We start from the raw sequence: 68,945 nt of genomic DNA on the forward strand, positions 1-68,945 counted from the left end.
GATTGTATACCCTGGATGATTCCATGGTATGTGAATATATATTATCAATAAAATTGCATTAAAACAAAAAAGAATTTAAGAGAAAAACTCAGGGTTGAAGATGCAATGAGAAAGAGACTAGTAATTCTTTCATGAATTATAACAAATGTATGGACACACAGATACAAGGTGCTAATAAAAGGGTGGTATACAGGAAAAAATATACCTAATGTAAAATATGGACAACAGTCCATAATAAACTTTCACCAGTTGTGACAAAGGTAACTACTGTTAAAAGCATGGCCTGATTATAAAAAAGTGCTATAATCAATCATAAAAAATGTTCCACACCAATACAAGGTGTTGGTGGTGGGATGGTAAATGGAAATCCAGTATTTTATGATTGTTCTGTAAACCTACAACTCCGCTAATAAAGTTAATAAGAAAAAACTCTAGGATAATTTCTATTACGGGGGGCGTTACACTTGTACAAATCAACAAGATTTCACGCCCTATTCAATGTTCCATACTATTATGGTGTTTGAATACACTGACCATACAAGTTAAATGAGTGTGCTACAGAAAAGATAAATTTTGCACCAAACAAACATCACTTCCTTTGGTCTCATGCAAAAATTGAAGTTTTAAAACACAGTCAGTAGCATCCTTTACCCTTTAGTCTGATTTACCTTAGTCCTAACCAGATCTGCTTCATTCGTAATTCTAAACTGGAGTCTGATTGCTCTTTCAGCTTTTTTTTTAGCAGTAGCTGTATAGGGTAATGCTGACTTTTGTAGCTACAGAACTCTAATTGTGAATCTTAGGTTCATACAGATACCCAGAATTCCAACAGCTCAGCATCTCTGAAATTAGGAATAACTGTTACATTTCAGGGATAGACGTGACTGCTGTAAGAGCGTACAATCATAAAGATACAACTTTTACAATGTTAATCATAAAGATATAACATTTCTCATTGTGACCATATGATTGTGAAAACCTTGTGTCTGATACTCCTTTTATCCAAGGTATGGACAGATGAGTAAAAACATATGAATAAAAAATAAATAACAGGGGGAATAAGGGGTAAAATAAATGTATAGATTGAAATACTAGTGGTCAATGAGAGGGAGGGTTAGGGGTATGGGTTCTATGAGTTTTTTCTTTTTTATTTCTTTCTCTGGAGCGATGCAAATGTTCCAAATTCATCATAGTGATGAATACACAACTATGTGATAATATTGTGAGCCACTGATTGTAATCATGTCAAGAATGTTTGTATGTTTGTTATTTACCATAAAAAATATATATATATGTGCTACATTGAGCTCTCTCATTTAAACAAACAAAATATATACATATATAAAAGAAGTTAGGGATATACAAGGTGGAAATATTTTAAAAGAAACAAATTGATACATCAATTATTTGTCTTGTCAGTATACTAATTTGACCCTACCCTAATTCCTAGCTATACTATTTTATATTGCTCTTTGTCCTACCATTTTTGCCTAATTATCTTAGATGGTGTTTATATTAATATTTCTTTAAAGCTGAAAGAAAAGGCAATGGAAATGTTTTCTCCAATGTCAAAAATAATATAAGCTCCTGGGAACTTACTATGGTACTGCCAGAGCTGTAGCTGAACCTGAAGAAATGGGGGGTGATTTCCTCTAGGAGATGGGCAGAAATTTTGCTCCATCTTGAAGGTAACTAAGCAAAGTTGGATCCACCCCAGTATTGTTAAACAGAATCAGACCAGAACTCGTCCCATAGAGCTGTGCCTTTCTGGCTTTGATATGTTTCACAAAGTCTGTTGCCATGAATGATTCAGAAGGTGGATTTTCCTCTGTGGATTCTAATTCACTTTTGGCAGGAGACAGCTAAAGCGGTCGTGTGCTGGTTTGAAAGGATGTACGTACCCTAGAAAAACCATGTTTTAATCCTAATCCCATTTGGTAAATACGGCCATTTCTTTTAATCCCTATTCAATACTGTATGTTTGGATCTGTAATTAGACCATCTCCCTGGAGATGTGATTTAATAAAGAGTGGTTGCTAAGCTCAATTAGGTGGAGGTGTGTCTCCACCCATTTGGGTGGGTCTTGATTAGTTTACTGAAATCCTATAAAAGAGGAAACATTTTGGAGAGAGATTTCTGAGAGAGAAGAATGACATAGTCACAAGAAGCAGAGTCCACTGGCAAGCGACCTTTGGAGATGAAGAAGGAAAACGCCTCCCAGGGAGCTTCATGAAACAGGAAGCCAGGAGAAGAAGCTAGCAGATGACACTGTGTTCACCATGTGCCTTTTCCAGATGAGAGTAACTCTGTGTTCGCCAGGTGCTTTCCACTTGAGAGAGAAACCCTGAACTTCATCGGCCTTCTTGAACCAAAGTATCTTTCCCTGGATGCCTTAGATTGGACATTTCTATAGACTTGTTTTAATTGGGACATTTTCTCAGCCTCAGAACTGTAAACTAGCAACTTATTAAATTCCCCTTTTAAAAGCCATTCCATTTCTGGAATATTGCATTCTGGCAGCTAGCAAACTAAACCAGGTGGTCTGCTCGATCAGAGCACAGAAAACTCTCCATTGCCTTCATTTTTTTTTTTTTTTTTTTTTTTTTTTTTTTTTTTTGGAAAGACAGAGAGAAGGAAGGAAGGATAGAAGGAAGGAAGGAAGGAAGAAAGGGAAACATTTTTAAACATTTTCTTGTTTTTTATTGTATTCTGTTTCTCCGTTTTTGTTACATGGGCTGGGGCCGGGAATCGAACCGAGGTCCTCCGGCATAGCAGGCAAGCACTTTGCCCGCTGAGCCACCGCGGCCCGCCCCATTGCCTTCATTTTTGAAGAATAATTTTGCCAGGCACAGAACCTGGGTTGACAGTTTCTTTCTATAAGGACTTAACTATGCTCTCATTGTCTCTGACCTCCATGGCTTCTGATGAGAGATCGGCTGAAAATGTCATTAGGGATCCCTCATATGTGACAAATTGCTTCTCTTCTGCCACTTTCAAAACCCTCTTGTTGTCTTTGGTTTTGACAATTTCTTCAGAGACTTAGATCTCTTAAGTCTACCCTGCATGGAGTTTGTTGAGCTTCCTGGATTTGTATAGTCATATCTTTCATCAGATTTTGGAAGTTTTGGGCCATTATTTCTTCAAGTGCTTTTCCTGCACCTTTCCCTCTCCCTTGTCCTTTTAGGACTCCAGTAATGTGAATGTTGGTGCACTTCATAGTTCCCACAGATCCCTCAGGCTCTGTTCATTTTTTCCTGTTATTTTTTCTTTCTACTCGCACTGGATAATTTCAATTGTCTTGTCTACAAGTTCGCTGATCTTTTCTTCTGCCTGTTCAAATCTGTGGTTGAATCCATCTGAGCTTTTTAATTGCATAACTTTAAAGCTCCAAAATTTGGGTCTTTCTCAATGTTTTCAAATTTCCTTTAGTTCTTTGTATATAGCACATTGAATGTATTTAAGGCAGTTGATCTGGTCTTTGACTAATAGTTTCAATGTATGAGCTCCTGAGGGGTGGTTTCTGGCAATTACTTTCTTCATATGAATGGGCCATACCTTCCTGTTTCTTTGTATGGTATTTTTTGTTGAGAACTGGACATTCTGAGTATGGTGCAGTTATTACTCTGAAAATCTATTTCTCTTTTTCCTGTGGAATTGCCAGGTTTTCTGGTGGTTGAGAGCTGGAGTCACCGATTTATAATTTTTCCAAACTGTTTTGCCACCAAATGGGGAATGGGAAGAGAAAAAAGAGAGAAGAAAGGCCCAGCCTCATTAAGCATCCTCTGTTGCTTTTCCCTGAGGGGGCGGGAATAGCAGCTGCCCTCAGAGCCACCCTCCCATCCCCAGCAATCTGAAGGAGCTGATCAAAAGCAGTGATGGGTGATGAGAACACACACTCTGACTGTGGGGAATTAAGTCCTTCTAGCCCACTCTGACACCAGCAAGCTGCACCAGGAACCCACACTGCAGTTTTCCCACAGCTGCCTCCCACAGCTGGAGGAGAGGGGATGGCAGTGTTGCATGGAGAGAGAAACACACTGGATTTACCACCATTTACCAGCCTCTTCTCCAGCTCTTCCCTGGATGTGGCACAGTGTTCCACGAGACTGCGGAGTCTCAAAATGGTTTAGTCAGGCCAGTTTTGCTAGAGGGACTGATTCCTGGGGCTTCCCACACCAACTGTCTTCCCACAATCCTCTCCCAAAGATTTAGATTTTTAACTACTGATTCAATTTATTTAGTTGTCCTAGGATTGCTTATGTATTTTCTTAGGAGTCAGTTTTAGTAAATTAAATTTTTTTTAGGAAATTGGCCATTTCATCTAATTTTTTCTTATGTACTGGCATGTATTTACTGGTATACCAGTTATGGCTCCCCTTTATTTCTCTATATTTTTAGTTGTGCTGTCACTCTTTTTACCTTGATCACTTATACCACAGATGCATATATTTAATGGATTTTTCAAAGACTCAATAAAGATCTTCTTGATTTTCTCTGATAGATATATTTTTTATTTCATCAAAATTTGCCCTTACTCTTGGCAACAGTGAAATTATCTAAAATTGAGAATGTTGATGGACTGTGGACTTTGGGCCCTCTACCTGATGCCCAATGAATGCAGGTGGCCGAAGGATGCACTAATGGAGAAGTAGATTGGCGAACGATGGCGTACACTTATGAACGAAGGTTGTGCTGCTACAAAAAGGAACAGTCGTGAGGCATGCAACGATGTGAATGAACATGCGGGACATCTGCTGAGACAAAATAAGCCAGAAACAAAAGAACAATGGGTGTGGTCTCCTTTAAGAAATGCTTATAAGAAAACAGGGGCCTAGACTGTAAGCTTTTAGAGCAGACACATTAAGTCCAGAGTGGTGATCATTATTTCTGGATTCTGAGAGGCTGTTTTATACATATAACCTGATATTTAGAGATAAGAGGAAAGCCGAACAGGTTGGGGTTAAAGTAATTCAGAACATAGGGGTAAGGAAGACAATGTCTATATTTTAGAACCACACACACTGTTTGAGACCAATGGAAGAAAGGTTCATTTGATCTGGAACTGAAATTTTCTGTAGCGCATAATCTAATTCAATCTATCTGTTAGCTCATTTGAACAAATGAAACAATGGGAGCACAGAATAAGAAAGAGGTCCTTTAATCCTGTATAGATTATTGTAATGCCTGGAAATATCCTAGAGTATACTAAGCAGATAATCAAAAAGTATTGGCAAAGTGCCCTGAGGGAGGGGAGGAAAATATGGAACTATTAGACCTTAGCATCAGGGAATCCCCTGATAGTGTGTCAAACTTTAGGGACACCCAAATCAATAGACCATGCCCTCGATCATGAGGCTTACTCTTGTAACGCTCATGTAGGTAGCGGAAAAGCTTAGACTACCTATATTCATGCCTTAGAGTTACTTCTGGAGGACTTCTGCTGCTGCTCGGATGTGGCCTCACTCTCTCTAAGACCAACTCTTCAAGTGAAATCAGTGCCCTCCCCCCTACGTGGGACATGACATCCGGGGGTGGAAGTCTCCCTGGCGACATGGGAGATGACTCCCAGGTATGAATCCAGACCTGGCACCGTGGGATCAACAATTCCATCCTGACCAAAAGGGAGAAAAGAAGTGTAATTAATAAAATATAAGCGGCAGAGAGTTCAAATAGAGTCGAGAGGCTTCTCTGGAGGTTGCTCTCATGCAACCTCTCTACCTATCATAACCTGCCAACCCCCAACCAGGACCATTCCAGCCAATCCTAAAGAACACCTAGGGCAATATATAAGATTCCACAAGGGTTCCATGCATTAGAGTAACTTTCCAGAAACCTACAACCTCCAGGTGGGTCCCTGGTCCAGATAAGTCCTGAAACCTAGCCCAGTCTCTCCAAAATATCAGATAACTCCATCTCCCTACCCCATATTAGTGACAGACCCTTTCAATATGAAAAATTTAGAGTTGCCATAGCCCAAACACTCCAAAGAGAGGGATGGAAAGATCAAAGATGATGATGGAGTTACACAGAGAAGATAGGATTTAACAAATGAATATGAATGCTGAATCATTAAACTGATATCTTTTTTAGTTTCCAGTATTTTAGAGCAGCTGGAAGTAATAACCTAAAATTGTGAAATTGTAACCCGTGTCAGGCTCTGAAATATGTTCTGTGACTGATTATGGTGCTGTACTTTGAAGTTTATAGCTTCTTAGTGTATATGTTATTTTTCACAAAAAAAAAGAAGGAAAAAAAGTTGATTGTGAAGAGGAAATACAAATGACCAAAAGGCACATGAAGAGATGCTCAATGTCCCTGGCCATTAGAGAAATGCAAATCAAAACCACGAGATATCATCTCACACCCACCAGAATGGCCATTATCAACAAAACAGAAAATGACAGGTGCTGGAGAGGATGTGGAGAAAGAGGCACACTTATTCACTGTTGGTGGGAATGTCAAATGGTGCAACCACTGTGGAAGGCAGTTTGGCGGTTCCTCAAAAAGATGCATATAGAATTGCCATATGACCCAGCAATACCATTGCTAGATATCTACTCAGAGGACTTAAGGGCAAAGACACAAACGGACATTTGCACACCAATGTTTATAGCAGCATTATTTACAATTGCAAGGAGATGGAAACAGCCAAAATGTCCATCAACAGATGAGTGGCTAAACAAACTGTGGTATATACATACGATGGAATATTATGCAGCTCTAAGACAGAATAAACTTATGAAGTATGTAACAACATGGATGGACCTTGAGGACATTATGCTGAGTGAGACTAGCCAAAAACTAAAGGACAAATACTGTATGGTCTCACTGATATGAATTGACATTAGTGAATAAACTTGGAATATTTTGTTGGTAACAGAGACCATCAGGAGATAGAAATGGGGTAAGATAGTGGGTAATTGCAGCTGAAGGGATACAGACTGTGCAACAGGACTGGATACAAAAACTCAGAAATGGACAGCACAATACTACCTAACTGTAATGTAATTATGTGAAAACACTGAATGAAGCTGCATGTGAGAATGATAGAGGGAGGAGGGCTGGGGACATAAATGAAATCAGAAAGAAAGATGTTAAAGATTGAGATGGTATAATCTAGGAATGCCTAGAGTGTATAATAATAGTGAAATGTCCAATGTACAAATTTTAAAAATGTTTTTGCATGAGGAAGAACAAAGGAATGTCATTATTGCAGGGTGCTGAAAATAGATGATAATTAATACTTTAAAATGTCACCTTATGTGTGAGACTAAAGCAAAAAATGTGTTACAAAATTTAGATTTTGACTAGAGCATTTCCTAATATAACTCATGTAGATAGTTTGATTGAATGTCATAAGTACTTGGAATCTCAGGTAGCACATGAGATTTTGTTGGTTTGTCCAGAGTGATGCCCCAATGAATCCCAGAGTGATTTGATCAGTGAGTGGAAAAGTATTTGCAAGCCCCCTTCAGGGAATGGTGAGAGTGGGGAGAAATTCAACTTCCCCAAGTTGAATTCTTGATATTCTCACAAGCAGTGTGGACAACCAAAGCTATAGGCTGAGCCCCCAGTCTTGGGGTTTGTTCCTATGAAACTTAACCCCACAAAGGATAGGTCAAGTCTACTTAAAATTTAGGCCTAAGAGTCAACCCCAAGAGAGCCTCTTTTGTTGCTCAGATGTGGCCCCTCTCTCCAGCCAACATGATGAGCAGTCTCATCACCCTCCCCCTCTCTGCGTGGGACATGACTCCCAGGAGTGTGGACCTTCCTGGCAACGTGGGACAGAGATCCTGGAATGAGCTGAGACTCAGCATCAAGGGATTGAGAAAAACCCTAGAATGAGTTGAGAATTAACATCAAGGGATTGAGAGAAACTTCTCAACCAAAAGGGGGAAGAGTAAAATGAGACAAAGTATCAATGGCTGAGAGATTCCAAACAGAGTCGAGAGGTTATCCTGGAGGTTATTCTTACACATTAAGTAGATATCACCTTGTTGTTCAAGATATAGTGGAGAGGCTGGAGGGAACTGCCTGAAAATGTAGTGCTGTGTTCCAGTAGCCATGTTTCTTGATGATGATTGAACAATGATATACCTTTCACAATGAGACTCTGTCAATGTGAAAACCTTATGTCTGATGCTCCCTTTAGCTACTATATCAACTGAAGAGTAGAACATATGGAATAAAAATAAATAATAGGGGGAACAAATGTTAAAATAAATTCAGTTTGAAATAGTGATAAATGAAAGCGAGGGGTAAGGGGTATGGTATGTACAGCCTTTTTTTTCTCTATTATCATTTTATTTCTTTTTCTGTTGTCTTTCTATTTCTTTTTCTAAATCGATGCAAATGTACTAAGAAATGATGAATATGTAACTATGTGATGATATTAAGAATTACTGATTGTATATGTAGAATGGAATGATATGTAAATGTTTTGTTTAATTTTTTTAATTAATAAAAAAAGTTTAAAAAAAAGTTGATTGTGATGATAAAAAAATATTTAAGCCCTCTAGCCTCCTATGTTCTGGAGTAGCTAGAGGTAAAAATCTGAGAGGATCATATGGTAGCCCATGACAAACCCTGGGATCTGTCCTGTGACTGCATGTTGAGGAGTGCTTTGAAAACTATTGCTTTTTTATTTCTTTGCTTTGTATATATGTTATACTATACTATAAAAAAAAGTAAAAAAAAAGAAAAAACGCAGAGAGGGGATAAGGAGAAAGAGACAATGGGAAATGAGAAGACAATACTAGATGAAAGAGCAGGAAATTTTGGAAGAGTTTGGGTGGAGGTGCTGTCATTTACGTTAAATATACTTAGGGCAATAGCTTCCTAAGTGGCTGCTGGATGGATCTGTGGGAAATGATTCTCCTTCAGAGGGAAAATCATCTACTGATAAACTCAGTATGCTATTCCCCCAAAATGGATCTAGTCCTTCAGTCTTTCATGTTATTCTGGAACTAAAAGCTCCACTATGAAATATATGGAAATCCACTCATTTTTTCATACATTTATACACAGTGAATATACACTTAAAGTGGCTTGTAGAAGTGAAGAATAAGAAGACATTTGTAAAAGAGAATTTAATATCTTCAGAAACATATCAGAAGTTATAAAAACCATAATAGAATACACATATGATATATAAAATGAAGGTTCAGAAAAAAATAAAGTCCCCCTGGAAATTACAAAACATAGTGTTTGGTATAAAAAAGGAAATAAAATTTTCAAAAGATATTTAGGGAACATAAGAATTTTGATAAGTAATATAAGAGGAGCAAATATACTTACTGGCATTCTTAAATATATATGTATATACACATACATACATATATATATACGTCATGGAAAGGACATCAAAAATAAATGAAAAATATTTTATTGAAAATTGTTGTCTTCTTGAAAATATTTATTTGAAAATTCTCAATACCAGGTATAATTACAAAATACTGGATGTATCTTGAGAAAAGTAGTGTAAACTTGAGAAAATATATAAATAGGAACAACTAAAATATAAGGTTTTGCAGTAATCTTGTATTTTTATATATTAGCAGTAAAGTTTAAAAGATGAGGCAATGATGCCGACCATGCCCCTGAAGATGAATAGTGGATGTCACTGCATCTTGAGGATGCTGGAAGAGGAAAGGGTGAGCGTGGAATTTGGTGAGACCGTTCCCTAGCCACAGTGAGTGACTCGAATCCTAAGATGGTAATGGTGATTCAGAAAGAAAGCATTAGGAAAAAAGTCTATTGTATGAAAACAGAGAAACAAGTAAAATATTTTGCCATCGACTTGGGAGAGTAAATGCTGAGGTAAGGATGAATGGGTTATGGGTCCAGCAATTTATTTTGTGGGCTATTCATACATTAATTGAATAAACATAAAGTGATTTAAAAATCATGTCACAGAGGCTTGTAGGAAGGGGGCCAAGGATAAGGATCCAGGCTTCAGTCCTTCTACCAAAACAACTATTAAAGAGGCAGGAACCGCCTGAAAGAACAATTTTGAAACTCCAGAGTTCACAAAAACTTTAGGCATCACCCAGGGAATAGTGGGAGGAAGTGGCTGATAAACTATGGTGTTAAAATGCAAACGCATAAAAAGAAATGATAAAAAATGATGTCAGAGTTAAGAATTTAAAAGTACTTAAATTATTCCAGATGTGAATTTCCAATTAAATTATAAAAAGCCTAATGTCAGTCAGGTACTGAACCAGACACTGAAATATTTTTAATTATGAATGAAATTACCATATAACTGTTTCTATCATTGGTGTTTTTCATAGTACTGCCTATGACAAATTTTCCATGAGGCAGTTAATATTATATCTGTATTCAGCCAAGGTGTTAAATAGATAACGGTAAATATAATATTGGACTATACAATTCGAAAAATACTTCATTGAATTTAATTTCCATAAATATAAAAAAAAATTTGCCCTTATTTTCAGTATTTCCTTATTTGGATCTATTCTGTTTTGCTTTCTTAACTTTTGAAGTTGGATACTTGGCTCACTGTTCGGCTATAGATTGTCCTCTAAATACTGCTTTAGCATTACCAGACAAGTTTTTTTTTAATGCTTTTTATCATAAAATATCACATACGTACAAGAAAGAAAAAGCAATAATTTTCAAAGCACACTTCAGCAAGTGGTTACAGAACAGATCCCAGAGTCTTGGCTACTATTCCACCATCTCAGATTTTTCCTTCTAGCTAAACACGCGAGGCTAGAAGGAATAATAATATGGCGATTTAACAGTCATACTTGTTTGCCCAATCCTACTTTCTTTGTTTTACCTCCTCCTTCTCCTCTGATCTTCCTCCCAATCTACAGGGGTCTTTGGGCAACGCCTGTTGTGACTGCAGGTTGAAAAGGGGTGTTGACACTAAAGCATAGGGGAATGTAATCAATTGACAATCTTAGAGAGGCTGGTCCCTCTGGGTATGACCTAGGAACCCTCGAGGAATTACAGGTTTCAGGAAAGCAAACAGCGCATGAAACCTTTATAGTCTCAGTTCGAGCGCTAGGTGTTCTCAAGAGTCAACAGGATTGACGCTGGTTGGGGGTTAGAAAACCATGGCAATCAGCACTATTTAACTGAAGCTTGCATAAGAATTGCCTCCAGAATAGCTTCTCAACTCCATTTGCTATCTCCTGGCCACTGATGCCTTATTTTATTACACTTGTTTTCCTTCCCTTGGCCCAGAAGGTGTTGATTCCACGGTGCCAGGACCAGACTCATCCCCGGGAGCCACGCCCCACGCGGCCAGCGAGACCTTCACCCCTGAATGTCATGTCCCACACAGCAGGCAGGGCAATGGCTTTCCTTACAGAGTTGGGCCTAGAGAGACAGAGGCCACATCTGGGCAACAAAGAGGCTTCCTCGAAGCAACTCTTAGGCCTCACCATGGGCAGTTTTAGCTCCTCCTTGACAGAAACAAGCTTCATAAGGACAAGCCTCAGAATCAAGGACCTGGTCCATCTTCCTGGGAGTCCCTCATGGTTGAGAGGGTACCCAGGGCCTCCCAGATGGGGAAGTTCAATAGTTCCATATCTCTATATACTTTCTGCTCCCCTCTTAAGACTCTCAAGGGACTCCACCAGCATCTCCCAATTATCAGCTGACCATAGTCTGAGAGGTGCCCAGGAACACTACCAAGGTACACAGAACTACAGGGCCTCGTTCCCATGCTGGACCCCAGGAGTCTGGGTCATTCAAACGAGCTCTCCAGGTTGATTTAGGGTGTTACAGAAAATTCAGATCCAAACACAATAAACCCCTACCATTGGTCCCACAGAGAAGGTAAAGGCTGAGTATAAACACGATTACCCCCCACTCTGCATTCCAATTTACCCCATATCCAGCCAGACTGGCTTTGTTTTCAACTCCAGTAGAGGTCTGAGCTCTCCTTCAGTCACTTCAGCTGTTATGACACATGGCTAGACTGACCCTCAGGGCTGCAGCTCTCCATCTCTGGGTCTCAGGTGTCACTCGAGGTCCTAGGGAAATGCCAGCTGACACACACACAGCTCAGCGTCTCAGCATCTAGAAATACAACTTGAGACTAAGTGTGGCTGCTAGAGGGGCTCACAACCTTCCTACAAGTACTTTCTAAAAGAGACCTTAGCATGTTTGTTCTTCTGTATCTGGCTTATTTTGCACGATACACTGTCCCCAAGGTCCATTCAGTTCACTGCATGCCTCTCGTATCAGGCATGTTTTGAAATGAAGAATTTTCATTATCACTTGAGTTTAATTATGTTAAGTTTCCATTAGGATTTGTTCCTTTTCTGTGAATTATATTTAATGCATTTCTAAGTTTCCAACTACAGAGGATTTTAAAGTTATTTTTGTTGATTTTTCCTGTGACTTGCATTATGCCAATTCTTTCAAATTTGCTAATTTTTTTTTTTAATAAACGTGTCATGTTTGAGAAGATTGTGTCTTCTAAGGAGAATCCCATATGTGTCCTTTACATCATGCTTAATTATTTCATAAAAACTTAAGATTCGGGCGGTGCAACAGTGGCTCAGTGGCAAGAATTCTTGCTTGCTGAGCTGAAGATGCGGGTTCGATTCCCGGAGCCTGCCCATGTAAAAAAAAAAAACTTGACTTTTAATCTTTTTCCTGCTTGATCTCAATTACTGAGATGTTTTTAAGTCTTCAACTACCCTAGCTTAGAACTGCCGGGGTGGGAAGTATTGGGTCATTTGGTGTTAACTGTGGGAAGACCCACTCTCACTCCTTGGTTCCTAGACCCACGTATTTTTGGGGTGGACAGCATCATATAACGGTCTCTGGTTCAAAGCATATTCTGCATCTTGTAGCATCTAATTCCATCCATTCAGGATGCTGCATCCTGACTGGTGCTGTACCTGTGTTCAGAAGCCCCTCTACCTTTCAATTAGGCCAGCGGTTTATGTGTTCTTGGTACATGGAAAGCCAGTCAATCCCATGGACACGAGCTCAGTGCTGAACTTCCTTTGCAACAAAGAGCGCAGTGCTATGTAGAATGCCATGATGGCAGATACGGCATTCTGCAAGTCCATGAGTGGTGATGCTGGCAGAGGCATTCTAGCAGGGAATGCAAATCCATACCCAGAATACCACAGAACTACTGCTGTGAGGACAAATTTGTGTCACCTCCATGATGGAAGAAGTCCAATGTAACCAAAATCCCAATGGGCAGCTGACCATTCCCATCGGGAATGGAGGCATGTTGGGGACTCAATGTTGGTCTCTGCCACCAGCAGATCAGGCATTCAGCAGTAGGCTTACCAGTTTAGACACAGTAAGGAATTCATGATGCTGAGCCCATGGTGGCCTTCCATCCCTGCCCCCATGGCCACTTTGTTCATGGGCCCACTGGGTAAGTGACAGCTAAGGAAAGAGGGGCCTGACATCCCAGAGTGTGACACTATGTCCATCTTATTGTCTCCTCTGCAGTGGACACACTTTAGAGTCACATGAGACACAAATGATCTTCTCAGTCTGTACCCATTCAGAGGGCCATCCATATCTCTTGTCCAGATGTCCTTATCACCAATCTTCAGGCAATGCAACAGGAGTGGATGTTGAAGGAATCTGCATCAACCGCATAACTTACCAGTGTCTTCTGGACATTTCCTGACTTGGTCTCATGCCATTTCTATCTGATGAGAGATGGCTGCAGCACAGGGGGTGGGCCAGTCAACACTCAGTGCTAGAGAGCTCAAGCTGCATGGTTGCTTGATGGTCAAACATTCAGTCTCTGCCAAGGCTTAAAAGCAAATCAATAGCTACTTCTCAAAAAGGACAAGTTATCTGCAGAAGAGGGCACAGCTTTGCTCCAAAATCCTAGAGGCTCTTACTATAATTCTCTTTATTGGTGCTTGCCGGAGGCTCCTTACAGCATCACTATTTGCTACACTCACTTCAAGTGTCAGTGGATCTCCTAGATCATAAAGCCCAGGTGGCAGAGTCGTTTTAATGAACTTGCTGCAGAAACATCTCTTGTTCTGGTCCCCATTTGAAACCGGCCATTTTACAAGTCACTCTATAGATGGGTTGAGTTAAAACACTCAAATGTGGTATATGTTGTCTCATTAAGCCAAAAGGTCTACCAAGTATGGTGTCTCATTTTTCAAGGAAGCATCCACAGAAATTTTAGTGAGAAGGTGGGCCCTGAATTCCTGTGGTTTAAAATCTCCCACCCTCCCCTTTACATGTCTTGCTGAGATGGGGCTCCTCAACAGCAGCCCTACTGACACATTGGATAATTCTTTGTTCTGCAGGGCATCTAGCAGCATTCCTGGCCTCTACCCAGATGCTAGTAGCACTCTCCCATCCAAGTTGTGACAACTAAAAGTATCTCCAGACATTGACAAATATCCCCTGAGGTGGAGGGAGAGGGGCAAAATTCATCCCTGGTTGAGAACCACTGAACCAAGGTATCTGCTACTTCCTCTCATCAGATCCAATCAACACACTGTCATCAATGGATTCACGTGTTCTGTGATATGCCAGGATAGTGAAGAACTTTGTGGATGATATTGTTGCAGAGAGCAGGAGAGCTGAGGTAGTCCTTAAGCAACACTATGAGGCCCTTCCAAGCAACAGCAAACTGCCTCTATTCTTGTAAATTAGCCAGGTCAAAAGCTGCATACCAAGCGCCAGGTGCTGTGTGATCTCCAGTAGAGACACTCTGTCTGAGAGCAGCAGCAATGACAGTTGCCACCTGATGGTGTTTGATCATCCACAATCCTTTCCCAAGACCCAGCAGCCTTCTCACAGGCCCAGCTGCCGAGTTAAATGGGAAAGGGGTAGGCCCCACCACTCCAGCTCCTCCCATCTGTCTCAATAGCTTTAATCTTGGCAAAGCACCCCATGCACTAGCAGACCAGGGCGGCTCTGCCCATTTCAATCACAGTCAGGGACTGGGGAAATACACAGGGTGGGTCACTGGGCCTGCTGTGGATCTGGCCCAAGGGAAGAGCCCAGCCAAGGCCCAGCCTGGAGTGCTGGGTCATGGCGACATTTTGTGACCCACCCATCAGTGTCAGCTCAGAGCCCGTTTGTCTGATGGTCCTTCAAAGGTGTGGGCATCTTCTTGTCCCCAGTGCATCATCACTCAAGCAAATGACTGCAAGTATCTCAGGAAGGCAGGAGGAAGACTGGTGATGCATTTTCTTGTGTCAATAGCACAGGGTCCTTGAGCCTAGGGCCCTGTCCTCCCTCCCAGTCAAGGGCTCGGAGTCTGTGAACTGACTGACATGGGGTAACGGTGAGACGTGGTGGTGTTCCATAGCAGTGACTCATCAAGTTTTGGGCTACCAGATCTAACAGCTTTTCCCTGTTGTATGGATCAAGTAATGCTCTAGCAGGCTGCCTACCTACTCCATTTCCTGAGGCACTGTGGTTAACTAGCCACCAACAGGGATCCCTGCAGGCCAAAGCAGACTGGCTGCCTCTGTCCCTGCTGCCCTCCAGTGCCCAGTCCACCACCAAGAGGCAAAGTGCTAACACATGGATCCTTAGCCCGCTGAAAGCAGGGGGCCCAACTGTAGAGGCAGCAGCCCCACGTCTTTCCTGGCCCTTGAGGGAGCTCCTCTCTCAAGGTATGTCTTTATGACTGAGTAAACAGTGTCCTCTGGTGGAACATGCCACATATTTTAAATCCAGTGTGACATCCTGAACCTTTGGATCCCTCCTCATTGCCCTGGGGCACCCTGGCCTCAGCCTCATCAGCTGGGGGATGCTGCTGGGTCCAAGCTCCCACAACCCACCAAGAAGCTGTCAGAGCCTCCCCTACCCGGGCTGCAGGAGCCAACACGTTAAATCCACAACCTCCAGTAAATGCACCCCGACAATGAACTGGGGCCAAACCAGCATCACAGTCACAGTCCACTCTCCTCAGTTCAGCAGCCTCAGAACCCACCCCCGCCCCCATCTCCGAGGTTTCTACTGATACACATTAGCAAAGTCTTGCAATTCTCTTGGTGTGTAAAATTATTTCTTCCTGAATCCAAGAGCATGCATTTCCCCTGGTGCAGAGATTGGACCCTAGTGAGGTTCCAGTGGCAACAGGGGATAGCTGTGGTGGGTTGAGGAGCATGGGACCCCCTTTCAGAAACGATGTGCTTTTGTGTCTTTCAACCTGGGACTCCATAAATGGATTTTCATCTTGAGGTTTCTGGAACCATCTGGGTAGTGTCAAACCTGAAGCCAGCGTTGGAGAGGTCTGTGGTTACGAAGTCTCACTTTTCATGCTGACAGTCTCCCTGTCAGCTCTTTTCACCATTTGGTGAATGTTTTCTAGCCCACCTTCCAACAAAGGCCCTAGCTTCATGGGGTCCCTGTTCATGAACCAAGGCCATGTCCTGGCTGCTAGAATTTAAGGATCCAGATTTCCTAGGCAGCCAGGCCTTGAGCACCTCTGATTTCATTCAGCAGATAGAGTCTGTGCCTGGCATTGCTAAGTTCTGGGGACCGGTGAACAGAAAGATGCATCTCTCTGCCCTGCTAAGCTGACATTATGTATAATTCCCACTTAACCCTGTGGATTTCCCCACTATCTTATATGCTAAGCTCTGCATTTTAAAGGTTTTTATGTGATTTATTGTAGCATTTTTGGTATCTTTGCATAGAAGAGTTAAGAATAAAAATTACCTGTTTCTTTGCATCACAGCCAGCATGATCACATGCACAGTTTTCAGCAGCTGTCTCAGGCAACAGCCGTTTTCTCCCACAGAGACTAAAGGGCAGAGAAGTCGCTGCAGAGCAGATGCACCTGCAGGAGCAGGTCCAGGCGAGGAGCCGGGCACCACCAAGGTACAGCACCCCTAGCCCCACCTACTCCTGAGGGGTGATAGGTCTTAAGTGAGCTCAGTGCTGCACAGAGAAAGCTGCATCAGCTACTGGTGTCACACAGTAAATCTGTGCTGAAGAAATACACGATGATGTAAAGCGACAATGAATTTGTAGCATTTAATAATGATGTGTATTGTATCAACCCTATCTACAGTAGAGTTACCCCACGGGCCTCTGAATTCACAGTGTGCACGCATGCCCACCTGAGGGGGTGAGGGGGAAGAGGAGAGGAAGTAGGAGAGAAGAGAGGGAGCGAGAGAGGACACCAAATTGCGTCCACCGACACTCCACTCTATCGGCCCCTGCCTTGGAATCAGGTGTGAGGAGGGTCGGGAGCCTGCTGGCTCTTGGGTGGTCTCAGTTCACAAATATGGTGAGCACATGGCCATACCTGGTGAGATCCTAGTGTTTAAAGACACACTGCTTTTCACTCAACTTGCTCCCTGAACGTGAGCCAATGATCTCATTTGGTGTTCAGCACGGGAAGCAGACCAGGGAAGACTTTGCAGGAGGTGCAGCGGCTTCCAATGGGTCCCTGCTTAGAAAGAAACCCCACTTTGTAGCAAATGTTCTATTATCACTCCCAGGTGAAAATGGCCTGGAGAAAACAAGTTCATGGGGAGCACAAATGAGACCAACACTGGTGACATATGAGCCACATCCACATCCCCAAAGTGCAGCTGGGGCTGGCGCACCTGGGACTCTTCACAATTTTAATTGGGAAAAAAATGCACAACTGTTACAAATATTTAAGGTCAATGCTTTGAATAGTCCCATTATATCTTAGTTTCCTTCCATGTTTTTATTTTTTACTTACACAACCTTGTCACTAGCTTACTAGTTTATTAGTAAGTAAATGTATTTATTATGATTAATTCTACATTAAATGCACTAAGGAAAAACATACTCAGGAACAAAAAATGTAAAATTTTACCTTCAAGGACTTCAATTTTCTATTTTTATATGAATCATTTATTAAATCAGAAGGCTGGAAAGTAAAAACATATTTTACAATGAAAAAAAAAATCTGGACACTGGACCCCAACGAAACCACCAGAAACCCGGAGCCGTGGGACTCGACGCGCATGCCCCAGCATGCTGCAGCCGCGGGCACGATGGGAGCTGCAGGCATGCTGCTGAGCACAGGGGGGGCCAACGCATGCAAATACCTGGCGTGTCACTCACAGGTCCTGGGGGGCTGAGGCATGGGACAGGTGGCTCCAGGAACGCCCCTTGGCTCCGACTTCATCAAGCTGGGGCCACCCGGCCAGGGCCTGCCGAGGGCACAGAAATGCTGCCAGCAGGGCCCTGCGGCCTCCAACGTGGGCCTGTGACAAGAAGGGTGGCGGGCCTGGCCCCCAGCCCCCAAGCCCACCCGCCTGAGGCTGGCTGTGGCCAATGCTGTGGCCCTAACCCGACACAGTGAGGACGGAGGAAGGTACAGCAGCTCTCCCATCGGCATGAGGGGTCTGGACAGGGGTCAAAGAGAAGGAGCAGCTCTCAGACCAAAGAACGAGTGCTTCGCAGGATAACCTGCACAGGAAAGTAGCGCACAAGTGAAGGGAAGACTTTTACTTAACTAAAGGCCTCATAAAATGTGATCTTTCTTTGCTCTATAAAAAAATAGTGTTCATAAAAAAGGAAAATAAGAGATGACGGTAAGCTAAGACCCATCTTCAAATGACCCTTTTCCACCAAAAAGCGTTGATCCCACAAGCTCCACTGTCGTCTGCTTGGCCATGTCTGTTCCAGGTTGGGTGTCCTGCAAGGCAGCTGACGAGGTCCCCTCAGGTAGACGCTGCACAGCCCTTCCACAGCCACCCACACCCCGAGCTAAAGCAGGAACTGGGCCCCGGGCCTATACCCACTCCCGAGAGCCTGAAAACCCCTCCAACACGGGGGCCACTGCCACAGGGGGCCTCGAAGCTGCAAGTTTGGACTGTTGGCCTGTCCCAGGCTTGCTATTCTAGCCCAGAATCTAGAGGCTGCCACCTGGCTTAACATCTTTACTCCCCTTTCAGAGGAAATCTGCTACAAAGGCGTAATTTCAAGCAGTCTGGAACGGAGAACGCCAGCGACCCACGAGAAAGTCAAGCTCATGCTTCAAAACCAGCGGTTTGAATCTACTAACAGATGTCAGTGACTCCTCCATATGAAATAAAAAAACTTTTAAAGTCCACAACTACAGAAAAGCGCTTGGTACTTTTAACATGGTACCATCCTCTCACCATCACCATCGCTTATTTCCTCAGATTTACAAAAATAAATACTTATGAACATATCTGACGTGACCAAGAATAGAAAAAAGAAAACTCCAAAAGGTGGCAGGAACAGTGTTTTCTAGCTAACATTTAAACTTTTATTTTTAGAGGGTGAAAAAGACTGATATTTAAGTACTAACTTTCTGACTCTAAACCTTTCATGGAAGTCCACACTGCCTGGGGTTTACCTTTCTGTCCACTCGAAGAAGGTTTTCTATATCAAAAGACTGGGTGCAAACACTTGGAAAACAAATTTTAACTGCAATTTAATGCAAAACTAAAAACACAACAAACATGCAGCAACGCATAGGTTTTCAATGGTATGCATATTATTTAAAGTGCATCGCTTTTGAGAAACTTCTCAATTTTCTGATTTTCACAATTAGGTGTGACCTGATCCGTCCCTAACCCGTCTCCACGCGATGGCCAGGAGGCAATCCCTACGCCCCGCAGGAACCTGCGGCACTAGCCTCTCCGAAAGAGCTTAAAGATGCTAGTGCTGCCCCGACTTGTTCCTGTCACCCAAACCGAACGTACAGTACTGGTGCACACGTGCCCTTACACCAACATCAGTAGTAAGCCCAGTTCCTAAATACTCTGTAACGAACAGACAAAAGAGCAGCGCTGTGACTCCCAACCCTAACTTTGGTTCTGTCGCAAGCTAACGAACAAGGGCCAGGGCCCCACAAGGGGCACGAGGAACAAGCGCTGGCGATGCGGCACTTCTCCCTCCAGCCTCGAGGTGCCTGGGGCTGCCGACAGGGCCTGGCCCGCCAGGCATCGCTCCCCACCCAGGGACGGGTCCAATCTGCGTCCATGTTGAAATCTGTGGCCAGACTGGGGACAGGGAGGCCTGGCAGAAGGGCAACCCTGCTGGTCACCCACAGGAAAGCTGTGGCCCGTGCTGACGCAAAGCCCAGATTCACTATCACAGCAGGTGAAGGGAAGGGCAAGAGTATTATTCAGTGTGATGGTTCTAAAAACAGCCCCACATTAAATGCCTACAGGTCCTGGGGACCCAGCAAGGTTGAGGACTGAAACGCCGCCTGACGGAGCAGGGGTGCTTCAGGGCCGGGAGAAGGAAAGGCGCACCGTGCCTGAACACGCGCGTCTCCAAGGGAGAGTCACGACTCCCTCACCCGCAGCGCAGGCCCCAGGTCTCCTCACCTCCCAACAGAAAGAAAAGGAAGCCAAGCCCACCCCACGCCCTCCTCCAGGACCGACGATCAAGGACAGCTGCTAGAACCGCGAACCCACATGCATTTGAAAAACACAGGTGTGCAGGGACCCTACAAACACACAAGGCATGGGGGGTGGGGGGTACACAGGTGTGCATGGGGAGGCTACAAACACTGGGGGGGTTACCCAGGTGTGCACGGGACCCTACAAACACCTGGGGGGAGGTTACAAAGGTGTGCATGGGGACCCTACAAACACTGGGGAGGGGGGACACAGGTGTGCACGGGGACCCTACAAATACCCGGTGGGGAGGGGTTTATACAGGGATCTCCTTCACAGGAACCTGTCAGGACATTCTTCCCGAGGGAGCCCCTGGGTTGGCAAGTCCAAAGAGCAGATGGCAACAAGGGCAGCGTGGGCGGCCAGCGGGGTGACCAGACAGGCCTAGGACTCTTCGCCCATCTGCAGCAGAGAGTTGATGGCGGCGTCCTTGTTGCCCCTCTGGGCCTCCAGCACAGACCGGATCACCTCCTTGTCCATGTTGGGGAACATGTCCTGGATGGCCTTCAGGTCCTCTCCGCTGCAGCGGGGCTGGGTGGTGGCGGCCGGCGGGGCCATGGCCACAGGCACCACACCGGGGCTGCAAACCGCAGGCATGCCTGGAAGCAGAGACAAGCAAGTGAGAACAGGAGTATGGACCAAGGAGGAAGCAGGGCACCTGCTGGCTCCTGGAGGGGGGCAGATCCCTCAGCCGGAAAGGAGGAAGTGGTGCACGAGCCCCCACCCGCGGTTCCTACTGCAGGAACGTGTGCTCCTTCCACGCCAAGGCAAGGCTGTGGGGAAAGGAGCGCAAGACCTCCACTCTGCCACTCACAGCACAGAGGCAGGCTTCTGCCACCAGTCACAGAGCACTTCACTTCTGAGGCTGAAACAGCAAGCAGAGCACACAACGCTCCTCCCTCTGCGCACCTGAGTCCTCAAACCTTCCCCCGTGCCCAACGCCGAGAACACTTCCTCAGCTTGGCCAGTGTCATGACGGCCACACTGTGGCCAAGAACAGAGAACCCACGGCAGCCACGATGGGCCTCGATGGGGCTAAGTGCCACTGTTTACAACACAGCAAACACTTAAAACAAACTCACAAACAAAATACAGAACATCCAAGAAGCCAGGGGGCTGCACTGGGGAGTGGCTCCTCCTGCAGGGGTCTGGGCAATGGAAGGGACGGAGACCCGGCGTTCATAGCCGTGGATTACCGTGGGCTCCTTGCATGGCATCTGGTCCACGTAGTCTCTACCCCTTTGGCAGTGCTGGATGTTGCAAGCTGGCCAAGGAAGACTGTCCCTACACTGACTCCCCCGTCACTTGAACCGCCCATGACGGAACACAAGCACACTCGAAAGAACGCAAAGTGTTAATAAGACTGAGTGGATGACACAGCACACATCTAAATACCTCTCTAAAACGAGATTAAAATAATTAATTATCTTAGATAACTAGTTTTAGGACGTGTTTTAGTTAGGGGCAGGTGTCCACCTGGCCAGGTGACGGTACCCAGTGTCTGCTGCTGTGGACGTTGAGCGTCAGCCCGTGAACGTCATCTGTGGCTGACCACATCTACACTCGGCTGCGGGGAGTGCCTTTCGCAATGCGTGACGTCTACTGTAATCAGCTGGAGGCTTGAAAGAGAGCAGTCAGAAGGCAGAGGCAGGTCAGCACAGCTCAGAGCCGACACAGACCCATGTCTGGAGGTGCAGAAAGGACACAGCCTGGGGAAAGCCGCTTTAGCCCAGAAGCTGGGAGGGAGGCCAGCAGCCATGGCCGGGTGCCTGTCGTGTGACACCAAAACCCAGAGGAAGCCAACTGCCCTTTCTCTGAAGAACTGTAAATCTGTAACTAAGTACATCCCCTCTATAAAAGCCAATCCAGTTATGGTGTATTGCATTCTGAAAGTTTTAGCAAACTAAAACAGGATGTGACTTTTGCCTTTTTAAGTTCAGAGGATCCAAAGGCAGCAGAACACTGTCTTTAACACTGCGCCAGATCAACGGCTGCCACAGGCTGATAACTTATAAAGGTAAATAAACACAACAGTGACAATGTTAAAGCACACAGTTTGCTTCATACAACAGCAAAGTCATCTTTTATTGAGAAATTTCCATACTAAAATACTGAGAAATTAAAATCTCCACATCACCAAAAATTTCAACTTACCTTATTTGAGCTAACAATTAGGAAAAAAACCAAATTCTATTTTCTGCATACTCATAAAAAATGTCAACTATAACACCAGATACCCTTGCTTTCGGAAGGACTGCTGTAAAAAATCAACATGTCTACATAAATTTAGACTGACGCTAAATCTCTATACAGTCCTCGAAGCCCGTTAACCTGCTCCCTCCTCCGCTCATTCAGGAAGGGTTTCCTGCCGCCAACAGGAGGCATTGCCCCACCCTGGTAGGGTATGGATCCTACACACCTGGGATGGGAATGCAGACTGCACCCCAACACACACACCTGGGACGGGACGCGGCCTACTCACCTGTGATGGGGACGTACCCCACGCCCTGCTGGTACACGGTGGGCATCAGGACCACGGGCTGGGGAGGCATCACCATGGCAGCGGGCAGCGACTGGAACAAACCAGAGAGGACCATGGAATCACCGCAGGAACACACTCCCATCCCAGCCCTTACGTTCTGCCTCACCTCCAGCTCCAAAGGGAGCAGCGCTGGGCCACAGCCCACCCCGCACCTGAGCGTGGGGCTCCAGCCCCAGCCCTGGGCCCAGATGGCCATCAGCCCTGCCCATCCACCGTCCTGTGCCACGCCTACACAGCCGCCCCCCAATGCCACGTTCCCTCCACACTCCTGGGCCTAGGGCGGGAAAGACTTAGGACAGAGCTGTGACCGACTGAGAACACGGCTTCACCAAGCGTGACAGTTTAGTCTATTTTGTAAGAGAAATCAAGGACCTTTCACCACAGTCAAGCAAAGATTTTATCCCAAATACCTTTTATTTATAGATTCTTAGTAAGAATAATGACTTTTTATATATATAAAAAATACCTGTTAAAGATCAAATGAAATATGAGTAAAATCATCTCAATGTCCAAGATTTGCTTTAAAATGCTCCAGCCGTGGAGACTATCAGTGAGGCTGGGTGGTACACAGACGGGCTCATGAGACTGCACCAGTTGGCACATCTGAAATCCTCTACATTGACAAGTTTTTTAAAAAAACCTGATGACACTAGAGGAGATGGCAGGAAGCCAAGATCTCAGGTTCCCTAATCCTGTCCCCAACCTCTGTCACCTTCCGGAAGGTTTCCGAGAGCTGCAGAGGCACTGGGCCATGCCCAGGGGGCTCCTCTTGCCTGAGCCATCACAGGCCTCTTGTTTACAGTTCAAGGAGGTGGGCAGGGCAGCCCTCGCACCTTAATACCATGTATTAGGTCCCAACTCTGACGCCTCACTATTTTATAGCAAGAAACTGCTTCTGTGAGGAAGAGTCCACAGACGGGAAGCGGCACAGGCGATAATGTCTCCACAACGCTGGGCTCTGTGCCTCAGGCCCCATCCAGTGTGGCTGGGCCACATGTCCTGCACAGCTGGACCCCAGGGCAAGGCCTGGCAGAGGACTCAGGAGGGTGCACGTGGAGAGCACAGCAGGAGTACAGGGGTCTGTCTGCACTTCAGGATGGAATCCTCTCCCAGAGGAGCGGGCCTGCGTGTGGCCTGGGCATGTGGGGAGAGGCCTAAACCTGGATTCTGCTCCATTACTGCACCCTGTGTTGTCAGAGCAGGTGGGAAGGACCCCCTGCCTGCCTGTCCCCCTCCCCAGCCTCCCTTGCACCCCCTGTGGGTAGAAACCAATAGGGAGTCAGGGTCGAAGCAGATCTAAGCCAGCACCCCGGAGCAGGCAGGAGCCTGGTGGCTGGTCCAGCTTCAGGCAGGCTTTCAGCTGGTCAGGGCTTCACGTGGCGGTGTCTTAGACCCTCACATCTTAGGAGACCGGGTCCCTGGTGGCCTGCCTTTGTGCCTTTGTTGCCAGATGTGGACTTTCTGAGGCACCCCCACAAGCCCTGGCTTGGCCTCTCTCCCCCCACTCCTCCTGGGAAGCGATGCCCAGGCTCTCTGAGTAGTCAGGCTCTGCAGCCCAGCTAGTGGGCGGGACCCCCAAAAGGCCAGGTGGCAACCTCAGCTTGTAACCGAGTAGACTTGTTTGCGTGCTGTCTACTGGAAGCCTTTCTTCCTCGAGAAAAAAAGTATAAGCTAGCAGAGCTCGAGGACCGAAAGCAGGAAACTGCTGAAATACCACAAAGCATGAGTCTGAACATAAAAGAACTAAACTAGACATCAAAACCCAAAAGATGTCTTCAAAAGCTCCATATGTGGAAACCAACTGACACAATTCTGAATAACCCAGGGGGCCAGAGCAAAGTCCTGGGCAAGGAGTGTCCAGCAGTCCTGTGTGGGAGCAGTGGCCTGATGCGGTCAAGGGCACCGCCATCACATTCCGAGAGCGTCCACCTCGCGCTGCTCCACTGCACTGAATGTGCAGGTCTGCTCTGATTTTCAGGTTGTGTAAAAGGGACAGCTAGATGACAATCAAGGCCTAAGATATTAAAAATAACTTCCGTCACTAATAAAAGATCTGCAACGATTTTTCTCTTAAATGTGGCCTATACATCATTAGACCCGAGAACCTCCTTCCTTCCTCTCCATATAAGAAAGCATTTTCTAACACTTCTGGCTGGCCGGGGCCCAGGCCCAGGTCCAGCGTGTGCCCGGCAGGTATGGCCACGAGCCGCAGGCTCCTCACCGTGTAGGAAAGCACCAGGTTGATCATGCCCTCCTTGTCGTCGCCCTGCCGCCCGCTCAAGCTGTACCATTTGTCCTCCACCGTGCCCTGCTTCAGCGACTCGGGGAGGGTGATGTGGGTCCAGGCAATCCGGTCATCCATGGAGAAGGCTCGCTGAGGACACAGAAGAGCAAGTGACCGCCTGACCAAGGCCAAGGGGACCGCCAGCTCAGAGTCGAGGGCGGGAGCTCCCTTGTGGGCCGCCTGCCCCTCTGGGTCCCACTCTCCCTGCAGACCCCTACCCCTGCCCGCTCTCGGGCATCGCCTGGGCAGCCCAGCCATTTCTCCACACCTCCACGCAGGCAGCCTGGGGAGGAGTGCAGCAGGCTTCAGGGGATGCTTCCAAGTGGCCTCATGACCTTCCCATCTTCATGGGGCCACTGTCCTCGCTCTGGCCCCAGCCAGAGGGTGGGAGGGGGAAAAGAAGGAGAGTAAGCAGGTCCTTGGAGGCACCCAGCTGCTCCCACTCCTCGGACACACGGTGAGCATGAGCCCGAGGGACACAGAAAGCTCTGCCCTGTTCTCCCCTTCTGCATGCCCCTTCCTATTCCGAGGGCAAAGGAAGAAGGGAAAGGGGAGGAGAAGGCGAGAGGAAGGTGGGGCAGGGGACCCATTTCCCCTCCTCCCCTTGCACTCACAGTCCCCCATCAGCTCCTGGCCTGTGGCCCCCACCTCCACCGAGCTGGCACTCTGGCTCAAGAAATGCCCCAGGGGGGTGGAGACACAGGTCCCCGACACACAAACTCAGGGGGGCCTCCTGGTTTTCTACCCAAGTTCCCCCAAACCTGCGAGGGCTCCATCGGGCTGCATCCCTGAGCTGCACCAGGGGCTCAGTGTGACTCACCACCAAGAAAAGCCCACCCCCCCATGAGTCCAACTCATTCTACATTCAGCCTCCTCTCTCAGTCGTGAACCCACAGGCATCTACTTGGGGTGGGCACAGGGTGTGGGAACACCAGGCACCCCGGAATGCTCTTCTGTTATTTCTAGGTGAAGGGGCCTAAGACCGTGTCAAGGGGAACCAGCCCACCTCTAACACTGTGACCATCACACCCAAGGCAAAAGCAAAGGCGCGTCTAAAGGTCAGCTGACCACGCGTCTGGAAGAGCTGGGCCACCCCGCACCTCATCGAAGATCTCCAGATAGAAGGAGTCCACGCCCGGGGGCACAGTGCAGTGGATGACCTTGTTCCAGCGAGGGTTCTTGGCGCCATTATGAGCCGTGGGTGTCTCGTACACGGCGTAGCCAAGGCGGACGCGGCAGTATGGGTCCATGCGGGTCATTCCATAATTCTTTGCCAACTTTGCCTGAAATGAAGCCCATGTCAGAAAAATGGAAGAACTCCAGGAGGGAAAAACCCTGTCTCCTAAGTCCCTCAGGTGGCAGGTTTTCCTGGGGTCTGAGCTGCTGCCAGTCAAGCTCCCCTGGACCTGCCCTCAGCTGTACCCCAGGGCTCCGAGAGCAAGAACAAGGCACCGCCCAGATCGTGCAACTCTGCATAAGCCATGTGATGCCGTTCTCTGACTATGTGATCAAGACGCTTTCAAGAATGCTTTTGGTCCAGGCACCGAGTGTGAAGGGTCCCCAACACCCTCTTTGGGAGCAGCAAGGAGAATAAAAAATGAAGGGTGTCCCTGGACAGAGCAAAGGGCCCAGGACGATGGGGGGAAGCAGGGCCTCCCTCCCCACACTGGAGAAATGGAACCTCCTCAAGTTCCTTCCCTGCCCGGGCCTCACATCCTCCCTCACGAATGGGCATGTCATCAGTGGTCAACCTGTCTGCCTGCCACTGGACATGGGCCCGAGGGGGACAGGCCTGTGTCATATTAGTCTCTGAGCCAGGAAGAGCCACATCCAGAGCCCAGGGGCCATGAGACCCTCACTCAACCTAGCCAAGACGTGTGACTACTCAAGGTGGGAGTGTGTGATGTGCAGGTGGCCAGGCGAGAGGTGTCATTTCTTGAGATGGGGGTGCGTGGCTGTGCAGGTGGGAAACATTTCTATTTACGTGTAAGAGGGAAGACCACAGCAGATTATATTACTGTTCGGCAGATACCTACCCAAAACGGACACAGATTTAAACATAAAACTTAAAATTAAAAAAACTTACAGAATAAAGAACAATAAAAAAATCTATGTGACCATAGGATAGGCAAAGATTTCTTAACTATGACATAAAAAGCACAATCCATAAAGGAAAACTGATATTTGGACTTCATAAAAATTAAGAATTTCAGACAACAAAAAGATGAGCCTCAGACTAGGAAAAAATACTTGGAAATATCAAATCTGACAAAGGACTTGTAATCCAGAATACGTAAAGAACTCTCAAAACTCCGTAAGAAAAGAAAATCCAGTTAGAAAATGGGCAAAAGATCAGAGGTGGGGGAAACCCAGTGACAGCAAATCACCACCTAAAAAGAGGCTCAATTTCAATAGCCACTAGAGAAATATAAATTAAAACCATGATGAGACACCACTACACTGATTAGAATGGCTAACATGAAACAAAACAAAACCCCTGAGAGTACCTAGTGCTGGCAAGGTAAAGTTCAGCAGTTTATCAGAAAGTGAAATGTTCCCTCACCATGCACCCCAGGAATCGCACTCCTCACAGTTAAACAGTTATTACTGAGCCCTGATCAGTAAAGCAACAACACAGCCTTCTGGCCTAACAGATTGCTCTGACTTTATCACCAGTACCGGAGTGAAGCTGTAACGTACCCCAGAAAAGCCATGTCCTTAGCCAAAGGTTAAGGGTTAAATTGTTTCCATGGAGACTGACCCACTCAATTGCAGGTGTGGCCTTTGATTAGATTACTTCTTAAAATGAAGACCCACGTTCACACAAGGCCCTCTCCAAGGATGCCAAAGCCGGACACTGCCTGTCCCTTGACCCATGCAGGGGTGAACACTGTGGCACGTCTATACAAAGGGAAGGTGCGCGGCCAAATGGCAGTGAAGCCCAGACACCCAGAGGAAGGCGGCAGATGGCCAGTGCACCCCACCACCCCATCTCTGAAAAGACGAATGACAGGAGAAAAGAGTGCTTGCCTGAGTCCAAAATGGGGTCACAGATGACAAGGAGCAAGAGGGAAGTTTCCATGTTAGAAAAGTTCTGTAACCAGATGCAGGGGTATATCAATTACTCAACACTCATTGAAATGTACAGTTAATTAAAATGGGGGTACTTTAGTGTGCATTAATTACACTCAATGAGACTAAAAAAACAAAAACTTTCGTTTCCTGGTGCTTGCCCAGGCAAAAAAAAAAACTGACTGACTGCACTAGCCTCTCTCTGCTTACATGACGCAATGTCCCTAAAGCAGTGGCTCTGGGGCCTGAGGATGCTGCTGCCATCACCTTCACCTGCCACCAACCCTTCCCTCAGCCACAGGACAGCTGTGCTTCTATTAAGCAGTAACCCCCATACTCCTCCTGGCCCCTGAAAACCTGGAATCTTCTTCCATTTCTATCTAATTGCTATTTCTAGATATTTTAAGCAAATGGAATCCTACACTGCTTGTCCTTTAGTGCATGGCTGATTTCACTCAGCACATTTTTGGAGCAATCCATGTCGTTACCTGCATCAGAACCTCCTCATTTTTATGGCTGTGAGGACAGGCCCAACTGTGTGTGTTCACTCTTCCCTGGACGGACGCCCGGGCTGCTCCTGCACTGAACTCTGCTTGTCCACCACTCTGCCAACTCCCTGCCTTCAGTTCCTTCGCCATCTGTTTTCGGGAACCAACTCTCAGAAAGCGCGGCTGTCCCGGACATCAGCTGCTGCTTGTGGTGAGCCAGGTTCCCTTTCCTGCCTGCTGGGGGCATCAGGACACTGGGGCGCCCTCACGGCACGCAGCCTGACTAGTCTCTCTGCACTCTGTAGGGCGTGCAATTGCATGCCCTCAGCCAGGGCAGGCTGGGAGCTGAGTCCAAGGTTCCCAGACTCTTCCCCGTGACCCAGAGCTGACGGACCTGGGCCTGCCCAAATGGACTCCTACCCGCCTTTCCAGCGCACCGCACAGTGGCCCTGGGGGTCTCTGGACTGCATGCTTCCTTCCAACCTGTTCCTCCTAGGACTCTCCCCAATTTGAGTCAATCCTATTTGCACCCTCCCAGGGCCTATGGTAGAGGCCTCTGGAGATGCTGTCATCAGATCCAAATGGCTGGGTGGTTCTCCATTCAAGCATGTCCTGAACTCAGGGATTTCCCATCAGCATCTCCAGCAGCTTGCTAACCACAATCTCCTTGACACAGCAACCTAGATAAGGTCAAGACAGGCCTGACAGCTTCCCACCTCACTCAGAGTAAAATCCAAGGTCTCTGCAATGGTCCTGCAGGTCCTGCGAGGTCCAGCCCTGACACCCCTGCCCTGCTCTCTGTGTCCCAGAACCCCACATCTGCCCGCCACATTAGCTCCCTTGGTACTTCTTGAAGATATGGAGCAGGCCAGCTGGTCCTTCCACCTGAAGATCCCCTGGCTCTCCTGGGCACGTCCTCCAGGGCTTTGCTCTGCAGACATGAGCCTTTCCAGCAAGGCCTCCCTCGAACCCCTACTTAAAACCCAGTGGGTACTACGCCACCTAACGTGACGTCGGTGTCACGTTGTCAGTGCAACGTCAGCTGCCAAGGGCAGGTGGTTTGGTCTGTTTGCTCACGATGTGCCCACCTAGAATAGCTCCTGGCCCAGAGCAGGGGCTCACACTGGAACAGTACTTCCCACAAATGCATAATTTATCTCATTTCAAGCTTATGCCCTGAGTCCTGATATCAGTAAAGCAACAACACAGCCTTCTGGCCCAACAGACTGCTCTGACTTTATCACCTGTGCCGGAGTGAAGCTGTAACGTACCCCAGAAAAGCCATGCCCTTTGCTGAACCTATTGTTAAGGGTGGAACCTTTGATTAAATTGTTTCCATGGAGACTGACCCACTCAATCGTGGGTGTGGCCTTTGATTAGATTACTTCCATGGAGATGCAGCATGCCCAATAATTGTGAGTGTGATCTTTTGATCAAATGGAGATGGGACTCTGCCCATTCAAGGTGGGTCTTGATTAATTTACCAGAGTCCCTTAAAAGGGGAAACATTTTGGAGAAAGCTCAGTGCCAACAGAGATATCTGGAGATGCACAGTCTAGTGGAAACTGCCATGTGCCTTCCCAAGAGATGCTAACAACCCACTACCTAGAGTTGTGTCCCAGAGGAGAAAGTAAAGGCCCAGAGATTCTCAGGGAGGAAACCACTGGCATCAGAAGCTGGAAGTAATGGAACTGGGAACCAAGACCAGCAGATGCCAGCCACGTGCCTGCCCATGATAGATACCAGCCTTACTTCAACAAAGGTATCTTTCTCTGGATGCCTCAGTTTGGACATTTTTATGGCCTTAGAACTTATAAGTTAAACTTGTAACTTCAAAATTTCCTTTTACAAAAGCCATTCCATTTCCGGGGTATCCCAGCAGCTTTAGCAAACCCACACATCATCTGACTGTGGCTGCACTCGGCTCCTCACCCCACCCAGGTCCTCAAGAGGGAGTCGGCCCGACCCTGCCTCTGACTTCCAGGCTCTCTCTTCTTTCATTCTGTGATTGTTGCTTCCTGTTCTGTCTATTGAGCTCTATGCGACTATGTTTTGTTCACTTTTAGCAAAGCTTGTGATCAGTCCTTTCATGCCAATCCCAATGCTGATGTCTCTCTTGGGGCTGGTCTAGCCTAGGATAACATTTCTCCCGAAAGGTCCCAGTGATAGCCGGAGGCCCGCAGGGACAGTCAATATCCTTCTGTTGGTGTCACCAAAATTTTGCTGCAGATTTCTTAACATTGCACATTTTTCTGCTCAAAACTCCTTAAAGGGCAGGCAATGGTGGCACAGTGGCAGAGTTCTCGCCTGCCATGCCGGAGACCTGGGTTTGAATCCCAGTGTCTGCTCATGCCAAAAAATAGGAAAAAAAAATCCTTAGAAATCACCCTATTTTCTGAAAACAATGTCATAGGAGAGTCTGGGATAGCTTCCAGGTAACTTTTTTGTTTAGTTTGCTGTTTGATTTTAATCTTAATAATTTAAACAAATTACCAGAATCTATTGGCTCTTTTTGCACAGCAGGACACTAATTGTCTGCAGCCGCTTGGAGGGCTCTTTTCACCACCCCAACGCCTGTTTCCTCTTCTTCTTCTGTCCTCTGCTAAAGCCAGCCTTTGCTGTCTCCAAGCCCATCACATCCTCATGCTAATTTTTACCTCTTTCTGCTTCCCTCCTGCAATGTGGGTGAAATACTCAAGCTCATCCTTTACACTGTCAAGCATACTTCCTGTAATGTCAACTACCCTTTGCAGAAATTACATAGTATATGGTTAAAGAAACATCATCCCATGCATTCCAATATTTACTGAGCACAGCTATAAGCCAGTCACCATTCTAGGAGCCACAGACACAGACAAATGTCTCTGCCTTTCCAAAGCAACATGCAACAGACCCCTTCGTAAAGCAGACAGCGTAGCAGCAGCATAGCAGACAGCAATGCGGTGGCAGAGAGTCGTCAGCTAGGAATGATGGAGTGTGCTGGAATATGGGGTGGCTGCTGAGGGAAGGCACAAGTTCAACGGCCTGGAGGAGGGAGCAGGGGAGCACAAGCACAGTGCAGAGCAGGAGTGGGGAAAGAGGGCACAATGACCAGTGGTGAGGAGGACAAGCAGCAGGGCCCAGAGTACAGAGGGAGAAGCCCTGGGGGTCCGGAGCAGGGCAGTGCCCCATTGACCAAGCTCTAGGGATTGAGTGGACGGAAGACGGAGGAGGAAGTGGGTTGGTCAGGAGCTAGGGCTGGCATCCAGACAGGAAAGCAGCAGGGAGCACTCAGAGCGTGGAGCCCTCGGAAAGGGGGGCCATGAGCCTCTGCTGGATATGGGAGTGAATAAGGAATGAGAGGGAGGGGAGGGCCCAGGGCTTAAGGTGAAAGGATGGAGCTGCCACCTACTGAGATCAGACTGGGGAGAAGCGGGTTGGAGGGGCTTGTTTTGGAGACATCAAGTCTGAAACACCCAATGAACATCCAGGAAGAGGCCAGGCAAGAGTATGGAGCCTGGTAGGCTAGGAATGTGGGTGCTGGCAGCACGTGGATGGTGTTTAGGATGGCAGCTGTACACGCTACTAGCCCTAGCAAGTTTGGTCAACAGAAATAGGCTGGAGGACCAGACCCCAGGACTCCTCTAGGCCCAAGACACAAGAGGAGAAGCAGCAAAGACCACGGGAAGAGGCCAGGGGAGCAGGTAGAGAATCCAGAGTGTGCCTCCTGGAAGCCATGGGAGGGAAGTTATCAAAAAGGAAGTGAAAAATGGGTGCCAACACTACCAAGAGGCAAGTAAAACGAGAATAGAGAATTTTTCTGACCACTGGACTCAGCAACACAAATTCTGGGGTGCACTCCCAGTGAGAGGGTGCAGGGACAAGCCTGCCTGAGGACAGCAGGGTGGGCCAGTCCTGGAGTCTGGTCTCCCTAGGCAGGGAGCAGCAGACTCAGCTCTCAGAGGGTGAGCTTCCTCGTGGGTTAGTGAGGAGAGGGAAGCAAAGGGGCTACTTCAGAAACACACGGGTGAACGAGTGTTGGACACACATGGAGGGAAGGACAGCAAACCCCGATGAGCACTGAGCAGTGTTTCTGAGGGTTGTGGATCCTTAAAGCTGAATTTTATTTGAGTGACTGTCTTGCTACCATGTGTGGATATTTATGCATCTCTAAACAAGTGTGGTTCACAATGCTTTTCCTTTTTTCATGGCTTTATAGGTTTTCCATCAATTGTATATTCTGATTTCCATTCCATTTAGTGCAAACAGGTCTTGGTGTCAATGCTGGCTGTGACAGAAGAGGCGTCACCTGGGCTGAGGGTCAGGGCACAGGCCCCGGGACCAACCTCAGAACGTTTCATACGGCACAGGACCGGAACTTGGCCCTGGGCAGGCACTGATAAAGGCCCGTTACTAATATACTGAGCTACTTTGGGCAGAAACCTGGGTAACTGTCAATACTTTTCACATCTATCATTTTCAACATCAGAAAAACTGGTATTAGGAAAAAATTCCCATTTGTCCACATAGAAAATGCAGCATCAAAGCTGAGATTCACAATTACACCTGAATGAGTGAAAGCTACTGTCATCTGTCCACCCAGCCCTTACCCCAGGGTCCTCCACCCAAACCCCCAGCCTGGGGCCACCCCCACCACTCAGGTCCCTCCTGGGTCCCCAGAGGCCACGCCCTCCCGGAGATGACCTGCACCACGGTGATGTTGAGGCGGTCCACGGTGCCCAGGGCCCCGCCGTACTGCAGCTGCTGAGCGGCCTGGGCGTCCAGCTGGATCTGCTGCTGCTGCTGCGTGGGCGTGATGCGGAGGAAGTCCTGTGGGAGCTCACCCAGGTACACCTGCAGACCCAGAGAGAAGGGCGTGAGGGGGCCAGCCGCCGCGAACCCAAGCAGGGCGACCAAAGGCGGGGCAGCTGGCTGGCTCCGTATTGCTATAGCTCCCACATTCACAGGGGTCTAGAGCCAGCCTCATGCCCCGCGACCAGGTCCCCAGACCAAGCTGGCCACAGAGCTGCTGTCTACCCATCGCCCACTGCACGTCAGTCGGTGCAAGCCGAGGGTTCCTGTTGGGAGGCCCGGGACCACCTACCCCGAGCTTCACCAAAGGACTGGCAGAGGAGTGTACTGAAAAAGGATCCACGGGATGGAAGACATGGCGTGTGGACACAGCTCAATAAAATCTGCAGACTCAAACAAAGAGAAGGATGCAGACATCTGAACAGGTTCCTCACAGGCAGAAAAGGCTAGTGGGACGTTTTTCAGGTTATCTCAGGCCGAAGAGCTCTGAACAAAGGAAGCGTACATCACGTGTCCAAATGAACAAATGACGTGAACTCTAAATCTAGGACCTCAAGGGACTGGGAAAACCCTATACTGGTAGACTCCAAAATTTCCATCTGAAACTGCTCAAGTTCAAAAATGCCTCAGAGGAAAAAACGTAACAGTTGATTCACAACAAAAAACTCAAAGACCTCCCTGCTCTGCATCTCCTCGGACCCTGTGCCCACCACTTGAAAAGGGGATGGAAGGACCCGCAGGCGCCCAGTGCCCTGGCGTGGGGCCTCTCTGCAGCAGTGAGGACATGCTCCAGAGCCAGCAGAGAGGGGCTGAGGCCCAGGCCCAGAGTCAGGGAGCGAGCCGAGCTCTCAGAGGACACAGCGCCTTCACCAGACCGAGGAGACGCGAGAAGGTGCATGGGACTCCACAGCCGGACACTGGCAAAAGCTCCTCGCCCACAGAGGACCCACCTGGGAGCTCAGCCCCAAACCAGGACGGCGAGCAGCCTCACAGCCAGGCCTTGTCAACAACACCCATGAGCCCCTGGCCCAACACGGGAAGGCCAGGACCCAGAGCCACGAGGGCCGCCCAAGGGACGAGCCAGGAACGCCAGGCCAGACTGGCCGAAACCACAAGGGCGACCTGCTCTTTCTCAGGCACGGATGGTACAGCTAGAGAGTCACAGCATAAGAATAGTCTGCCATAAATGAATGGCTAAGGGAGCCCACTGTGCGAACAGTCACCAAAAAAGAGCAAGCCGTGGCAACAGAGAGGGGGCAGCCGGGCTGCGGGGCAGAACACACAGCCCGAGAGCGGTGGCAGGGTCACTGGCCAAGTAGGCCATCCTGGACACTCCAGCTCAGACTCACACACTTGCTGCTGGGAGCTTTAAAGGCCTGGATGTTTACAGGAAACACTGAGTGGAAAACCTGCCACAAACTTGAGTTCTGGCAAACAACAATCACTAAGTACTGTCAGTAGCGAGAACAATTCTGATGTCTGGTGCTTTCCAAGACCCACCACCTCCATCCTGCACAGGCAGCCCACACCTGCCTGGAGCTCCAGAAGGCTCCAGAAGGCTCTGACTGCCTTTCACGAGTGCTCCGGGGAAAGCCCTGCTTCCATCCGCGATGCGGGCAGCCTCCGAAGCCCTGTGGGAGAGGGACCACCTCCTCAGTCTCCATCAAGACCTGGAGAGCACACAAAGCACCAAGAGCAACAAAACCAACGGGAAACACACAAAGGAGACCTCGCTGGGCATCGGGCAGCGGGCAGCAAGCAGCAAGCAGCACCAGGCCCGCCCATTCACACTCCGTCCAGCTCCAACCACCAGGTCCAGCAGCGAGGCTCAGCACTGGCATGGCAGACCGGCCTGAGGAGCTGGCAGCGCGGCCGGCTGGGTGGGTTCCACGACATCGAGGGCAATCTGGTCATGAGGCTGGGGAAGCCCCGATCCCCAAGACAGGACACACAAGGCCCAACAAAAAAGGAGGTGAGAAGAGACGCTGTCACTTCAGTAGAAAACACAATTCAGTCGAAGATTCTTCAACCACTGTGTGCACTGCAAAAACACCTGAGACTTGAACCTCAACGTCTCCAATTCCGAAGTGCCCACTGCCCTTCCTTCCACCAGAGGGGCTGCCCCCGAGCACTCAAAAGTTAGACCACCCTCACATAATGAAACTTCCTCAGGTAATGGACACCAAAAATAGGTTGGATGTTGTGACAGCATGTGCTAAAAACGAAGAAACTTTCAGCGTTTCATGTAAGTGAACTCATGCCCTGTGTCCACGCATGGCTGGGCTGTTTCTCTTAGAATGATGTCTCAGCGTTCACCCTCACTGAGCAGGTGTCAGCATGCCACTCCTTTCATGGCTGAGTGACACGTAGTGTACCCAGCCCGGACTGGACTGGACACTGTCCTCGGCCAACACAGAGCAGTCGGAGCGCCCTGAGTACCACCTTCCCACCTAAACGCGAAGTCCAGGAGGGGCTTCCAACCTGTGACGCAGCTCACACAAACCGACCACTGGTGTCTGACCCAACCTCGGACCCAAGTCTCTGCAGCCAGCCCCAGAACTAAATTCCCAGGCAGGACACAGCAACCTCTCATCCTTCCCCATCGGAAATGCTGACCAAGGGCCTCAGTGATTTGGCCATCGACTCTGGTGCCCACTGCCCTTCCTTCCACCAGAGGGGCTGCCCCCGAGCAGGACACACAAGGCCCAACAAAAAAGGAGGTGAGAAGAGACGCTGTCACTTCAGTAGAAAACACAATTCAGTCGAAGATTCTTCAACCACTGTGTGCACTGCAAAAACACCTGAGACTTGAACCTCAACGTCTCCAATTCTGAAACCCTTCTGGGACGGGGGTGAGAAAGGCAGCCTCTCAGTCTTTCTCCTAGAAGAACTGATCCAACAGCAGGAGTCAAAAGAGGGGCACCAAAAAGACGGGCAGCAGGGGAACTGGCGTTCCTTACAAGAGGACACTCTGAAGGCTCCTGAGACAGGCTCCAGCGCCTTCCTCACAGGGTGCAGACCAGACCAGCAGCATCCACAACTACCCGGAATGCTCCGAGAACCTGAACGGTGGGGGTGCTTGGGCGTGGCGACAGGGTGCAGACCAATGCCATGGAATGAGATCTGATCCACTGGCAGTGACAGTGCCAAAAGGTCCCACCGGTAGTGTCAGGATCACCACTGATCCGAGTCGTCTTTTTCCCTCCTCAGATCTGCATTTCCTTCCTTTCCATGTTATCTGCAATTTATAAATTATTGCTATAGATTGAATGCCTTTCTGATTTCACTTCGCTTTATTCCATTTATTGTTAGCCATTATTCAGCACTTGCATGAATGTTTTAGGAATTCTAAAGTCAATCATAAGATGAGAGCCACTGTTAATAACTCGAAGTAAAAAATAGGGAGCAAAAATAGAAACTGGTGGGTTTGCGTGTATTATATAGATAAAATATAATGGCAATAAGGTATATGTTAGTAAATATTTTTTCTTTTCACAGAATGACCTTGTTATTCACCCTTAAAGGAATTTTTATTGTGCTATTTCAATTTTCAGTACAAAATAAAGGTACTTAAAGGGGGAGGGGTCGTTTAGAAACTCCAAAGATTGGGCAAATCCCCAAAAACACTTCTCAGGGGACAGAAGCAAGGTCAGAGAACAGCTCTTCCCAGACTCACTTTCAGCCTTGCACCAAACCTGAAGAACATGTTTGAGGTGCCAACTGCTTTTCTTTAAAAAGCAAAAGCAAATCTCTCCTTGCCTCATCACAAACTCGACCCATCTCGGAATAGGGCGTGCCTGCAAGCTGCTCTGGCCCTATGAGAAGAGAGGCTCTGTTTGAGGACAACATTTAATATCTCATCTGTACCAGCAGCCAGAGCGCAGGGCAAGGGCCAGCAAGAGACTCTCTGAGATGGCATTTGCAGCCAGGCAGAGCCCAGCACCCACCCGGAGGCTCTGCAGCACAGCCTTGCACCAGGACAGCACATTCCCAGCTATGCCCCAGGAAGTGCCGTGGAAAAGACCCTAGCAGCCGCCACTGCAGGCCGCACACCCTCTTGGAAAGTCCTGGTGTGCAGGGGCTACAAACTGATGGGGTCACAGGCGCCTATTTCTGTTCCAATACGAGAGATGCTGGAGGGAGGACAACAGTGCTCACTGGCTCTCTCCCACACGACTCTCACCTGGCAACCCCTTCTGGGGCGCCTGGTAGCAGCCCAAACATGTGGGAAATGCTTCCTGATGCTGGTTTTGTCTGCTCACTGTGAGTCAACTTGCAGAAAGACTCATGCTAGCCACATTCAAGGGGATTAATGTGTACAACCGAAATCCCAATTTATTTATTCTGAAACGCCTACTCTGTACCAGGCGGTGCTATAGCTCTGAGGATATGGCGGCACATACAGGTCCTGGCTCTCGAGGAGACGGCGTCCTAGAGGAGACGGACAGACAAGCAGGCACTTACACCCATGACAGTAAGTGGTACAGAGTGACATCAACCAGGGCAGGAGTGGAGAGAGGCACGCAGGGTGGTGAGGAAGGGCTTCTCAGAGGAAGCAACTGCCCACCTTCTCTTCCTTATTTTTATGTCTTTTCTGTCCCCACTGGCTAGGCAATACTCTTCTTCTTCTTCCTTTTGTACTCTCCTAGATTTTCATTAAAGAGACCGAGAAGGTTTAGGGTTTTTAAACCTCCAAAGGTCAAGCTGAACAGTCTAGTATTACCGTTCAACAATATTTTTCTAATTTTATGACTAGGAAACGTGGGCTTTTAACGACAGTGTGGATCGAACATGGAAATGGAGAAAGTAACTCCACAGTGGAGAAACGCCATGAACATGCCTTTAGCCAGGTGACAAAGGCTTTTCCATCACCAGTGACGAGCCAAGTGACGTGTGGTACCTTGAAATGATGCCCACTGGGGTCTTCTGCCCAGTGGAGGGCCTTTCCACCAGGCACCTGACCAGCACTCCTCAAGCCATCAAGGCCCCAACGTCAAGGAAAAACTGAGACACGGTCGCAGATCAGAGAAGACTGAGGACAAAGCAACTCAGGGCCCCATGGTGACCTGAGCCAGGTCCAGGACAGGAAGAGCCAAGTAGGACCTGGCTTTTACCTAATGGTAAGGCCCCAGTGTCCCTTCCCAGCTGTGAGGTGAGATGTGAGTGAGCATCTGGAGAAAACAGATGATGGCTAAGTGGGGACTGACCTCGCTCTGCAGCATCCGGTAGATCTAAAGTTACTCCAAAATTACAAGTCTATTACACAAAAACTCAATTTCACCCCCTACAGCCCCCCAAAAGGAAACAATGCCTCAGTCCATACTAAATAAAAACAAACTACTGCATATACAGCCGGCTTGGCCACTGTCTGCTGGAAAAGACAGACAAGTCTGCCTGCTGCTTCTGTGCCCTGGTTTCTCAATTTAGATCAAAATCACCCAAATGAGGAAAGATTCCTACACCTGAAAAAGCTACCAGTGTTAATGTATGCTTTATCTGTTCTAAGACTTGAGACTATGAAAAAGAAAATGATTAGTCTTGTCCACTAGACATACAATGCGTATTATTTACATGATTCTGTTCAAACGTACAAGACGATACAACATCAAATGCTAATAAATGGTTTTAAATTCATCAACTCCACTTCTGGGAATGAATCCCATAGAAACACTGCCCAGGTGTGCCCGCCCAGGGATGCCTGTGTGCCCGCCCAGGGATGCCCATGGGCCCTAACATCACAGGGCTGGGAGAAGCTAGCAGCGAGCCATGGGCTGGAGACACCCACCAAGGGGCCCCCGGGTGGCCCTGCACCCACAAGCATGAGACCTCCGCAGCAGGCACGGCAGGCCGCAAGCAGAAGTACGCACAGCGCAACCCACAGTGCAAAAACCAAGGGGGCTGAGATTTAGAGAGAAACTCCAGAAGAAGATGAAATGAGAATAGGAGTCAGGGGAAATACCCTGCTAGTTGTCTCGTCATGTACACGAATAACTTTTATTAAAAAGAGAAGAGGGGTAGAACTCATTCCCTCAAACTGACTTTTAGCTTAAGGCTCCAAGCAGTTCTTGTGAGTATCATTGTACGCTACGTGCACCTTCCAACACGCCCCCTGTGACTTCACGAGACCACTGATCTGGCCCCCCGCCCTCAGCCACTGCCAGCACAGCCGGTCACTGCGGCCCACCACGGCCCAGGCCCACCTCCGTGGCAGCCACTCTGTCATCCTGGAAGAGAAGAGCTATAAAACACGTTGTCCAATTTTAATTTTGGCAAGGAAAGAAACATACCTTCTACCATTCCAATCTCCTCACGTAATGTGTTTGGTCTCCACCTAAGCTAACTTTTCCTGTTAGGCAGGCAGAGGCTAAATAAGCACCTACCGCAAAGTTCCTTTGGAGACGTCCCTAATGAGGAGCGCTGATGCAGGGGTGCCTTGTCACTTCCACATTTCCACAGGCCTGCCTCCCGCGTCCGCGCCCCTCCACACAGAGGAAGCAGCACCCTTCCCCGGCCCTGGCATCCTGAGAGGTCCAGGCCCAGGATCTGCCTCACCCGGATCCACAGAGGAAACCCTCCAATCCCTCCTCCCAACGCCGCCGGGTGAGCTCCACAGCAGAGTATCAGATGGGGCCGGACCGCTGGGGAGGCGGCGGCTCCTCACCTTCCTTCACCATTGCCCTTTTCCTAAGCGCACCTCTGGCCATGGCCCTCTGCGCCGGCTTCCGTGCTGGCTGCACCTCTGGCTCACACGGAGGATGGCCACACTCACGCTTTCAGTTCACTACAGGGCGATCCACAACTCAGAGGTTTTCAAAGTTAAATTAAAAAGTTTAAAGCTGTAACATTTAACTTTATAACTGTTATTTACTGGGTAATTTTTATGTAATTGATTTCCTTATATAAACTGCATCAAATTACAAATGGATATCAGCTACTCACATAATTACCTAACAGCATTTTAACCAAAAATTTTAAAAGCCATTCAACTGTTATTTTTCCAGCAAGAGTAAAACATCTGAAAAAATTAATTTCTTAAAAATCACCCTTAGGACTGATGTCCAGATAAATCCCAGAGTGATTTGAACAGTGAATAAAAAAGTATTTGCAAAGCTCCCTTCGGGGAATGGTGAGAACGGGGAGAAATTCAACTTCCCCAAGTTGAATTCTTGATATTCTCACAAGCAGTGTGGACAACTAAAGCTATAGTCTGAGCCCCAAGTCTTGGCATTTGTTCATATGAAACTTAACCCCACAAAGGATAGGTCAAGTCTACTTAAAATTAGGCCTAAGAGTCACCCCCAAGAAAACCTCTTTAGTTGCTCAGATGTGGTCTCTTCTCTCCAGCCAACACAACAAGCAAACTCATCACCCTCTCCCTGTCTACGTGGGACATGACTCCCAGGGGTGTGGACCTTCCTGGCAACGAGGGACAGAAATCCTGGAATGAGCTGGGACTCAGCATCAAGGGATTGAGAAAACCTTCTCGACCAAAAGGGGGAAGAGCGAAATGAGACAAAATAAAGTGTCAATGGCTGAGAGATTCCAAACAGAGTTGAGAGGTTATCCTGGAGGTTATTCTTATGCATTAAGTAGATATCACCTTGTTATCCAAGATGTAATGGAGAGGCTGGAGGGAACTGCCTGAAAATGTAGAGCTGTGTTCCAGTAGCCGTGTTTCTTGAAGATGATTGTATAATGATACAGCTTTCACAATGTGACTATGTGATTGTGAAAACCTTGTGTCTGATGCTCCTTTTACCTACAGTATAGACAGACGAGTAAAACATATGGATTAAAAATAAATAATGGGGGAACAAATGTTAAAATAAATTCAGTAGATTGAAGTGTTAGTGAACAATGAAAGGGAGGGTAAGGTGGATGTATGTACGAATTTTTTTCTGTTGTCTTTTTATTTCTTTCTCTGAATTGATGCAAATGTTCTAAGAAATGATCATGATGATGAATATACAACTATGTGATGATACTCTGAGTTACTGACTGTATATCAAGAATGGAATGATCATATGGTAAAAATATTTGTGTTTGGATGTTGGTCATGTTGAATTAAAAAAAAAAAGTCCAGGGTCTGTTTGAGGGGAAACTGAACTCTTAATATCTGTAAAAAATTTCCACCATTATTTTTAAATCTTAAATTTATCTCAGAATCAAACAAAACAAAACAAAACTCACTCTTAGTGAATTTAGTTCTTAACTTTTGCTTAGTATGAGAAAATATCTTTTAACTAGGTGCTACTATTTCCAGCACTTGGCACACTGAACCTTGACTTGATAACGTCTGTAAACGATTTACACTCAATTCCCCAGCCCGAGTAGAACTCACCGCGCTGACGATCCAGCAGAAAGAGCACCTGTCCGGCAGCCCAGGCATCAGAGGGCAAGGTCAAACTGTTGGGGGAAAGCCCTCACTCATGGCCACCTGTTGCCTGCAGGTATGTAGCTCTGAGCTTGCACATGTGCTGGCTACAGACTTATCTTCTACCAACCTGATAGCAGGGCTCAGGCAACACCCAAGAAAACCCATCAGAAGCATCAAAATACTAAGGAGACTTTGCCCAAAAGAGCTGACCTTTGAGGGCCACAAACCATCGCCATCTCTAAGTTTTTTTCACCCCCTCCAAGAACCGGCCACTTGGGACAATGCCTGCCCCGTTGAGGCTGCATGTATTAGGGTTCCTGGGGCCCCACAAAGCCAGTCCAAGGAGACACTCGAACCCAAATACTGCTACCCCTCAAAACCCACGATTCTGAAAGACCTGAGTCAACAACCCAGGTGGAATTCAACGTTACTTTCAGGGCTGGGAACCACGGTAGGAAGAGCTGGGCCCAGGCCCAAAGGGCAGAGAAGTAGGACCACACAAAAATGAATCCCAGGGCTTGACACCTGTAGCAGGTGGTCCCCAAGGAGCGGGAATGGGAGCACCTGCTGGCCAGGGGAAGCTGGGAGCCTAGGCCCACCAAGTCACCCAGCACGCCCGCCCAAGAGCGCCTTGTATTCAAGTCCAATGAGCCTGGGGCCAAGCTCAACATGTCCCAGACAGTCCAGGAGAAATGCCTGTCCACCAAAACAACTGCCCACCTGTGCTGCTGATGGCATAGAACCCTGGGGGACAGACATGGGCAGGGCGCATGGTGTGAGTGAAGGCAGATGGGCTGCAGTGGCCCAGGACAGGACATGGACAAGACCAAGGAAGGCTGTAAGGGCTCTGACGCCCATCTTCACAGCTGTCTGGGTGCAGGGGGCCATGAAGCAGGCACTTCCCAGTATAATGGAGGAGGGAGCCAGAGGTTCCCAGACAGACCTGCTGAAGTGGACTTATCGGCAGGCCCTGCATATCCGTTCCCACACCCCCGAGAGGCCCAGGAAACTGCTCCAAGGCCCCGCAAAAGGCCTATGGAGGGAGCCCCGGTGAGGCCAAGGCTATACTGACATTCACCTAGCTGTTTATTCACATTTCTCTCTAAGTGCGACGTTTTAAAATTGAAGTTATCATGGTGAACACGGCATCATTTGCTAATTTCTTCTCCTGGCTTCCTGTTTCATGAAGCTCCCCAGCAGACATTTTCCTTCTTCATCTCCAAAGGCCACTGGCTGGTGGGCTCTGCTTCTCGTGGCTATGTCATTCTGCTCTACTCTCTCTGAATCTCTCATTCTCCAAAACGTTTCCTCTTTTATAGGACTCCAGTAAGCCAGTCAAGACACACCCAAATGAGTGGAGACACATCTCCCCTAATCCATTTTAACAACCACTCTTGATTTGGTTACATCTCCAGGGAGATTATCAGTATTGAATAGGGATTATTCTGCTTTTATGAAATGGATTTTGATTAAAACATGGCTTTTCAAGGGTACATATGTCCTTTCAAACCAGCATACAGAGGATATCATTACAGGACTCAAAGATTTACCTGAAAAATTAAAAAATAGTAAGAATATAAAAAAAAAAAAATTGAAGTTAGGAGGAAATCTCCCAATTCTCCAACCACACCAACCTGCACTCAGGCAGCAAAACGTGGCTGGAGTAAAATACACAACCGCACCTTTAAATCCCCAACTCCTAGGGGCCCACCGTGAGTCTGCGACCCCACCCTCCCACATCAAATCACTCTCATTCCTCCACACACTTTCCTCTTTTCGCAAATCTCGTGGACAGCCTTGTTTCTTGGAAAGGAAAAACGAAAAGCAGCCAGAGAAGCAAGGCCAGCAGCCAGCACCCCCGGCAGCATGCCCCCCATGCTTCTGCCTCCCTCCTAGGCAGGGGCCAGACCTGCAGACAATCGCCTCACACCTACCTGAAAGCCAGGCACCTGCACTGCGCTCCCTGCCCTCCAAAGCCTCATTCATTCAAAAGGAGCACCTCTTGTATGAAAAAGCAAAAGTAAAACCACCAGCTCCTTTGACACCAAACTACTGACTCATTCACCTACCTCCCCCTCAGCAAATCCTCAGAAGGGGACCTTCCTGCCACCATGTGACCCAGCGTGTGTCAGGCTGTGGCCCTCCTGGCACAGGATCAGCGCTTGAGAACCACTCTCTGGGGGACGAAGGGCATCAGCACTTGGCGCACGACAGCAGGGGGCTGGCGGCCTCCACCTGCTCTCACTGTGGGGCGCGGGAAGCCCACCAGCAACACCTTCCTTCCACCTCTGGTCCTTGATCCGAGGCTGGGGTCCTGGTCAGTTTGTGACACAGGGGTCACATCCAGCTCCCCCCCCCCCGAAGGGCGACAGTTAATTTCCTGTCCTCTTTTCCAAGACTTCATCACGATAAACACCAGCTTTCTTTCCCTACTTCTATCACTCCCTCCCTCCCTTCTTTTTCTTACTACTCAAAACAAGACAAGCACGTCCAGGCCAAAGTGTGGATGCCCCCCAAACTCTGCTGAAGCACAGGAGTATCCACCAGTTTTCAGGAAACGGATAAATGCTCACCTGCTGAAGGGATTTAAAGAGAGGATTAAAATGAAGGACAATAAGAACAACCACACTTCCCAAAACAAAGGGTAGCATGTAACATTGGACAAAAAATGAGCTACTTTAAACGGCACCTCTACCGTGAATCCCACAGCACGTGGCTGACGGCCACACAGGCCAGATGCCGGGAATCTGCCGGCAAATCAATACAGAATTCCCCGTCCCCATCACCACAAGACAAACAGCAGCCAAGCAATAGGTGGATGAGGACCACATGACAAGCCCGGCAAGGTGCTGATGGCGGAACCCAGCAGGGAGGGTGGCATGCGCAGGGAGGTGGGTGGCACAGGCCCCTGAACGGTGTGAAGGTCAGCCACCCACAGGCTGGGGGAAGAGAGCTTTGGCCTGGACCACCTGTGCAAAGGCCCAACGGACAGAGTGGAGGGGAGAGCTGCAAGATTAGAGTGAGGGCAGGCAGCCGGAACGGGGGGCCTCAAGGACCCCTGGGGGAACTCTGACTTCTGCTCAGGCCCTACCTTGGGGGCTGAGAGCAGGCAGACTGGTGGGGGCAATGTGACAGGAATCTGGCCCAGACTGAGAAACAATCAGATTCCAGGTCTGTCTGGAAGGCCAGGGGCCTCCTGCTGGATCCAGTGTGGAACGGCCTGGAAAGAAGTACCCAGGCCATGCCGAGCCTGCTGGCCGCAGCCGTAGAGGACATGGGCACCTGCAGGTCCAGGCCTGGGGAAGGGCCGGGGGCCGGATCTGCACTGGTCATGTCTGGGCAGTCCAGTGCATTCTCCCTGCCTCCACAAGGAGCAGGAGAACACACAGATCTGGAGTTTCACAAGAGATCTGGGAGTCTTGGTGGCTTGGGGGGTTTGAGGCTGTGACCCCAGCTGAGATCCCTGAGGGAGCGAGCACAGGTGAAGAAAGGAGAAGAAACAGCAGAGGAGAGGTGCCTGAGGAGGAAAGCCCAAGCGCCTGTGTCCTGGACGCCCAGGGAAGCCACGAGGCAGCACAGAGTGGGGCCTTGCCAGGTCCACGGGTATCGACGGCCACGGCGGCTCTTGGAGGGCCCAGAGCCGGGAAGGGGAGGCTCTGGACACACAAAGCGAGCAGCTGCCACGCCTCCGCCTGCAGCGCCCACCCACACATCTCCACAGCCAACCTTACGTCCTTCTGAGCAGGATCAGCCTTCCCTCATCTGGGGCCTGGCACTACCCCACACCCATCCTCCCCCAAGGTCCCGTTATCCAGCTGGTACTGGGACAAAACTCAAAGGTGGAAAGGCATGGAAATGGTAAACGAGACACACTGACCTCCCCGGCAGGAGTAGGCTGTGAGGAAGTGCAGTCACGCACAAAGCACGAGCAGCTCACACTCCTGCACCCTGGACACAGGCCCTGGATGAGCCCTTCACACCTGGGAACCTGACCCAGCCTTACAGACACCCCACGAGACAGATGTTGCTGCCATCCCCACTTTATACAGAGGAGACCGAGCACAGAGGCTTAGCGGCTGGCCCAGAGCTAGAGAGCTAACCCTCATCAAACTAAAATCCCAATTAATTCACAGGGAACTCAGCAGGCAGATTTAACAAAAAGAAACAGAGAGAAGCTGTGACTGGAAGGAGGTCAGAAGAGAGCATTCAGAAAGCAGCCCAGAGAGACAGAGGCAGGAAGCAGGAAAGAATGCCAGAGAAAAAGAACGGCCATGAGCTGACTTCTCCACGGCAACACTGGAAGCTGGAAGCAAAATGCCAGGGAAACATCGTCAGCGTGCTGGGAAAAGATAACCACCAATCCACAACGCCACACGCCGCAAGAACATCCTGCAGGAGTTAGACAAAGACTTTTACAAACAAAAACCATATATACATATCTCATCAGTCCACAGCAAGCCAGCAAAGCAAAAGAAACAAGAAAAGGTACGACAAGGCAACAAAGAAAACGTGAAAAGTGTATACATGTGGATACGCGTACACACGAACCACTACGCTAGTATGTTCCAGTTAAAGGACAAAGCTTACATCTCTTTTTCTTAGCTCAGCTCTGTGCTATGGGTGACGGACCTACCTCAAACACAGAAATGAAGAATGACAGGCAAGAACAGGAAAAACCCGCCAGGCAAATCCTCTCCCGGGAAGCTGAAGTATCAGGCAAGAATTAAGTGAGGGCGAGACGCTCGACCACAGGCCCATGAGGCAGCTGTCCAGTAGGAAAGGCCTGTTACCAGGAGGACCCAGCAACCCTAAACAGAGGGCACCTAACAACCGAGCCTGGGAGGATCCAGGGCAAGCGTGACCAGTCACCAGGATGCAGCAGCACTGCCACCACGGGGAGGGGCCCCAGGGCTGGGCAGAGGGGCTCCCGCAGGCCATGTGGTCACCCCATCTGGGCGAGAGGAGCAGAGGGCAGCTGACTCAGACTCTTTGATACATTAAGACCCACCACATCACAAGAAAACAGACACAATATGGGTTAGTACTTGGAGAACAAGGAATGAAATTCAAAACCCACCCGTTGGTGCCGCAATGGAGTTGCTGATTCAGCAGTGAGAGGTGGTCAAGGACAAGGCTGACAAGGCCCTGGGCAGTCATGGGGCGCCCCAGCTTACCCGGCAGAGCGCCGCCACCCTCGAGGGAGGAGAGGTTTTACAAAAAGTTGGTGGTGAGCCGACACTGCTGAACCTACTGATTAAGCAGCGTCCCCAAAGCAGCACAGCCAGCCAGGACCAGCCTCAGTTCAGCTCAGTGCCCGCCGTCGGGATCGGAGGCTAAACGTTGAGCCTGTGTCGGTTAAGCCTCCATCAGCTCCCTGGCTCCAAGCAGTCTCCGGCCAACCCTTCCCTCGCTCTAAAGGGGTAGATGAGCCCTACAGGGCGTCCCAAGCCAGGGGCAAAGGGCAGAGATTACTCCTACACCCAGAGAATGATGGAGAGCTGGAAAAGTGGTTCTGCGGGAGACACGGGGTTTCAGCGACTGGCTGGGGACCTAACTCTGCCCTATCTCAGACTACTTCATGCAGGCTTTATTTCAACCTAGAGAATACATACATTTTACAGTTGCAACCCAGAATAAAGACCCAAAAGCATGCTGTACATAAAACACGAGACAATACTCACTCTTAGGAAGGGCAATGGAGCACTCTGCTATCTTCTAGCCTATTCCCTATCATTAAAAATATAACTGGGATTGCAGCAACCCAGAGCCCATGACCCAGTAAAGGGCTGCAAGCTGCTGCATGAAAAGCATGGCTTTAGCCTCCTCTTGGAGAGAGAGAGCCCCACAGTCAAAATCCCCATCGGTTAGGGTTCGGTGGCCCTTCTCAGGTGAAGAACCTCCGGAGTACCCAAAAAGCTAGATCCTCAAAGGAGTACTCACCAATGGCTGGACAAGACCTTCAGTCCCTTTCAGGTGGTTACGCAACTACTTACCAGATGCTGTCTAGTAATTTGTGCACTAGACAGAACAATGGATAGGCAAAGGGTTGTAATTACAAAAGGACTTGCATTTTTAAAAAGTGAGGGGAACACAGCATAGGATGGCTCCCTTAGCAGCTACTCAGGGAAACAAGCTATCCTGAAGAGATCCTGAATTCTAGCAAAGAACTATACCAGCTCCGCTGAAGGCGAAGGACTCACAAGTATTCTTGCCGAATGAGGTCAGGTTTTTATACACATCCCACCACCCTCCCCCATCTGCCTCTCCTGCCGCCCTCAGACTTCCCCTGCACAGATAACAAGAACCCTCCCCAGATCCCTGCTGCTAGAACTACATCCTTCACATTCCCCCAGGGCTCTGCTTGACACTCTTCCTGGCCAGCTGAAGGGGACTTCAGCCTTGAGGTCAGAGTCAGGTTCAGGAGCGTGAGGCCAGCCCCAGCTCCACGGCTCCCGGTTGAATGACTCTGGGGAATGGCTTCACCTGCCCACGAAGCACCTGCCGCACCCACGAGGCTGTAATTTGCTGGGTGCTGCAAAGCCAGGGCCTGGCAGAGTCAGCACCTCCTAGAAGAACGAGCTGTGTCACAGCACCTGAGGGCTTACGGTGACCCTTTCTGCCTGGAAGCTCGGCACCTAGCACACAGCAGGGACAGAGGAATTCAATAAGCATCGAGTCATAAATCCTGGCAAGAGTTCTTCTACTGGACTCTAGTGATGGGCAAAAAGGCCCTTACAAGCAGTAGTTAAGCGGGCGAAGAGGGCTTAGTGGAAACTCAGTAGGATTGTACCTGGCAAAATGGTTTTCAAAAAGTACACTGTGGGGACCAGATAAAACTCACAGCCAGGGGTCAGATCCAGCCTTCAAGTCCTTCCCATCTATTAGGACACCCAGTCCAGTCTGTCTGGGCCACACCTGCCCATCTCACACACAGGCATGTACATGCGCCACTGATGACCCCTCTGGTGCTGCGAGTGGATGGCTCACAGATGGCCTGCACCCCCGGGTGCACGTCTGAAAAGGCTGTCCACCAGCACACGGACAGAAACCACCACAGCTATGTGACAGCCTGGCAGGGACCAGACAAGTGGACGGATAAGAGGGGACATCAGTCCTCTGACATCACTGATTCCACATGGTTAAGTCTTCCTGAAGCTCCCACTTGCCCACAGCAGGGTGTAACTTATTTCCATCTTACTCATTCCCAGTTGCCTCAGTGACAGGAGTCACGAGGACTCCATTTATGCCTCGCACCTGGTGCTCGCTCCAGCACGACCACGGGCGGCCCTAGGGCTCGGCTCTATGTTCCCAGAGCATGAGGGCACTGCCCAGGCCACACAGGGGGGAGGGGACAGGTCAGGAGCCAGGTCAAAGGCTGCAGAACGTGGCTTCACCCCCATGCACCTTGCTCTCCAGGAGGACACCGGGATGGAGCCTGTTGCGTAATTTAAACAGGTGCCTAATCGGACGCTAATTTAAAAGCGATGCCTGCCTCGCTTTTTCTCTCACCAGCCTGTTGCGCAAAAACGGCCAAATTGCTGATATCATCAATCCGCCCTAATCACTGTCACGGAGCACAGAGGAGACGAAAGCAATGAAACCAGAGGCAATGGGAACAGCCCTCGGTTACTCTGGAACGGCTGCACACCGACGTGTGCAAGGATGCGCGTGTCAGGCGTTCGCTTCAAGGCCCTCTGAAAAAGCGTCCGCGTCCAACGGGGGCTGACGAACACCTGGGTCTGGGTTTCACGAACGGAAGAAGACGTTCGACGCCAAGGCTCGTCCCCGGTCAGGGCCCAGCCTCCAGGGAGGGAGGCCGGGCGCGGGCGGCCCCCGGAAGAACCCGCACTGCCCCTCGCCGGGCCCGGGGGCGCACCCATGGCCCACATCACCGTTCGCCGAAGACCTCGCGGCTCTCCCGCAAGCGGCCGCCTCCCGCGTCCCCGGCCCTGACGAGAAGCTGCGGGCGGCGGCCCCTCGGCGGCCCCCGCCCCGCGGCCCACGCGGCCAGCCTCGCGGGTAGAGACCCGCCGCACCCCTCCTCGTCCGCGCGCGGAGGCCGCGGGTGGCGACTCCCCGGCCCCGGTGGGCCCTGCGCGGGCGGCGCGGCCGCGGCGAGCTGAAAGGACCCGGGCCTGGCCGCCCCGAGGCACTTCTGCGGGCCCGGTCCCCGCCCGGAACCCTCACCGGCCCGCGCTGCGTGCTGACGGTAGTCGCCATGGTGCTGCGGGCCGCCCCCGGCCCGCCGACCCCACAGCCGAGTCGTCGCCGAGCTCTTCCGCCCCCGCCGGAGCCCGCGACGCCGACGGTTGTCCCCGCGAGATCGCGCCGCGGTCAGCTGACGGCCGGCCCCGCCCCCGGGCGCGGCCTCACGGCGCAGGCGCAGCGAGCCCCGCCCGCTTCCTTCCGCCGCTCGCCTCGGACGCCTGCGCCCTGCGGGGGCGGGGGGGAAGAAGGAGGGGCAGCCTGCCCGTGCGCGCCTGCGCCCTCGGCCTCTCCGCGCGCCCAGCTGCCCCGCGAAATGGCTCCCAACGTGGCTGTGTGCGCATGCCCGGGCAGGGCGCACTCGCTGGGCGGGCGGTCCCTCAGCCCCTGCCCCCGGCTTCGGGGCGCCTGCGGCTGGCGAGGGTGGCGGAGACCGGAGAGCGAGGCAGCCGGCTGCCCTGCTCCCTGACGGGCCTCGGCTTTCCGTTGACCGCCCCGGGGCGCCCTGTGGCCGGGTCCGAGGCCCGCCCGCCCGAGCAGCGCTTGGTGCGGACGCGGGTGGAGAGGCCGGGGCGGCCCCGACGGGCCGGCCCCTCGGAGGACCGGGACCCCGGGCGCGTGGGGAGAACGTTCCCCGCCCGGGACCGCGGCCTCCGTGGTCGCTGGTAGCCCCCGAGGCCGTCCGGGCCGGGAGTGCCTGCCGGGGTGAGCCCTCCTCAACCCCCCCAAATGCCGCCGGCGCCAGGCCGGGGGCTCGGCCGGCCGGGAGAGCTGGGTCACTCGGGGGCATGCGCCCGTTTCCCCTCCTCCCGCCCCGAACGCTGCCCGGAACTCATGCGGTCAGTGGCCTCCGCGGGTGGGCCGTTAGTGGTTCGTGGGCATCGGCTGGAGCAGCAGGGCGGGCAGAGCGCCTGCTTCCCTGGGCGCCCGCACCCGGCACAGGCAGTCCCTCCCGGCCCGGCCTCCGCGGTGATGGCCTCGGGTCCCTCCGCCCGGCCCTTGGCCTCCTTTGTATCTGCAGCTGAGTGACCTCAGCCAGCCCCGCAAGTGCCACCGCTATGCTGACGAGGCTCAAGTTTGTATTTCCGTCCAGGACCCCTTCTCTGAGCACCGCATTCAGCTCCGATGCCCTTCCACGGGTGCTGGGCAGACCTTGGGGCGGTACCACCTACAGTGTCCACGTCCTCCAGCGCCTTCTCCTTGGGCGGCGTGAAGCCGGCGATGAGCTTGTGAACAAGGGGACCGACACAGTGAGCAGACGTCCCTCCTGTGGCTGCGTTGACGAAGACTCCCTCCTGCGAGCTGAGTCCGGCGTATCTCATTCGCTGGCCTGGAAGAAGCAGGCGGCCATGAATTCCAAGCCACACCGAAGTGAATTCTGCCAGCCACCTAGGGAGCCCTGGGTTCTTCCCCAAACATCCAGATGAGGATGCAGCACAGTCGGCATCTTGATTGCTTGTATGAGACCCTAAGCAGGGGAGCCACCTGAGCTGTGCCTGACCAGCAGAAACGGAGAGCACAGCCGTGTGTTCTTCAAATCACGAAGTTTGTGGTGATTTGTTAGGCAGCGTTGATAACTAGTACACCCCAGATACCAGGTGGCTCAACCCCTGACCTTCAAATCCCTCATCATCGTTTGCCACAATAATGTTACTCATTCTAGTGCTAGTGAGTATATGGGCTTTTCTCCTTTGGGGCTATTACAAACAGGGAAGCACACTTCATTTATTTTATTATATGCCAAACATATTTGGAAAAGTAGAGAAATAATTTGTGGTCTTAAAGAGTTTCTTTTTTTCCACGAGAGTTTCTTATTTGCTTTAGCCAGGTGTCTTGAGTCCTAACAATCTAGATGCTTAATAAAAATATCGGGGGGTGTATACATATTATGGGCTATTATTCAGCTATAAAACAGAATGAAATCCTGATGCATGTGACAACATGGGTGAACCTTGAGGAACATTACACTGAGTGAAAGAAGCCAGGCACGAAAGGACAAATATTGTATGATCTCACCCATACAAAGTAATTATGAAAAGCAAACTCATCGAGTTAGAACTAGAATATAGGTTACCAGGGGATAGATTGGTCTCAGTGACTGAGGTGTGGACACTTAATTTGCATAGAATTACTATTTAGGTCAATTGAAAAGGTTTGGAAATGGGTGGTGGTGACGGTAGCTCATTATTGTGAGTGTAGGTAACAGCACTGAATTATATAAGTGAATGTGCTCAAAAGGGGAAATCTGAGGTTGATGACAGCTGGAAAGGCCATCATTCCCCTTCTTAAAACAAGAAAGTGTGAACAAACTGCAAATTCATAAATTTTTTTTAATTCATCAGTGAAATAAGGTCACAGGACAACCAACCAGCCCCAAATCTAAAGAAAGACAGGTACCTGCTGAGAGAGATGGGAGTAACCACTTGCATACCTGGTGGAGCTGCAGCCAGTAAGAATTCAGCTAGAATAATACCAAATTGGTACAAGCTGAGGGCGCTGGTAAGCATGTGGAGCCCTGGGTGGGATAGGAATGGGGGTGGGGGGGTGGGGGATGGCAGCTAAAGGTAAGTTCACACCCACTTACAGGCTTTTCCTCTATGAACTCACTTGGCCCTTATTTAAAATTAAAAAGAGATTGTCAAGAGTCCTGGGAAGGCCTTCAGGGAATGGTGAGAAAGGGGGAAAATTCAGCTTCCGCAATTGAATTCTTGATATTCTCACAAGCAGTGCGGACAACAAAAGCTATAGGCTGAGCCCCCAATCTTGGGGTTTGTTCACATGAAACTTAACCCCACAAAGGTTAGGTCAAGTCTACTTAAAATTAGGCCTAAGGGGCGGGCCACAGTGGCTCAGCAGGCAAGAACGCTCACCTGCCATGCCGGAGGATCCCGGTTCGATTTCCGGTGCCTGCCCATGTTAAAAAAAAAAAAATTAGGCCTAAGAGTCACCCCCAAGAGAACCTCTTTTGTGCTCAGATGTGGCCTCTCTCTCCAGCCAACACAACAAGCAAACTCACCACCCTCCCCCTGTCTACGTGGGACATAACTCCCAGGGGTGTGGACCTTCCTGGCAACGTGGGACAGAAATCCCAGAATGAGTTGAGACAGCATCAAGGGATTGAGAAAAACCCTAGAATGAGCTCAGACTCAGCATCAGGGGATTGAGAAAACCTTCTCAACCAAAGGGTGAAGAGTGAAATGAGACAAAATAAGTGTCAATGGCTGAGAGATTCCAGAGTTGAGAGATTATCCTGGAGGTTATTTTTATGCATTAAATAGATATCACCTTGTTAGTCAAGATGTAGTGGAGAGGCTGGAGGGAACTGCCTGAAAATGTAGAGCTGTGTTCCAGTAACCATGTTTCTTGAAGATGATTGTGTAATGATATAGCTTTCACAATGTGACTGTGTGATTGCGAAAACCTTGTGTCTGATGCTCCTTTTATCTACCTTATCAACAGACAAGTAAAACATATAGAATGAAAATGAATAATAGGGGGAACAAATGTTAAAATAAATTTAGAGTGAAGTGCTAGTGATTGGTGGGGGGGGAGGAGTGGGGGGTATGGTACGTATGAATTTTTTTTCTGTTTTCTTTTTGTTTCCTTTTCTGAATAGATGCGAATGTTCTGAGAAATGATCATGATGATGAATGTGCAACTGTGTGATGATACTGTGAGTTACTGATTATATATGTAGAATGGAATGATCAAAAAATATGAATGTTTGCGTTTGTTTGGGTTTTTTTTGGTATTTAAAAAAAATAAGAATAAGGAATCCTGGGAAAGTATCCCCCCACAGTGCAGGCATGGAGGAGAGCCCAGCAGCTGCTTCAGGAAGGACATTAAACTGCACCTGGACCCACCTCCTCTGTGTCACCCCCAGACACAAGTCTCTGTCCCTGGGGTAGAGTGGAATGGAAAGAACCCATCGCAGCTGAGGTTAGGGAGCCGAAGAGCCTTCAGCCACCTGGGGTGGGGGAGCAGGGATCCTGAACATGCCACAGCTCTGGTGTGCAGGAATATGGTGCCTGCCTAAGACTGAGGCATAATCAGAACAGCAGAGAATGTCCCCTGCACCTCACCACCACCAGCAAGAATCAGGTCACAAGCAATGTGGAATACTGCTGGTAGGTTTACAAGAACATGGAGACACATCCTCTTTAAGGTATGGTACAGAGGGAAGACTCACAGCTGAGGGTGGCGCAGACATTGAGGAAAAACCTAAATGTGAAGCATCACTAAAGAAACGTGAAGCCTGTGATGCATTGACAATAGTGATAGCAACAGTAAAACTCAAACCAGCCCAACTCCTGAGTGGATCAACTGAAATCCCCACAGTAAAGGCCTAGAAGAAGTAAAAGCATCCCATTTCTAAGCTTAAGAATTTGTCTTGTCTCTACTCTCCTATACAAGATGTTCACCTTTCAACAACAACAAAATTTGTTTGACATATGAAAAGGCAAGAAAAGACAATTCACTGCCAAGAGACAAAGCAATCAACCAACTCAATATATCACATGCTACAGGGAATTTTTAAATAACTATAAATGTTAAATAGAAAAGGCACACATCTTGCAAGATCAGATAGGTAATTTCAGCAAAGAGATGGAAGCTATAAGAATCAAATGAAAATGGTGGAGATGGAAAACACAGTAACAGAAATCAAGATGGCCTTCAGTGGACTCAGGGATTTCACAAAGCTAAATAATCAATGCAGTTCAAGAGAGATCAACAAAAATAACCCAAACTGAAGGACAAAGAGAAAAAGAAGAAGAGAGTACCCAAGAGCTGTGGAACAACATCGCATGATTTAACTTATGCAGTATTGGAATTACAGAAAAAAGACAATAGGGAAGAAGAAATATTTGAAGGAATAACATTGGGAATTCTCCAAAATCAATGATGAGGCACAAATTACATATCCAAGAATCTCAGTGAACTCCGAGCAGGATAAATAGCCAACAAACAGAAAACGTTGTCATATCATAGTCACACTGCCCCTCACAAAAGTCAAAGAGAAAATTTTGAAAGCAGCTAGAGGAAGAGACAGATTCCACACAGAAGAAAAAAAAGATAAGAATGACAGCAGACTTCTCATCAGAAACCATGTAAACCATAAGACAATGAAGTGACATCTTTAAAGTGCTAAAAACTGAAAACCATCAACCCAGAATTCTATTCCCAGAAATATCTTTCAAAATTATATGGTGCGGGAGAAGATGGCGGCTTAGTAAGACGCACGGGTCTTAGTTCCTCCTCCAGAAAAGCAACTAAAGAAACAGAAACAATACGAAACAGCTCCCAGAGCCATGACAGAGACCAAAAAGACAGCGTACCCCATTCTGGAACGGCTGAACGGGCAGGGAGAATCCGCTGCAGTGAGATACCCGAGGGGCGCACGTTTTCCCGGCCGGGGCGGCTGGCGACTGGGGTCCCCTCCATGCACGTGGCTCCCCGGTCTGACTGGGAATGTTGGATAGTGGGGCCCTCCCGTCACGCTTGGCGTCTCGGGCCAGCTGGGCAATTTGGACCAGCACTCCCCCGAGCCGCGGCGGCCAGCGACCCCCACCTCCACGAGCGGTTTCCCGGGCTGACTGCCCCGCAGACAGACGACCGCCACGAGCGCCACCTACTGGGCAGGAAAAGAAAAACAGAGCCCAGAGATTCCACAGAAAAACCTTTCAACCAGCTGGGTCCCACATCCAGGGAAATCTGATCAAATGCCCAGACACCAGCAGAAAATAATGGATGACGCTTGGAAAATTGAAGATATGGCCCAGTCAAAGGAACAAACCAATAGTTCAAATGAGATACAGGAGCTGAGACAACTAATGCTGAACATACGAACAGAAATGGAAAAACTCTTCAAAAACCAAATCAATAAATTGAGGGAGGACATGAAGAAGACATGGGCTGAACAAAAAGAAGAAATAGAAAATCTGAAAAAACAAATCACAGAACTTATGGGAGTGAAGGACAAAGAAGAAAAAATGGAAAAAACAATGGATACCTACAATGGTAGATCTAAAGACACAGAAGCTACAATTAGTGATCTGGAGGATGGAACATCTGAATTCCAACAAGAAACAGAAACTATAGGGAAAAGAATGGAAAAACTTGAGCAGGGAATCAGGGAACTGAATGACAATATGAAGTGCACAAATATACATGTTGTGGGTGTCCCAGAAGGAGAAGAGAAGGAAAAAGGAGGAGAAAAACTAATGGAAGAAATTATCACTGAAAATTTCCCAACTCTTATGAAAGACCTAAATATACAGATCCAAGAAGTGCAGCGCACCCCAAAGAGAATAGACCCAAATAGGCATTCTCCAAGATATTTACTAGTTAGAATGTCAGAGGTCAAAGAGAAAAAGAGGATCTTGAAAGCAGCAAGAGAAAAACAATCTGTCACATACAAGGGAAACCCAATAAGACTATGTGTAGATTTCTCAGCAGAAACCATGGAAGCTAGAAGACAGTGGGATGATATATTTAAATTACTAAAAGAGAAAAACTGCCAACCAAGACTCCTATATCCAGCAAAATTGTCCTTCAAAAATGAAGGAGAAATTAAAACATTTATAGACAAAAAGTCACTGAGAGAATTTGTGACCAAGAGACCAGCTCTGCAAGAAATACTAAAGGGAGCACTAGAGTCAGATACAAAAAGACAGAAGAGAGAGGTATGGAGTAAAGTGTAGAAAGAAGGAAAATCAGATATGATATATATAATACAAAAGCCAAAATGGTAGAGGAAAATATTATCCAAACAGTAATAACACTAAAAGTTAATGGACTGAATTCCCCAATCAAAAGACATAGAATGGCAGAATGGATTACGACCCAGCAATACCACTGCTAGGTATCTACTCAAAGGACTTAAGGGCAAAGACACAGACGGACATTTGCACACCAGTGTTTATAGCAGCATTATCTACAATTGCAAAGAGATGGAAACAGCCAAAATGTCCATCAACAGATGAGTGGCTAAACAAACTCTGGCGTATACCTACGATGGAATATTATGCAGCTTTAAGACAGACTAAACTTATGAAGCATGTAATAACATGGATGGACCTAGAGAACATTATGCTGAGTGAGTCTAGCCCAAAACTAAAGGACAAATACTGTATGGTCCCACTGATGTGAACCGACATTCGAGAATCAGCTTGGAATATATCATTGGTAACAGAGACCAACAGGAGTTAGAAACAGGGTAAGATAATGGGTAATTGGAGCTGAAGGGATACAGACTGTGCAACAGGACTAGATACAAAAACTCAAAAATGGACAGCACAATAATACCTAAGTGTAATGTAACTAGGTTGGAACACTGAATGAAGCTGCACCTGAAATATGGTTTTTTGTTTGTTTGTTTGTGTGTTGGTATCTTTTGTTTTTGTTTTTTTATTTTTCCTTTTTATATATATATATTTTTATTAGTATTATTATTTTAATTCTCTTCTCTATATTAAAATTCTATATCTTTTTCTGCTGTTTTGCTAGTTCTTTTCCTAAATCGATGCAAATGTACCAAGAAATGATGATCATACATCTATGTGATGATACTAAGGATTACTGAGTGCATGTGTAGAATGGAATGATTTCTAAATGTTGTGTTAATTTCTTTTCTTTTTTTTGATTAATAAAAAAAATTTAAAAAAAAAGAAAAAAAAAATTATATGGTGCTAGAAATCAGAGCAGTGGTTGTCCATGTATATGTTTGGTGGAGGAAGTGGAGAATGACTTGATGGGACCACAAGGGAACTTTATGGAGTGGCAGTGGAAATGTTCTACCTCATGATTGGGGTGGTGTGGTTAGACATGTGTGAACCTTGTCAGATTATAAACTAAAATAAGTACATTTCAGCATGTAAATTTGATGTCAATCATAAAAAAATTAATGACACAAAGGAAAAACATTTTCAATCGGGTTGATCGTCTTAATTTATAAGCGGTCTTACAAATTCATTAGAAGAAAATAGTAGAACACTAGGCAATGGAAGAAAACAATTTGTAAGTATAGTGACAGTCTACATAATTAACCACAAAAAGAATCTACACATAAATTATTAGAAATAAGAATTTAAACAAGGTGCTCCAAAATGTGTCATTCAGGGTGCAAACAGGTATCAAAAAGAATAATTAGAGATATTTTAATGGAAGATCATTCACAAAGATATGGCCAGGGCTAAAGTAACCAGCAAGGGGTGGTGAAGCATCCAAGGACTAACAGCAGCTAGCAGGTCCTCCACCCCTTACCCAAAGGAACACGGTAAGAAAGTTGCTGATGAAACCTAGTGAGAGATGGCCTTCCTGGCAAGAGCTGGGGTCCTGGACACAAAAGCACAGCAAGTGCCAAACTGCAGAATTGGCAAGCCAGGGAAAGAAATAGATATATTTAAAGATGCCCTGGTCTCCTGCCATCTTCTTGTCTTCCTGCCAGTGCCTCGTGTTTGCTGAACCCAATGGGAGGCCTGGACGCAAGGGAACCCAGGCATGTGGACCTTAGGAGTCAGCCTCCCACAGCCCAGGGCAGAGTAGAGAATGGAGTGCAGCAGCAGCTATCTCTTACTGTACAATTACCCCCTCCAGAATATACTAGTTCAAGCATTTATGTAGGTCACAGTTCTCCTGGGCAGTTCTCATTGGGTTCACCTGACCTCAGATGGCCTCCCTCATTTCTTGTTGCATCATCTGTGTGTCTGGCTTTGTCTGTGCAATGATGGGGCTAGGGATCCACACATTCCCACCCCTGCCCCCGAAAGCAGCCCAGGGTGGGCTGCTTCATCTGGCACTGGATTCCTAAAGACACACGAGGACAAACCCCACTGCCTCTGCTTTTGTCATATTTGCTAGTGTGTCATGGCTAAAGCAAGTTACACAAACAGCCCAGATTCAAGGGGTGGAGAAATAGACTCTCCTCTTTACAGACAGGGAATATCTGGCAATTTTGCAATCTGCCACAGCTGGAGAGTGGATTTGGGGAATGGGGCACATAAAAACCGAGAAGCAAAATAAAACCACAATCTACCCCTTTTGCCATCAGCATCCACTCTCATTCTTTTTTCTGGTCAAAAAAAAAATCTCGTGCTCCCAATTATTTTGGTTTCCTAGTACTGCTAGAATGCAGAAATAGAATAGTTTTTTAAAAGTTTTATTAAGTTACAAATTTACAGTTCAAAGGCTGTAAAAATGCCCAAACTAAGGCATCCTTGACTCAAGAAGGACCAATGACATTAGGGGTTTCTCTGTCAGCTGTGGAAGCACATGACGATATCTACTAGTTTTCTTTTCCAGCTTCTCGGTTCAGACAGCTTCCCCTGGGGCATTTTCTTTCTGCATCTCCAAACAGCTCTGTGTGTGCTCTGAACTTTTCCCAAAAGCGTTCCCTCTTAAAGGTCTCCAGTAAGCAACCCACCTTGAATGGGTGGAGACACATCTCCATGGAAACCACCTGTTCTAGTTTGCTAGCTGCCAGAATGCAATATACCAGAAATGGAATGGCTTTAACAAGGGGAATTTAATAAGTCGCTAGTTTACAGTTCTAAGGCTGAGAAAATATCCCAGTTAGAACAAGTCTATAGAAATGTCCAATCAAAGGCATCCAGGGAAAGATACCTTGGTTCAAGAAGGCCAACGAAGTTCAGGGTTCCTCTCTCATCTGGAAAGGCATATAGCGAACATGGCATCATCTGCTAGCTTTCTCTCCTGGCTTCCTGTTTCATGACGCTCCCCTGGAGGTATTTTTCTTCATCTCCAAATGTCACTGGCTGATGGACTCTCTACTTAATGGTGCTGCAGCATTCTCTGCTCTCTCTGAATCTCTTTCACCTCTAAAATGTTTCCTCTTTTATAGGACTCTAGAAATTAATCAAGACCCACCCAAATGGGTGGAGACATGCCTCCGCCTAATCCAGTTTAACGACCCCTGTTGATTAACTCACATCTCCAGGGAGATGAGCTAATTACAGTTTCAAACGTACAATACTGAATAGGGATTAGAAGAAACGGCTGCCTTTACAAAATGGGATTAGGATTAAACATGGCTTTTCTAGGGTACATACATCCTTTCAAACCAGCACACCACCTAATCAAAAGGTCACACCAACAATTGGGTGGGTCACATCTCCATGGAAATAATTTAATAAAAAAGATCCCACCCAACAATATTGAATCTGGATTAAAGAACATGACTTTTCAGGGGTACACAACAATTTCAAACCAGCACATCAACACAGGAGAAACATAAAGTACCAACCACTGCAATATTTTCCTGGATGGCGTCAACTAAGTAATGTTATCACTTGCGGCAAGAGTTGAAATATTAAATACCAATAGTGTTTTGTTAGGTAAAATTATAAATACAATCAGAAATTATAGCTGCTACATCCTCCAGTTCTGTAGCTGCTATGAGATCTGACAGTCTTTCCATCCATTTCTATTTCCCTTATTCTCTCCGAGCACCTAAGCCATATCTTCCCTGAAACTACCAGAGATAAGGAGTTCATTTAACATTTCTATGTGACTTTTTAATTTCCCACCAGAGAAAGGGATGAGGAAGCCTACTTTCAGTGAGGTCCCGTTGTTGCTATGACTGGCCTGGCACTTACAGCTGGACCCTGGGGTTCTCCTGTTGAACATAAACAGTTCACAGCATCGACCTCAGGCAGGGCCACTCTGTGCCCAGGATAGAGCAAGACAAAATGCAGCCACTCTGTAACCCTATCTGAACATAGACAAAGCATGGACATTGTCCAAGCCACAAAAAGGACCAAATATCTCCCAAGCCTGCCAATTATGAGTGACTACTTCGTCTTTACCAATTTCAGCTTTAGTCTCAGTATCATCTTCTCTCCTTCAAGATAAGATTTCACATGATGCCTAGTCCTGGAATGGTCCCCCTACCTGACAGCATCCAATGCTGAGCAAAGCCTGCTTCCTTAAACCCTCCCCCCATCATGCATACAAGCCCACATCCTATCCTAAGTCCTTTCTAGTACCCCCTTCAGAGTCACCCCACAGGTCCCCATTACGTATGTTTCCCCTCACTACAAAGAGTAATCACCCCAACGTGATGAACTGTAGGTGTCTTCCTGGTGGCCTTTGGCTGGAGGGAACTAGTAAATTCAAGGCTCAAGTTGTCCTTTTTCTTTGAACACAATTTCCAGAGCCCATCAGAGTAACCAGCCCACACCATCGTCGTCACCTCCGTTGTGTGGCGCCTGCATGTCTTGACCAGTTGATCTGCCATCTCTTTGTCCTCCTCTTGCACTCCACCCCATGCCACAGTCCGGGATTAGGTGGGCAGTTGGGAATGCACTGGCCCTCCCTTTCCCTGTGCTCATCAACCACGTGAGGAGCCCAGTCCTCCCGTCCATTCTGTGAGTCGATTTTCTGGGGCCACTTCTGGTACCAGTGACCACCACCGCTAAGTGTCCCAGCAGGAAACAGAGGGCATGCTCCAAAGGAGAGTGGAGAGATTTAATGAATGGACTGTTCAAGAAGGAGGGGCATAGATAAGGGAACCTACGGAGTGTGGGGAAGCTCTTCAGGATTGAAGCGTCAGAAACCAGCTCTTATTCTAATATACCTGGTGACACCCAAAGACATCCACATCCAACTTTCCAGGCTCAGACCAAGCACAAGGCTGACTCCCGCCTCTGGGCTCAGCTTATGTTAACCAAGTTCACGAGAGGGGGTAAATGAGGTCCAGGCAGTAAGACTACCAGGAGGAAAGGTCACGACGACAGAGGTAATTTATCAAAATAAATGTGCCTGGGCTCTACCCCAGACCTACTGAATCAGACGCTCACCAGTGGGCCTGAAATAGAGAAAGCTCCGATCACCTGAGAAAGCACCTGAGCCCCTGAGAAGTAGACAAAACTTTATTGCTGACAGTCCCAGAGGACTCGTCCAAAGTCTGAGCCCCGAATGTTCTTTGTTTCCAGAATATACAGGCTGGTGAGCAAGGCGGGAGTCACTATGGGAACGGGCGGTAAACACTGGAAAGTTACAGAATATCTTTTGTCTGAGATGGGATATGCATGGAGGACCCCTGTTCTGCAGACGTGACCCAAGGTAGGGTCCGTGGTGTGACCAGGGGCAGGGTCCGTGGTGTGACCAGGGGCAGGGTCTGTGGGTGTGACCAGGGACAGGGTCCGCAGTGTGACCAGGGGCAGGGTCCACAGTGTGACCAGGGACAGGGTCCGCAGTGTGACCAGGGGCAGGGTCCGCGGTGTGACCAGGGGCAGGGTCTGCGGTGTGACCAGGGGCAGGGTCTGCGGTGTGACCAGGGGCAGGGTCCGTGGGTGTGACCAGGGGCAGGATCCGCGGTGTGACCAGGGACAGGGTCTGTGGGTGTGACCAGGGACAGGGTCTGCGGTGTGACCAGGGGCAGGGTCCGTGGGTGTGACCAGGGGCAGGGTCCGCGGTGTGATCAGGGGCAGGGTCTTCGGTGTGACCAGGGACAGGGTCCACGGTGTGACCAGGGACAGGGTCTGCGGTGTGACCGGGGACAGGGTCTGCAGTGTGACCGGGGGCAGGGTCCGCGGTGTGACCAGGGACAGGGTCCGTGGTGTGACCGGGGGCAGGGTCCGTGGTGTGACCAGGGGCAGGGTCTGTGGTGTGACCAGGGGCAGGGTCCGTGGGTGTGACCAGGGGCAGGGTCCACGGTGTGACCAGGGGCAGGGTCTGTGGGTGTGACCAGGGGCAGGGTCCGCGGTGTGACCAGGGGCAGGGTCCGTGGGTGTGACCAGGGGCAGTGTCCGCGGTGTGACCAGGGGCAGGGTCCGCGCTGTGACCAGGGGCAGGGACCATGGTGTGACCAGGGACAGGGTCTGCGGTGTGACCAGGGGCAGGGTCCGTGGGTGTGACCAGGGGCAGGGTCCGCGGTGTGACCAGGGACAGGGTCCGTGGGTGTGACCAGGGGCAGGGTCCGTGGGTGTGACCAGGGGCAGGGTACGCTGGTGTGACCAGGGGCTGACAGATGCCACAGGCATTTTGTTCTACTCCCTACTTTTTACATACTTAAGAGTACATAATGTCAAGTATAAATTCACAAGGTGATACACACGAATACACATAAATTCATAAAGTTTTACAGGAATAATACTGAGATGATACACAGGAATTCTTAAAGTTGTACAGTAATTCTGAGGGTAAATGTGTAAGCTCCCTCAGGCCCTCCCCACTACCTGGGACGTGACTCCCAGGGGTGTAAACCTCCCTGACAACGTGAGACAAAATCCCAGGATCAGCTGGGACCCAGTATCAAGGGATTAAGAAAACCTTCTTGACCAAAACGGAGAAGAGAGAAATGAGAAATAATAAAGGTTCAGGGCCTGAGAGATTTTGAACAGAGTGGAGAGGTTATCCTGGAGGTTATTCTTACGCATTACATAGATGTCCCTTTTTAGTTTATGGTGTATTGCAGTGGCTGGAGGGAAGTACCTGAAATGGTTGAGCTGTGTTCCAGCAGCCTAGATTTTTCAAGATGGTTGTATAATGATACAGCTTTTACAATGTGACTGTGTGACTGTGAGAACTTTGTGGCTGATGCTCCTTTTATCCAGGATATAGACAGATGAGTAAAAAAAATGGATAAAAATAAATAAATAATAGGGGTGGACAAAGGGCAAAGTAAGTTAGGTAGACTGAAATACAAGTGGTCAAAGAGAGGGAGGGGAAAGGGGCATGGGATGTATGAGTTGGTCTTTTTCTTTTATTTATTTTTCTGGAGTGATGCTGTACCCGAGAAATTAGGATTCAAGGGATGGTTTTGATTAGTAAATCATTAAATAAAAATTCCTTTTTGTCTTCTGGAATGTTGGAGTAGACAGGGAAATACCTGAGATCTCTGAGTTGTAGTCCAGCTGCCTTGATATCTGAAATGGGTGCAAAAAGTCCTAATCTGTGTTTTGTGATTGTAAGGGCTGGAAGTTGGCCATTAACTACTTCTCCCTTTGGTTCACTCCTTTAGTACTGGAGTGACAGCTCTGCCTCCCCTCCTTTCAACTTCTGTTCTCCTGTTGAAATGATAACACTTGTCTCCTTTTTTCTTTGAATTTACTATCTGAAATGACCTCATCTCCTCTTGTTAAAAACCTTTAACCCCCTAAACTCTGGGAGTCAGATTTTGGGCCCTTAAGCTGTCTGTTCTCCTGCTACACCTGTGGTAATAAACTCCTTCTCTCCCTGAAACTCCGGTGTCTCAGGAATTGGTTATTAAGTGCAACAGACAGAAGAATCCGCGGCCTTTGTCTGGTAACAACGCAAATGTTCTAAAAATGATCATGGTGGTGAACACACAACCATGTGATATTGTGAGCCACTGATTATACACTGTAGATGGGCTACATGTGTGTGAAGATTTCTCAAAAAATATATATTTTAAAAACACAGAAGAAATTATGAGTGGGGCGCTGCGGCTTGTATTTGGGAAAAGCAGAAAAAATCCGAAGGGATTTTTATGTCCACTCTGTTTAAGAGCCACTGATGTACTGGTTAAAAGGAAGAGAATTTACACATGACATCAAGGGAGAAATTGACCAATTTTTGCCACATAAAAGTTTTTAAAAACTTTTTGAATCATGATGAAAGCGAGTGGTAAAGGGTATGATACATATCTTTTTTTTTCCTGTTTTCGTTTTACTTCTTTTTCTGTTGTCTTTTTATTTCTTTTTCTGAGTTGATGCAAATGTTCTAAGAAATGATGAATGTGCAACTAAGTAATGATATTGTGAATTACTGATTATATATGTTAATGTTTTAGTTCGTTTGTTACTTTTTTTAATTAATAAATAAATTTTTAAAAAACTTTTTGAATCAAAGATGTCATAAACAAAGTACAAAGACAAGCCATAGACTGGGGGCAGGTATTCGCCATGCCTATAATCCAAGAGGTTTAGAGTCCAGGATATATAAAACATTGCAAAACTCAATATGGAAAAGATGGGCGATCCGACAGGAAAATGGACAGAGAGAAAGATGAATATATTCATAGAAGAGGAAAATAAGCCAAGAAATTTATGAAAATATGCTCAACTATATTGTTTATCAAAGAAATGCTAATGCAATGCTAAGTCATTTTTCATGCCTGGTACTGGCAAAGATGGAAACGCGAGCCAATGGCAGATGTTAGTGACAGCAGAGCCAAAGGAGCCCCACGCCCTGCTAGGGGGAGAGGCCAGTGGTCCCAGCCCTTTGGAGAGCAGTTTGGCTCCATGCTGTGAGGATGGAGCAGGGACCTGCTGCAGGTACGTGCCCCAGGTGAACTTACCCTGAGCTCAGAGAAACCAGCTCCCAATGGTCCCTGCACCTCTGTTTGAGCCAGTAAATGGTGAAGATTTCACAGAAAAGTGGTGATGGTTTAAAAACTGAAAACGGGTTCTTTGAAAAGTTTAAATAGATAGGGCTTTGGCAAGATGGATTAAGGGGGAAGGGAGGAAGAGAGGGGAAAATGCAAATAAAATACACAGCTGTGAAGAGGAATAACTACAGGAATCAAGAGTAAGAGAAAAGAATATCGTGAACATTGTGCTAATATATTTGACACCTTCAAGAAGTGGATAACATTCTGGGGAAAAAGTATGAAATGGCAAATTAACAGAAGAAGAAATTGAAAAACAGCCATTAGTGAAATTGAAAATGATGAAGCCAAGAGAAGACCCATGCCATGAGAGTTTTACAGATAAATTTTAGTCATCTTTCTAGGAACCTTTAATCTATCTTCTATATATCCAGAAAAGACGTGAAGCTGCATGATGCCTGTATTCATCTTTTGTGGCTGCTGCCACAAAAAAAAAAAGATAAAAAATAAAAAATAACAGAACAGACAACAGAAATCCATTCTCGCACAGTTCTGGCGGCCAAAACACCAAAGTCAGTACTGCTGGTCCGAAATCTAAGTGCCGGCAGGGCCACGCTGCCTCCCGAGATTCCGGGGGAGACGCCTTCCTGGTCCTTTCTTGGCTGGTGGCCGGTCACCCCCGCGGTCCCCTGGCCTCTTCTGTGCCCTCCGCTCATCGCTTACAAGGACATTTGTAAGGATGTTCAGCGCCCACCTGAATAAGCCTGGAGAATCTCAGGATCCTCACTCAATCACACCCGCAAAGTCCTTTTATCAAAATCAGGTGCCATTTACAGGTTGCAGGGATCATGATGCAGCTCTTTGGGTGGCAGATATTTTCACGCTCTGGCCCCAAGTTCACATCTACCCCCCATGCAAAACACACCCCATCCCGACATCCCCCCAAAGAGCCAACCACTACAGTATCAAGTCAAACCCAAATCTCACCTTAAAATCATCATCCTAAAAGTCCCAAATCTCATCATCCAAATCAGATAGGACATACAAAATCTCCTTTCTGATGCAAAATTCTTCTTTATGTGTGGAGCTGTGAAACTAGAAAATGAGATATCTGCTTCTTGTTTGGGTTATAGATGTTCCCACACCAAAAAGAAGAAAATGGAAGGAATGAAAGAATCCAGTTGCAAGGAAATTAAAAATTCTAGTTTGCTAACTGCTGGAATGCAATATACCAGAAAGGGAATGGCTTCCAAAAAGGGGAATTTAATAAATTGCTAGTTTACAGTTCTTAAGGCAGAGAAAATGTCCCAATTTAAACAAGTCTATAGAAATGTCCAATCTAAGGCATCCAGGGAAAGATACCTTGATTCAAGAAGGCTGATGAAGTTCAGGGTTTCTCTCTCAAGAGAGAAGGCACATGCTGAACACAGCCAGGGCTTCTCTCTCAGCTGGAAAGGCACATGCTGAACACGGCGTCATCTGCTAGCTTCTTCTCCTGGCTTCCTGTTTCATGAAGCTCCCAGGGAGGTACTTTCCTTCTTCATCTCCAAAGGTCGCTGGCTCGTGGACTCTCTGCTTCATAGTGCTGCAGCATTCTCTGCTCTGAGTCTCCTTCATTCTCCAAAATGTTTCCTTTTTTATAGGACTCCAGAAACTTATCAAGACCCACCCAAATGGGTGGAGACATGTCATCACCTAATCTAGCTTAATAACCACTCTTGATTGGGTTACATCTCCAGGGAGATGATCTAATTACAGATCCAAACATACAGTATTGAGTGGGAATCATTCTGCCTTTATGAAATGGGATTTTGATTAAAACATGGCTTTTCTAGGGGACATACATCCTTTCAAACCAGCACATTCCACCCTCTGGACCCTAAAAAAGACATATTTTCCCCACATACAAAATACATTAATTTCATAACAATATCAGAAATCCTTAAACCATTTCAGTAGCAATACAAGTGAAATACAAAGTTAGAAACAGTACAGACTCCTATCAAAGTTAGTTACAGGCGTGGTCTGTTCTAAGGCAAAGTTCTCCCCTGGCTCTGGACCTATAAAAACTCAGAACAAATGATTTGCTGCCAACATACAAAGGAGGAACATTCACAGGATACATATACCCATTTCCATAAGGAGGAAGGAACACAGGGGTCACCGGACCCATACAGTTTCAAAACCCCACAGGGCTAAGTCCGTTAGATTTCAAAGTCTGAGAATCATTTATCTTCAGGATTTCTGAAAGCGGCAGTCCCACCCTTTCCAAGGGCCTAACCAGAGGCCTGCCTCTCTCCAAACGCAACCTTGGGGGACAATGGGGAGACCACCTTTTTCTCGGCTCCACCCTCTCCGAGCATCAGGGCTGCATCGGGGCTCATTGCCTTCTACAGGGCACATGCTCAACCCCTCCATGTGGTGGCAGCCAAGCTCTCCCCAAACCGCAGGGAATGTGCTTCACCCTCTCCAGGGCCTGAGGCGGCAGGACTCTTCCACTGCAACGAGGTCAAAGGACCCATCCTCTGCCTTTGGGGCAAACTCACTCTCTCCACGAGCTTGGGTGGGTCCACTCTCCTGGCTTCTTGACTTCTGACCTCAACCTCCATGGTTCTGCCTCTGAAGTTATTTTTCCTCCAATGTGTCCCTTCTCTGAACCCCCCAGTCCAGACTGGCAGTAGCTCTGTTTATACAGGTCCCACAGCACTCTCGTTGGCTTTCTATGCAGTAGCCTCGAATCATGCCCATCAGACATAAGGAGTTTCCACAAATCCTACCTGGATAACCCCACATCCGATCCTGGCTTTCTCTGAAATGACTGGCTGGTTCCACATTAGGCCAAATCTTCATGTGGGGCCCACTATTCTCTGGGGTCTCCCCTCCTGGAAGCCCAGAATTTTCCAGAACATCAATTTCTGGTTTCTTTGTACTCAAGAGTCCAGTTTTCAGCTTATCTCTCTCCTGCCGCATTTCACTATAAGCTATAAGAAGAAACCAGGCTGCACTTCTGACATTTAATTTGGAGATCTCTTCTGTTAAATGTCCAAGTTCATGGCTTTTAAAATCTGCCTTCCAACCAAAGCCACTAGTCAACTTTGCCAGATTATCTGCCATTTTAAAACAAGGCTCGCCTTCCTTCCAATCTATAATAACAGACGCCTCATTTCTGTCTAAGGCCTCATCAGAAGTGTGTTTAGAGTCCACATTTCCACCAACAGTCTCTTCAAAGCATTCTAGGCCTTCTCTATCAAGCTTCTCACAACTCCTCCAAAATCTTCTCCTCATCCATTTAAAAAGCTGTTCCAACATGTTTGGTATTTGCAAACTGCAGCAGCACCCCACTCTCTAGTACCAAAATCTGTTCTGGTTTGCTAGCCGCTGGAATGCAAGATACCAGAAATGGAATGGCTTTTTAAAAAGGGAATTTAATAAGTTGGTAGTTTACAGTTCTAAGGCAGAGAAAATGTCCCAATTTAAACAAGTCTATAGAAATGTCCAATCAAAGGCATCCAGGGAAAG

General features: G+C 48.0%; 1 protein-coding gene across 7 annotated transcripts; it reads right to left on the minus strand.

The window, feature by feature from the left end:
• Positions 1–19,367: 19,367 nt before the first annotated feature.
• TOLLIP (toll interacting protein) lies at positions 19,368–50,237 on the minus strand. 7 transcript variants are annotated; one of them, XM_077115332.1, is made up of 6 exons: positions 50,099–50,237; positions 33,427–33,576; positions 26,284–26,466; positions 25,121–25,273; positions 22,840–22,930; positions 19,368–20,956 (listed from the first exon to the last, which is right to left on the minus strand). In XM_077115332.1, exons 1-6 carry the CDS (start codon positions 50,129–50,131, stop codon positions 20,742–20,744), a joined length of 825 nt encoding a protein of 274 aa, XP_076971447.1. In that variant the 5' UTR covers positions 50,132–50,237; the 3' UTR covers positions 19,368–20,741. The 7 variants fall into 7 exon arrangements, with proteins under 7 accessions (XP_076971447.1, XP_076971443.1, XP_076971442.1 ...); XM_077115328.1 differs by lacking the exon at positions 50,099–50,237 and adding an exon at positions 49,788–49,882; XM_077115327.1 differs by lacking the exon at positions 50,099–50,237 and adding an exon at positions 33,827–34,527.
• Between the last annotated feature and the right edge of the window lie 18,708 nt (positions 50,238–68,945).

This window comes from Tamandua tetradactyla, chromosome 9, assembly GCF_023851605.1.
Source record: "Tamandua tetradactyla isolate mTamTet1 chromosome 9, mTamTet1.pri, whole genome shotgun sequence".
In the NCBI taxonomy this organism is placed as follows: Eukaryota; Metazoa; Chordata; class Mammalia; order Pilosa; family Myrmecophagidae; genus Tamandua; species Tamandua tetradactyla.

Excerpts from the sequence above, each read along its gene's own strand:
- TOLLIP (XM_077115332.1), bottom strand. The coding sequence starts at position 50,131 with ATGGCGACTACCGTCAGCACGCAGCGCGGGCCG. Across the intron at positions 33,577-50,098 it reads TCAGCACGCAGCGCGGGCCG|GTGTACCTGGGTGAGCTCCC; the intron begins GTGAGGGTTCCG and ends CTGGGTCTGCAG. Across the intron at positions 25,274-26,283 it reads ATCTGGAGATCTTCGATGAG|CGAGCCTTCTCCATGGATGA; the intron begins GTGCGGGGTGGC and ends CTGTGTCCTCAG.